The sequence below is a fragment of the Crinia signifera genome, chromosome 1 (assembly GCF_055691185.1).
Source record: "Crinia signifera chromosome 1, ASM5569118v1, whole genome shotgun sequence".
In the NCBI taxonomy this organism is placed as follows: domain Eukaryota; kingdom Metazoa; phylum Chordata; class Amphibia; order Anura; family Myobatrachidae; genus Crinia; species Crinia signifera.
In genome coordinates, this window is record NC_139217.1 from 218,836,124 (window position 1) to 218,908,212 (window position 72,089).

Below are 72,089 nucleotides of genomic sequence, written 5' to 3' on the forward strand. Positions count from 1 at the left end.
GCAATACACCGGTTAAGAGCTGCAGTGTGAAAGAAATATAACTTTATAAGTGCTAAAACTTCACATTAAAAACATTAACACCTAACTACAAAATTAAAGTTTGTTATAGTAATATATTTGTGTACAAATAATTTTTTACTAAAACCTGTAGCATGGAATAAGTGACTCACACCTACTAGGTAATGTCACTGATTTCTATTGGTTACATTTTATTTCCAGTTGTTAGATTCAGGCATTTCCTTACACAATTCCAACAAACCTGCATATAAAAAAAACTTCAATATTGGTGACTTTTTATATTGAACCTACACTACTCATGAAATTATAAATTATGCACTAATTTTGGGATATAGTAAGCATCAAACCATAAAAGGATAAAGGCCTTGATGTAAACCAAATGAAACTGTAAATATATTATATATGCATTGGTTCCTTACTGCAGCACTAAGCAGAACTCATTCTAGGACAATGATTGGGCATCTACATTTCCAAAACATGATCGCTGTACAGGATTAAACTTGTGCCATTTCTGGAGCATGATCGAAGCATTAAAAGTAAATTAAACTGGAGCATTGTTCTAGTGTACTTTCTGATACATACATAAAAAGTATATATTAAAACCAGGCAAAGAAAGTGAATCTTGTGTTACTGGGAAAAGCAGAAGTGCCTCAAAAATATTTTCAGAATTCTAAAGCCATGGAGTGCCGGATTTACAAGGTTGGTGCGGATTGCCAAGGTATACTTACTGCCTTGTATGAACATTTTTCGATTATTTACATTGGCTTTAAGAAAACAAGCCTATTTTCCCTTTTTAGCTATATCAGATAAAACAAAGGCAATAAAATTGTTTACTTAGGGTTCACATATCTGAGGCACGATTTGATTGTCTGAGCAAAAAATCAGAAACAAAAAGAGTAGAGAAGATTTTTGCCAAAGTTTTGGTCAGTCTGACAACTGTGATCAGGTCAGATGGCTGAAATGTTTGTACAGTTCTGCTGACCAACCTAACAAAAGGAACTCCACCAACTAGTTTTTCCAGCCCTGCTTTTTCATGTCTGTTATTAAAGACTAGCATGTGGTATTTATTTGTCTAAGAAAGGGATGGGGAACCTACGGCCCTCCAGCTGTTGCTGAACTACACATCCCAGCATGATCTGCTACAGTTTTGCTATTTGACCATGCTAAAACTGTTGTAGGGCATGCTGGGATGTGTAGTTCAACAACAGCTGGAGGTCAGAAGGTTCCCCATCCCTGGTCTAAGAGTAAGAAAATTACTTCTTTTATACAGTATGATTAATAGGATTATATTTGTATGCATTGTTACATGACAAAGCAGGGAGTCACTACAGGATGGTTTATACTCCAACTGCTTTTGTTTAGTGTGCTACAGAATAGTACTGAAAAGGTCATATTTCCCTACACTTATAGCATGGCAGAATGAACAACAAGCAGGATTTTTTTCTAACAATGATGTTAGTCTGGACAACAGCATAGTGGCTATATATGGGTCAAGTAAACACAAAAAAAACAAAGCCAAGGAAAATATAATATATAAAATGCAACAAAAATCATGCAGTCATATAAGTTTAAACTGTGACAAGTAGCCTTCCTGAACATATCGCGTGTGAGTCCCCAACATTAATGGCTGTAGTTAGAATATTATGCATCCAGCACAAAACAAATATAAAAATATTGAAGCACACGCAACTTCCAGAGCAATTCTGTAAGATCATATTATACACAAATGCATTTGCCACAATGGAATAACCTGGATAACCAATGAAGTCATAAGTAGCCAAATGGGTATTCAATCTTGGATTACGATTGTCAGAACATTTAACAGTCGGAATCCTGGCCAGTTTTCGCCCATCTTGACATTTTCAGTGTTACGCCTGTGGAGTGGTGAAAAAGAGGGAGTATTGGCAAAAACTGCCATGGATTGTAAAGACACGGCTGTGAATTCGACAATCCAACACCGTTTCCAGCAAAACTGATCTGACATGTTTTAAAGTCGGATCCGTTTTGTCGAAATCCACCTTCAATGCTGTCGGCAGCATCAAATATATGGCAGGCTATATTTCCCCTGTCAGAAATTGCACCCAACATTGAATAATCCCCATAGCTAGTTTGGTTGACCTTTGGTTCAAATACAAAGCAAATGGGGGAGAAACGATAAATGAAAACATGGATTTTAGAATGATTTTATGCAATAATCGCCCCTAAAGCTGTCAGCTATGCTCTAGACAGAAACATAAAATATTAAACCAGTCACTGAAGGTACCCATACATGATGAACTCTGTACTTTTTGTACTAGATTGCATTGTATCTAGTATAAAAAGCATGGACTGCACAGGCTTTCTGTGCTATGATATGCGTGGGAGCGGTCATTGCACCTGAACATCTGCACCATGTATGGGCACCTTAACAACTGGCACACCCACGGGCCTATATAAAAAAATTAAAATCAGGCACAGAAGTATTACATTAGTTCCTAGCGCTGACAATGCAAAAAAATAGCTTGATGTTTGTTTTAATATTCTTATAACTATTGTAAAAGTATGCAGCTACAGTAGGGTCTTCTACTGTAGAATTGGAGAAAGCAATCTTGCATTACAGTATATACACAATAGGATACAGTAAACTAAACTATTAAACAGGACTTTGGCTTTAGTTTACTAAACACAAAATTAAATAGAAAAAAAACTGTACAAACTGCATAGTTAATGTGCAACATTGTATACCCTTAAAGCATTATAATAAAGGTCCTTAAATCACCAATGAGATAAATGCAGAAACTCTGCTACTATCAAGTGTATATACACACACAAAAGAAACAAAATGGCAAAGGTGAAAGAATAAATAGGATTACTACAAACCCTCAAACCAATATTAGTATATACTGTAGGAAAAGATTCCTGAACACTAAGCAGCATATGTAAAAAAAGATAAAAAGTGCAAAGAGCAGTTATATGCTGTAACAACCAATGAAAGCAGTGAAGTCAGACAAAAGCCAATATGTTGACGTACCGTTCTTACTCGCACTATTTAAATAATTAATAAAAATTAATAAAAAGCAAAACTTTGTTAAAAGGAAACTCCTTCACAAACGAATAAGCCTTAATTATTTGCTTTTAATGCCAAGTAGCCAACATTTCTATTTTATGGCACACACGTAGTCCAGCTGTTTTTTATGTGTAATGCACATCCACAACTTTAATATAATTTCATTATGCACTAACCCACTTTTACATATAACCGTTCCTCATATTTTTCAAGCTGTAATATTTTAGGTGCAAAGTTGTTCCTTGTGAAGTCTACAGAGTTGGAAGTGTCCTTTCCCATATCGTAACCCTTTGAGTGCCAAGTGAATTTGTCAAAATTGGTGTGAAAATTGCCACGCAAACAGTTCTGATAGATTTTTTTAACCTATCAGAAGTGCCCCTAACATCATGTGACACATCCAACATGTACCTGTGGGGCTTCCGTAAGCTCCACACAGCTGCATTGGATTTCATTATCTATTAGTGCTAGATAAGGGAGCTGGAGGGACAGAGTCAGTGTATCCTGACCTCTGAGCTGTGTGGATGTCAATGTTGTGGTGTCTTGAGAAAGGCCCTCTAGTGGCAGAAACGTAGACCTACATATAAGCAATTCTGGTAATGGATTACCAATAAAGAAGCTGTCATTACGTGAAATCCTGGTGAGTGCCCTTATTGGGATTCGTCCCACTCTATATATTATTGGGACACATTGTGTTACTTTAAAAGGAGCACCCCCTCAATGTCCAAAGCTGGCCGTGAGTGCATAATCTACAAAGAGACTATATATATATATATATATATATATATATATATATAGTGTACGAAGTGCTGGCACTCTGTCCTTCCAAGGTCAATTACCGAGGTGCAGGAGAGGCAGGTATCATAGACAATGAATAACCTGCACCCATCGGGTTTCTTACTGGATCAATAATCACTCAGACGCAGAAGCTTTTAAGCAATGTTTCGGGGGTTTATTCCCGTCCTCAGGCTTGTTACAGGTAACAAGCCTGAGGACGGGAATAAACCCCCGAAACGTTGCTTAAAAACTTCTGCGTCTGAGTGATTATTGATCCAGTAAGAAACCCGATGGGTGCAGGTTATTCATTGTATATATATATATATATATATATATATATATATATATATATATATATATATATATATATATATATATATTTTGTTATACATTTTTTTTTTTTAATTTATGTTTCATAAATGTGACCAACGCTGGCATCCTTAGCGGATATTTTGCATCACTCAGATGTTGCCATTTTTAGCGGATATGTTGGCATTCAAAGGGTTAATTAAATTTTTAACAGAGCCCTAATTAGATTTGATAGTCACTTTTCCACTCTTGCTTTAATTATTTTGTTGTACAAAATAATTTTAAATACCTTACTAAATACAAGAAACCATTATAAAATAAGCTAATTGTTGACAGTTGGAGATAGTACTACTACATAATTCCCAACCACACTTGTTCTACGCCAAATTTTTGTACAATGTTGTATGTTTTCTTCTCACTACACTGGCATCATCTCAAGTGGGTGCTTTTTATGTTTTTTTTCCCTTGCAAGTTATTCAACTACTGTATGTTCTGATGAATGCTCTTAATCCCTTCCCTTCATTTAATACAAACTGTCTAATTAAATCAGTGTTAAAAAAATAATAAAAGGGGCCAGATGAATCATGCTTAAAAAAAAGTGATACAATTGGCCTCTCTGTGGAATACTTACAGGTGTGTGAAGTGGTAAATGGACTACAGTTTATGAGCTGTTGGGCCAGGTGTATCAAGCTTCAAAAAGTAATAAAGTGGAGAGTAATAAAAAAATAAAAACAGCCAATCATTTCACCTGTTACATAACAATAACGAGCTGATTGGCTGGCTTTTAATAACGCTCCATTGTATTACTTTTTGAAGCTGGATTCATCTGGCCCTAAGCGAGTACACCTTCACCTCCATTAGCCAACACTGCACAGAGGAATAACACTAACTCAAAATCCTGCATTATTAAGATACAGAGGACAACATCTGCTTAGCATAGGAGAGAGGAAGAGTTGCAGAGTACAAATACTGCATAAATGCCATGATACAGGCTGGGTTTGAAAAATGGGTACTTGTTTCCTAGCACGGCGCCCGTCGGGTCCATCGCATACCATTAACTTAAGGTATGCAATGGGACCCGATCAGACCCAACCGACCCGATTTTAGCCCTTCAAAGACGTTTCACATTGGACCCAATGTTAAATTGTACCTGAGACCCGATTTTACATTGGATCCAATGTTAAATGCCCCCCAGACCCGATTTTTAATGTTATACCCACCCTGGTGGTTACTTATGAGGTCAAATGCCTCCCCATAATCAACGCCAACCCGAAGCGTGGCGAGCGCAGTGAGCCCGCCAGGGGTGACTGTACGTGTCCTCCGACCTTTTCATACCCCCACTATCCATGTGGACGTGGAGTTGATTTTATATAGTGTGGCGAGCGCAGCGAGCCATCGAGCCCGAAGCGTGGCGAGCCCCGAAGCGTAATACGTGTGAAGTAATGCGCTGCGCTCGCCACGGGCTCAGTGGCTCGCCACACTATATAAAATCAACTCCACGCCAACGTGGATAGTGTGGGTAGTAAAAGGTCGGAGGACGCGTACCGCTGCGCTTGCCACGCTTCGGGTTGGCGTTGATCGTGGGGTGGCGTTAACAATGGGGGGGGGGGGCATTTGACCCATCAGGGTGGGTATACAATTAAATTTGGGGTCTAGGAGGCATTTAACATTGGGCCCAATGTAAAAATCGGGTCTCAGGGACCATTTAATATTGAGTACAATGTACATGCGATGCGACCGATTTTTCAGACATGATGGCATAATTTTATATATTTTTTGAAGCTTGATACATCTGGCCCAAAAGCACATAAACTTTAGTCAAATTAACCTTCAACTTTACACCTGTAACTATTCCACAGAGAGGCCTTAATACATATTTACCAACTTTCTGATGTTCTACTCTTTGATATCTTAGAGGAAAATGTACATGGTATCGATATGGTACGGGAAAGGAGATTGTGAAGAGATTTGCACCACTATGGCCACACCCTCCATTGCAAATGCTGCAATTGTTGCCATTATTATTACCGATGCATTATTACAACCAAATCCCACCTACTTCCCTAGGCAAGTATGCAATTGGGTAAATCGTCTGAAACAGTAAATAAGTATGCCTACAGTATCTATCTAAATAAATATGAATGGGGCATGCCAAACTACTCAGTAAGCATGAAACAGATAGACTGAAAACTGGTAAAATGATGACTATAAAAGGGGATTTCTATAATTGTTTTCAACTGGAAAACAATTAAATTAAGTGGTGAGACTCAACGATCAGGAACGACAGTAGGGTAAGCTTGCCAACAATGTGACAGACACTTTTTGTTTAACGGAGGTCTTCTTTTAACTTGACAAAATAAATACATGGGCCACTTTCTTTCATAGAAAAAAAAAAAATAAAAAAAAATATTGCTACCCTTTAAAAATAAATTAGCATGGCCTCATTTTATTGAATAGTTTAACAGCAATTAAGTGGAAGGAAATTGGAGAGGCCAATAAACAAAGCCATAGTAAAAACAACAAACACACACACACTAATATTGGTCGTATATTAAAGAAAAAAAAAGGATGTAAATTGACCACAATGTTTCGAATTTTGTTTCTCTATGTAATTAATAAAGGTGATCTTAACTAAACATCTTATAGAGCTACTTGATAAAAGTTCAGTTTGTTGGCAAACAGGCCTGATCCAAACCAGGACTACTAAAAAGCTTTACAGAAAATTCTGCACAGTAAAATGTTTTAACAGCACTTTCCATCTACAACAAGGGAATAAGTCATTAATTTCACATAGTTGTCCTACAGAACTTCAATGTAGAAATACAAAATACTCCACTTTTAGGAAGTTATAATTTATATCCTATCTTGTGCTGCTTTCTCAAGGTAATATACATTAACTAAGTGACGTTTCAAATGCTTTGTATAGTCCTCCACTTTCTTGAAGGCACGATCACAGAAAATGCACACAAAACTCTCAGTGGAGAGGCTTGAGCCAACTGAAGATCCCGCCACAATTGGCTGTGCATCTATATTTTCTTGAGCTGACTGCAAACCATTTAAGCCGGAATCATCACTTCTTTCGGAAACATTATCACTTATATCACTTCCTTCGTGACTATGTATTCCTTCATCCTCCTCAATTTCTGTGGATTCGTTGTTGGAGGCTTCACGTGGAGACTTTACAATGTCTTTTGAATTGTTATCATTTAGATGCTGTACATTAGGTGTCGAGGGAAGTTCTCCAATGTCATTTGTGTTTTCTTCTCGCTGTTTTTTGTTTACTTCCATACTATATGTATCTGAAGCGGTTCCAGATTCATCACTTGTGAGATCACAATGTGAGTCGTGCAAGTGAAGAGCGTCTGCTACTTTTACACTCAGTGGAGATTCATTTTCATGAAATATATTGTCGGAAGTCTCAGTTATTGATGCGCTCTGAGTTTCCATAACTGGTTGGTCAATGTTTGAGCTCATCACAGAGTTCTCTGAATTTTCAACTTCTTTTATACCCAACCCAGATTCCAGTTCTACCGGCAACTCATTTAGCTCCTTTACTATTTCCACAGGCACTGAATTAAGAACAAAGCTAGTATCCAATAAATCACTCTCTATACGGTCTTCAGTTTTGTTTTTCTCTTCCTTTTCAATGTTCTCCACTACTTCTGAGGCTATGATTATATCATCTGGAAGTACTGGAGCAGATGGAGGGCAGTTTACTACCGCTGTATCATCAATGCTATCTGATTCATACTGTACTTTTTTCTGTTCAAAATCACAATCTTTAGGTGGCTTACTAGATTTCCTTTTTGTTATTTCAGCTGTGTGTGTTTTAGTTTTATTTTTTAATTTGTTTTTAAAAGGTTTATTTTGTTTATTCTTTTTCAAGCACACCTTCTGCCTCTTGGATTTTATTGCTCTGATCTCTTTTTTAGGCAAGTCTCGTGTGTGCTTGCTTTTCTGTGCCAATCTCCTTTTCTTTATATTGGTATTTTGTGCATCATTTATTTTGAGTGGCTTTTCAGATACCACACTAGATTTTCTTTTAGCACATTTAGCTTTTAAAGTTCTTTTCTCATTGCTAGCATCCTGATCAGTCTTGTGGGATGACAGCTTTTGGCTCCTTGTTGTTATCTGGCCAATGGAAGAACTGGCAGTTTGTTTAAGCTTCACACATTTCTCCTTATCGGATTTTAGTTTTCCATCAGATTTTCTTTCTGTTGACTCCACTCTTACTTCAGAGTTTTCTTTTTCTTCTTGCTTATTTGTCTCAAGGTCTGAACAAGATACATCCCCTTTTTTTGTTCTTAGCTTCACTTTGGAAACATCCATAGTGATGTCAGCACAACCTGAGTGCCTGGATTTGATGTGATACTGTAAATTACACTTCTTTGATGCAGCATAATCACACACAGGACACAAGAACTGTCGTGGGTTAACATGCAGTTCCACATGTTTTTTAAAGTTACTGCGATCTGCAGTTTTGTAGTTACAGTGTGGGCACGTTAAAGGTTTGGGTCCATTGTGGACTTGTCTGGCATGTCGTGTCACTTCGTGTTGATTTGATGCTACGTAACTGCATTGCTCACATTTAAAAGGCTTTTCACCTAAAAGAATGAAAACATAATTAAAATAAATCAGCACAGAATATTTCAATTTTCAAACAGACACATTCAAGATACACATGCTTATTTTCAAAACCAAAGATAAGAATACAATTAAAAAACAAATCATGCACAATTATGGGAATAATATAAAATCCATACCCAGCTGCTCCATTGAAAGCGTTGTTAAAAAAAGAAAAGTATATATGTACTGTTAGAAGACGCATGACAAAATCATATTTTGCAGACAAAACATTTCATGGTTCTAATAACTAACATGTTACTAATTTCCACCACTAGCAAATTATATACTTATTCACTAGTAAGGAAGAAATGACAGCAAGCTCTATGGGCCTAATTCAAGTGTGGTAGGAGTTGCTATCACTGCTGCATTCTTGGAAGCAGCACTTTGATGCTTTCTGCTGCACTACCATACAGCGCTATACTATTATAAGCAGACTTCCTGCTGCAGTATTAATCATGCATCCTAGGAGGCAGCATTGGATCACTCAATCACAACTGGGCGATTAATGGGGATACGGTCATTACCAAGTAGGTCGACAGGGTCATTAGGTCGACAGGGTCATTAGGTCGACAGGGTCATTAGGTCGACATGGGTTCTTTGTGCCAACATGTGCCGATAGGCGGTATTTCATGCCCTACCACCCACTAGGGCGTGGTGGGAGAATAGAATCGTGTGCCAAGCGTATCGAGCTATGCAAGGGGACGTGGTGGTACAATATAGTGTTTACGTTGACTGTTGACATAAGGGTAAAAAAAAAAACAAAAAAACATGTCAACCTTACCCCTGTCGATCCAATGACTGTCTAACAACTTGCTGGTGACCAACATCTGATTATTGGCATCTATTTCTGTTGCAGGGGGACAGGAAATCTCTGTCCTACAATGGAGAATCCTGACCTTTTTCCACCCACTAAACAGCATCACACCTTTGTTTTCATAGATGGAGCCCTCCAGTCTTGAGGCATTGGGAACCTCAAGACTAAACAATTTGCATACTTTAATATGCTTATGTTCACTCTCAAATCAATTATTTCAGTTATTTTTTGTTAGAACTGTCCATGCATATCAATAAGGTATAATAAGTAACTATTTTAACTTTATTAAATATATATACTATATTACAACCAACCTGAGTGGGTCCGCATATGTCTGGTCAAATGAGTTTTCTGGGAGCTTGAATATGGACACATTATACACTGATAAGGTCGTTCTCCTAAAACAAAAATAATATTTAAACTACAAGAGTCAATAATTCAAACTGCTTTAATTTTTCTAAAAAGTAATCAAGTCATTGTTAAAATTGAATTAGACAGTAATAAAAATAGGATTTTGGGTACCTACCGGTATATCCTTTTCTCGTAGTCCATATGGGATACTGGGTTGAATACTATGGGGATAGAGATCCTCCGCAGGAGAGACAGGCACATTAAAACTTTCAGTGTGGGTGCACTGGCTCCTCCCCTCTATCTCCCTCCACTAGTCAGTTAATGAAAAACTGTGCCGAAGGAGAGCTATGTGAGGAGGTATGTGAACAATATAACGTGGTGAGATTCTCACAGCACACCCAAACCAACAAAATAATAAAAGAGGTGAATCATAACTTCTGAAGTCACCAAAAACTGTAGAATAAAGTCATATATGACAACAAGGCAACAAGCCCTAACATTGTAAGGAACAGTGTCTTACAGCAGAATTGACGCACAGAGACGGGCTCCCAGTATCCCATATGGACTACGAGAAAAGGATTTACCGGTAGGTACCCAAAATCCTATTTTCTCTACTGTCCAATGGGATACTGGGTTGAATACTATGGGGAGGTCCCAAAGCTACCAGAAAGGGCGAGAACGTGCGGAGTCTGCTGTAGAACCGCTTGTCCGAACTGGGAATCCTCCCTGGCCAGAGTGTCAAATCTGTAAAATCTCACAAAGGTGTGATGACCTGACCAAGTTGCGACCCTGCAAAGTTGCAGGGCCGAGACTCCCCGGGCAGCCGCCCAAGAAGTCCCTACGGATCTGGTGGAATGAGCCTTCAACGAGCCTTTGCATACGCCTGTTGAATCGTGCAACGAATGCAATGTGCAATGGTTCTTGTAGAATCAGGAGAACCCTTCTTCTGCGCATCATAAAGCACAAAGAGACTATCCGTCTTACGGATTCTGGCTGTGCGCTTAACATACACCCTTAGAGTGTGAACCACATCCAAGGAAGATGGTATATCCGGATGTGCTGCGCTGGAAGGAACCACAATCGGTTGGTTGAGATGGAAAGCCGACACAACCTTTGGTAGGAAGAGCGGCCTTGTCCTGAGTTCTGCCTGATCCTCGTGGAACACCAGGTAAGGGCTATTACACGACAACGCGCCCAACTCGGACACCCTCCTGGCTGAAGCCAGGGCCAGCAAGACAACAGTTTTCCATGTAAGGTGTTTCAACTCAGATTCTTCCAACGGAACAAACCAAGAGGACTTCAGGAATGTTAGAACCACGTCCATGTCCCAAGGTGCAGTAGGCGGTACAAAAGGGGGCTGAATCCTCAGGACCCCTTGCAAGAAGGTTTGAACCTCCGGCAAGGCTGCCAGTTTCTTTTGAAAAAAACACAGACAGACCCGAGATCTGGACCTTTAAGGAACCCAATTGAAGTCCCAGCTCCAAGCCAGTCTGAAGAATCTCAACAGATTGTTCAGATGAAATACTGCTGGTGGTAAGGTATTCTTTTCACACAAGGCCACGTATTTCCGCCATATCACATGATAGTGAGAAGTAGTTACTGGCTTTCTTGCTTTTGTCATGGTGGCAATGACCGAGGGATGTAGGCACTTAAGGCCTAAGATCTGCCGCTCAACCTCCAGGCCGTTAAACATAGAGGTAGACGACACAGGTCTTCCACTAGCATGGCCTGAAAGGTCCCGTACCAGGCCCTTCGCGGCCAGTCTGGAGCCACCAGGATGGTTTCTGATCTTTGATGCTGAATCCGCCAGCAATGGAAGTGGTGGAAACCGGTACACCAGCTGGAAATCCCACGACCAAGTCAGGGCATCCACTGCTACTGCCCTTGGATCCCTGGTCCATGCATAGTACCTGATTCAACAGCGAGGCCATAAAATCGATCTGAGGGAGCCCCCAAAGATCCGTGATGGCGTTGAACACTTGAGGGTTAAGACCCCACTCCCGGGATGGAGGTCGTGACGACTTAGGAAGTCCGCCTCCCAGTTGTCGACTCCCGGAATGAAGATTGCCGACAGGGCTTTGACATGATGCTCTGCCCAGGAGAAGATTTTGGTTGTTTCTCTCATGCAAGGCATGCTCTTCGTCCCACCTTGAAGGTTGAAGTACGCAACCATGGTTGCATTGTCCTACTGGACTTGCACCGCCTTGCCCTGTAGCAATGGGGCCGCCTGTAACAGAGCATAGTAAACTGCCCTTAACTCCAGTTTGTTTATGTGCAACCTGGATTCCAGAGGAGACCAAGCGACCCTGGAGACGGACTCCCTGCGTCACAGCTCCCCAACCTCTCAGACTGGCGACTGTGGTTAACAGAATCCAGTCCTGGATCTGGAAACAATGACCTGCCAATAGATTGGATGTATTGAGTCCACCACTGTAGAGAGATCTTGGTCCTCGCTGCCAGGCAAATTGTCCTGTGCATCTGTAAGGGAGACCCCGACCATTTTGTCAGAATATCCAGCTGGAAGATTCTGGAATGGAATCGACCGAACTAGATGGCTTCGAATGAAGCCACCATCTTGCCCAACAGCCTGAGGCAGAGATGAACTTAAACCAGAGGGCTCATTAGGACGTCTCTCACGAGCTGCTGTAATGTATTGTCTTTTTCCACAGGCAGGAAAACCTTTAGTTCCATTGTGTCCAGAATCATGCCCAGGAACACCATCCTTTGGGCCGGGACCAATAAAGACTTTGGAATGTTCAAAATCCATCCGTGGTCTCTTAGAAGCTGCATGGTCAGATTGAGGGCACTCCTCAAGGCCTCTTCCGAACCTGCCTTGATCAGCAGGTCGTCTAGGTAAGGTATAACATTTACCCTTTGAAGCCTGAGGAGCAACATCATTTCTTCCATTACCTCCGTAAAGACACGCAGGGCCGTAGACAGCCCGAAGGGTAGCGCCCTAAACTGATAATGGTCATTTCCCAAAGCAAAACTGAGGAAGATTTGATTTGGGGGCCAAATCGGGATGTGTAAATAGGCGTCCTTGACGTCTATGGAGGCTAGGAACTCCCCTGGTTCCAGGCTAGCAATTACCGAGCATAGAGACTCCATCCTGAATTTGAACACCTGAAGGAAGTAGTTAATTGATTTTAGGTTCAGGATGGGCCTTACTGAGCCATCTGGCTTCGGTACCAGGAATAGGTTGGAATAGAATCCCTGACCCTGTTCCAGCCTTGGAACCTGCACAATTACCCTGGACTGAAGGAGCTTCTGAATGGCACCCTGAAGGAGACTCCGATCCTCCATGGAGGGTGGGAGGGCGGACTTGAAATATCTTCGGGGAGGGGGCTTAGCGAACTCCAGCCTGTAGCCTATCTAAATAAGATTCCTGGCCCAGGAATCTAGGCACGAGGCATCCCACACGTGGCTGAAGTGCAACAGACGAGCTCCCACTTTGAGAATTTCTCGTGGTGGGCGGACCCAGTCATGCAGCAGGCTTGGAAGAAGCTGCGGCATTTGCACGGTCCTGGTTACCCGAGGAGTTAGGTTTCCTAAACTTGCCCCTTGTGCCTCTATTGGCATTGGAGGCACCCCTGGCCTTGGGGCAAAATTTAGACCCACGAAAGGACTGCTGGGCCGGGCTTGTGAAAGTGCGTTTAGCAACCGTGGGTGCTGACGGGAGGAAAGTGGATTTACCTGCCGTGGCCTTGGAAATCAAGTCATCCAGCTCACTTCCAAAGAGCCGTTCACCTGTGAAAGGAATACTTTCCACACTCTTCTTAGAGTCCACATCAGCAACCCACTGACGCAAACCATCCTGGATTTGTGTGGACCAAGTATGAATGGCCTTAGCCATCCAGCAACTGGCTAGTACTGGGCGCTGGGAAGCCCCACTAGCCGTGTACATGGACTTGAGTGTAGCCTCAAGCCGCCTATCTGCACCGTCCTTGAGAGTGGATACACCCAGGACTGGCAGCAGTACCTTCTTTGAAAGGCGGGAGACTGACGAGTCCACCACAGGCGGCTCCTCCCACTTCTTTCTTCCCACAGGATCAAAGGGGTAAGCATTTGCAAACCGCTTAGACAGCTGGAATCTCTTTTCAGGGTTCTGCCAGGCACCTTTAAAAGCATTCTCTAACTCAGCTTGCTCAGGAAAATATATTGGCTGTTTTTTCTGAGTCATGAAGAAAGGATGCCCTTCAACGGGTTCCTCTAAAGGAAGTTCTAAAACTTCCCTGATGGCTCTAATTAGGGGCTCAGTACCATGTGCTGGAGCCTGTTCGGGAACAGTATCTTGTTCCACCTCATCCTCCCCTTCATCTAAGATGTCATCATCGTCAGTATCAGGGGCCATTGCTGCAGCAGGCCTCTTGAGGCTGTGCAGGCTGAGGGGTGAGAATATCCACCCTTGCAGATAAGATGGCCAGTTCCCTCTGCACCCTCTGTGTCTGTTGCTTCCCAGCTTTCATCAAACACTGAGAGTCCAGCAGAGTTTTCATGCTGCTGGCCCAAGCAGGCTCTTGACTATCTGCCTGCGGTCCCCTCACAAGCTGTGGGGGTACCCCACTGACCTGAGTGGCCACACCAGTAGGCTGTGGTGACATACAGGGCTCACATGCAGGTTAATTTCTTCACCATGATGAGGCTGCACCCAAATCAGAGCAAAATGGGGGACCAGTACACCCTAAACCTTAGCTCACAGATCTGGGAGAGCTGGTAGCACAACACAGTGAAATAACAACAATAGACAAGCAATATAGCGCAGCAGCACTAAAACGCTTAAATTACTTGCTGTCTCTGCCGCGCTGCAAGGATCAGAATCCACCACACCACTGAGGAGCTGTAATTGTGACCTCTGTCAGCATGAAGAAGCAGGATGCAGAGACTGGTCCCGCTCTGAGTGAAGCCCCGCCCCCTATACATGGAGCTGGCGCTTCTAAAATATTTATACTGGCATAAAATGTGTTTTTAATAAAAACAGCAATGGGTATCCCTGGTGGTCAAGCGGCAATCCCCCTATGCCAGTGAAATTATGTGGGGGGGTCCGCAGTCCCTGCGTGAGGGCCGCCGCTACTGCCACCGCCATCTTGCCGCACAAAGCGGTTGGGGTGTCCCCTTGTGGGACCCCCAACCTATACTCACCACAGACGTCTTCTGACCTGTCAGGGGTGTGCGGCAGCAGGGGGACTTGCTCGCCACAGCGCAATGCTGTGTGGTGACAAGTCCCACACAGGACAGATGTCCTGCAGCAGGGTCAGCTCTGCACCTGAAGAGGCCAGGGACGGACCCTTCCCCTGACTCCCACGAAGCAGGACCGCTGCTTGGTCAAAGCAGCACCCCAAAATAACAAACTAAAATAAAATGAAGAACAAACTCTGGAGCATCCAGGAAGCACTGCACATTTTTCTAAACTGACTAGTGGAGGGAGATAGAGGGGAGGAGCCAGTGCACCCACACTGAAAGTTTTAATGTGCCTGTCTCTCCTGCGGAGGATCTCTATCCCCATAGTATTCAACCCAGTATCCCATTGGACGGTAGAGAAAAGGGGGAAATTTACAACGAAGGCTGATCACGCCGATCCTGGGTACGACCCCGATCGTCATTAATCGGCCCTAAAATAGATTACGTCTAATTTACAATGTTGCTGTATTCTCCTGAATAAAATTTTAATTTTATTAAAATTAGTCAATCCTATCTGGCTTCACCATCGAGAGAGTGTAGTGGGAAAAGGGAAAAGATGAGCTGAGGCAGCAGGGGGAGAGAGGGTGACAGACGGGCTGGGGGAGACAAAAACAAATAAGAGCGGAGAGTGAAAACAATCGACACTGCGCCACAGAATAAGGCGTGTGTTGCATTCCTGGCAATGGACACACAAGCGTGTCACGTCCATTGCCAGGAATTGGGCGCGTGAGCGTCAATTGCTAGTATGCCAGCCACCACATACGGCCAGCTGTCGATACGTCAGCAACGATTGTGCTGGCCCCATCAGTACTACGTACTGTATAAGCAAAACAGGTATCTGGTACATTTTGTACAAACATTGACAGTGAGTGCAATGAAACTACAAGTAGTGTACTCTAAACCTCCTGCAACATGACAGTAACTCTAACCCTCCTGCAGCCCAAATCCCATTACAACCAATGATAAACCTTTCATTGTCCAACTCTCCACTGTCTGAACCTGCCACAGTCCAACTCCCATTACAACCAACTCCATTTATGTCCATCTGGCACTTGCGCGTATTACACCCATGTGCAGAAAATGTTCCAGAAAAAAAAAAAGCGGTTCCAGACCATTGGGTGCTGGAAAATCATGGTGTACCTGTAATTATTTATAGAAGACACAGCTGCAAACAGTGCAGATACTGTTAACAGACGAATATTATTCCTCCTTCCTTTTTCAAACTGATGATTAATCTTTTTAAACTTCTTATCTTCCAAAGTAGCAAGTAAACTTATAAAGAATACAATTTATACTACTTCTGGGGTGCAGCAGCAGATAACTTTATCCATTGTGTTATATTTGCAATTCATTCCCTTTCTCCCAAAACTACATAGGTCCAGCATCAAAACAATCTCAGCCTTTCTTATGCAAAGGAGAGGGCTTTTAGAGGCTTACAAAATGTGGCAAATGTAGGAATATTTTTTCTTGGGTATTGAAATTGCTCAGAACTTACAAATAATTTCAGCATATAGAACAGATGAAAACTGCTATAAACATATGTACACAAACTGGGCAATAGTATAATTATGGCAGATGTAAATACAAAACTTTTTTCTGCAGGTTTTATTGAGTGTGTCCACTCAAGTACAGAACATGTTTCAGCCATCCAATCAGATGCTATACAAAACTTCAATCCTTTTCACACATTGATTGTTCAGAGAGCACTATTTAAATTGCAGACAGATAAGAATTAAAACATTTTAGATTAATAGCCACCAAGTTACATTTTTGATTGTCAAAAGGAATTTGATCGGGGAATATGGGAAAGCCATCAAAAATGTTTGGGGCTCTTAACATAATTAGGGAACTTCACTGATTACTTGGGACAAATTAATCTGCCGTATACATTCCCTTGTAGGAGGAACGCTTTAGCAATTAATTTGAATTTGCAATCTAATGGTGTGTATACACAGTGAGATTCCCTTGCTATTCGACTTACGATTCGAGTGCTATGCAATCTTTTCTTACTCTGTACTATTTACATACAATTCATACAATCTACATTCGATTTGCACAATATAGTCATTGCTGGCCTGTCTATCTGGGTTTCGATTTGTGCTGTCATGGAAGCGCATCAGGATCACAAGGTAAAAAAACCGGTGTGATCTGCATACGATTTTGACAATATAGTAAAAATCTACTCTCACGTGTGTACACAGCATAAGAGTCATAGGACAGAACTAATGCTGGTGGACACCTACATCCAAACAGCTCCCAAAAGTTTGAGCTAATAAATGATTCCAATACTATGCACTGGAGTAGATAATCTGTGCTGTCCATGGTATTGGAAAAATTTAAGCTCAAACAAAACATTTGAGCAAGTTATGAAAATGTTTCAACTAAAAACTATTCGGTGATGTTATTTTATAATGCTGTGACATTGGCTGTTGTGTAAAAGGCTATTAAGTAATTTATTTATTTACAGTTTCTTATAGCGCAGCAGATTATGAGTAGAAATTAGAATATAGAATTTTGTCATTTAGAATGATGTATTGTTTGGGTACTTGTGAGTTATCTGGGCGTCCGATTTTGGTACTAGATCGCATACGATATCGCATGCGATATCGCATGCGATTTGCGATTTGCATGCGATATCGCATGCGATTTGCGATTTAGCATGCGATTTGAATAAGATTTGCTATTAATTTCATTACCCCACTATCCCCAAAGTGTGTCTATCAACGTGAACCCGAAGCGTGGCGAGCGCAGCGAGCCCGCGAGGGGCGGCGGTACGTGTCCTCCGACCTTTTCATGCCCTACTATCCACTAGGGCGTGGAGTGAGAATAGAATAGTGTGGCGAGCGCAGCGAGCCACCGAGCCCGAAGCGTGGCGAGCGCAGCGAGCCCCGCGAGGGGACGCGGACACCTTCACAGGTATCCGCGTGCCCTTGCGGGCTTCACAGGTGTCCGCGTCCCCTCGCGGGGCTCGCTGCGCTCGCCACGCTTCGGGCTCGGTGGCTCGCTGCGCTCGCCACACTATTCTATTCTCACTCCACGCCCTAGTGGATAGTAGGGCATGAAAAGGTCGGAGGACGCGTACCGCCGCCCCTCGCGGGCTCGCTGCGCTCGCCACGCTTCGGGTTCACGTTGATAGACACACTTTGGGGATAGTGGGGTAATGAAATGAATAGCAAATCTTATGCAAATCGCATGCTAAATCGCATGCAAATCGTAAATCGCATGCGATATCGCATGCGATATCGCATGCGATATCGTATGCGATATCGCATGCAAATCGCATGCAAATCGTAAGTACCCAAATCGGACGCCCAGATAACTCACAAGTACCATTGTTTGCTATACAATGCTGCTTGCATTTAAATCCTGATTGAATAGAGTGTGGGGCTTAATCAATAATAAATCCTTATTTTAACCCCTTCACGACATTGCCTTTTAAGGTATTTTTTTTTTTTTTTTTTCCTCCTTGCGTTCAAATAAGCGTAACTTTTTTAATTTTCCGGCTATATAGACACATGAGGGCTTTTTTTTTGCGGGACAAGTTGTACTTTGTAATGGTACCATTTACTATACCGTATAATATTCTGGGGAATCAGGAAATAATTCAATGTGGGGTAAAAAAAAAAAAACCGCCATTGCACAATTTTGCGCTGGTTACGGTTTTTTTGGAGTTCATAGTTCGTTTAAAATGATGGGTTATCTTTATTCTATGGGTCGTTACGATTCTGGTGATACCAAACTTATATATTTTTCGTTATGTTTTACCACTAAAAAAAAAAATCGCAACTTTTACGGTTTTTCTAATTTGCGTTGCGTCGCCATGTTCTGCGGCTTATAACTTTTTTATTTTTCCACCTACGGACCTGGGTGAGGGCTCATTTTTTGCGGGCTGAAGTGTACTTTTTAATTAATACCATTATGGGATATGGGCGACTTTCTGATCTCTTTTAGTTATTTTTTTTTGGGTACGCGATGCGACCAAAAAACGTAGTTTTGGCGTTGGGGATTATTTTCCGTTTACGCCTTTAACCGTGCGGGATAACTAATGTTATATTTTAATAGATCGGACTTTTAGGAACGCGGCGATACCAAATATGTTTATTTTTTTTATTTATTTTTATTTGGGAAATGGGGAAAGGGGGGTGATTTGAACTTTTAATATTTTTTTATTTTTTTTTTATTTTTAAACTTTTTTTTTTTTTTTTTTTACTTTTACTACAAGGCCCCCTAGTGTACTTGACCACTAGGGGGCGCGATCGCCTGTACTAGGTTCAGCCATAGAGCTCTATGGCTGAACGTAGTGATTTTATGCACTTCCTTTTACATCCTGCCTGAGGCAGGATGTAATAGGTATGCATACACGGCCAGCACAGGGGTCTACATTAGACCCCTGGCTACCATGGCAACCGATCGGCACCCTCCGATCTCGCTGCGGGGGGCCCCGATCGGCGCCGGAGGGGGGCGCCCCCCCTCCGATCAGCTATTTAAGCACTGCGGGCGCTTTGCCCGCGGTGCTTAAAGGGTTAAACGGCCACGATCGGCGAACTCGCCGCTCGTGAGAGCAGGGACCTGGCTGTAATATACAGCCATTACCTGCTCTCTTTCAAGCCAGCTCACTCCGTGAGCTGGCTTGATTCCCCCGCAACCGACATATGACGTATATATACGTCATATGTCGTGAAGGGGTTAATGCAAAAACACTGGGATACAGTTTAGTACCTCATGAAATACGACTGCAAATGAATTATGTATTTAGAGGTTTCTAAACAGGTCATTTTTCGGGTGATTTTTTTCTTCTGAATAGCCAAAAAAAAAAACCCGGTTAAATGTTGAGGAACTCGAACACAGAGGTTGTACTGGTAGCTAATGTGTTTTTGAATGTGCAAATGAAAGTTGAAACTGTTCATTGCCTACAGTTTTAGAAACTTTCATCTACACCAACATATCACTATTGGGACATTTTACGTACTCAAAAATACTCTAGAAAACTCATTTATACACCTTTTCCCTCAGACAAGCCGGGTCACACCCAGGAATTCGTACCCAGCTGTGACCTCACTTGCAGACCCTTTCCACTAGTCACCCAACCCAGCATAAAGCATGGTGGGTGACGTCATCGGAAGGCGGGCAGCTCTGGGAGATGAGAGCCTCTCCCAGCAGCTGCTTCTACATCGCAGTGAACAGGACCCGGTTCGCATCGACCCGCAATACCTTTTTCCACTGCCCCTGGACTTGGGAGCATCCTAGGTCCAACCCAGGTAACTACCCGGGGTTGGAGTCCTGGGTTAGTTGACCCAGGATATCTGCTTTGGACGTGTTTCCATTAGTGAAAAACCCAGGGGGACGCGCATCGACCCAGGATATTTTTGCTAGTGGAAAAGGGGTATTACTGAAACACATTTGCTGGCTATTTTAAGTTGCAAATATCAACCATTTGACACTATTTTTACTGCCTCCAATATGCTTATGGCCATCGACACTGCCATGCTATATTATTTGATGGTTCAGGATGATATTACCACACTTCCATGTACTTTATGGGATACATACAGTTAAGGCCCCCATACATTAGTCCGACTTGTCCTAAAGACAAGTCGGACCTGATTTCCCCCTGCAGCTCGCCGGGAGGGGGACACACGACTTGCAAAACTTTGCACATCAAATGCCTAATGATAAATTGCATGCGATTTATCATATGCAACTCCTGTGGAGCTGCAAGGTGGAAGGAGCAGGGGGGCAGGCCGGGGACTCTGCTAGTAGGGCAGAGGCAGTAGGCAGGGGATGCTGCGGGGGACACAGGTGGCAGTAACAGAGTCAGGAGCGGTCAATGCTCCCCCGCAGCGTCCCCTGCCTGCTGCCTCTGCCCTACTAACAAATGAAACGCATCATCCCCCGCCCACCCTGTCCGCCGCCCCCCTGCTCCCTCCACCTGCACGAAAAACTGACACTGCCTCACTGCTCTGGCTCCCTGGCCTGCGTCCGCCGTCTCTGTGTCCCCCACCAGCCACCTCACAGAGTCCCCTGCCCGGCTGCACATAAGATTTAGCAAATCTTATGTGCAGACGGTCCGACTACACAACTTCGATCCGATGCGCACAGGACCGTGCATCGGGTCGGACAGGTGTCTAGACATGCGATTTGGCCCGATCCATCTGAATTGGGTGAAATTGGGACCAAATCGCATAGTGTATGGGGCCTTTAGCCTACAGTCAGGCAGAATACAGACAACATCATCCCGAAAGAGATAATCCCGATAAGGCATAAATAAGCTGCCCTCCTTAGAACACCATACCCACAAGCCTTACGCTAACCCTTGCCACCTAAATTTAAACACCGCCCCCTTTTAAGTGCCTAACGGTAACCCAGTGGTTACCAAACTTTTTGAGTCACGTCACCCTAGAGTATCAATCTTCTTTCAGGGCACCCCTGATTGAATTAATTTGAAAAAATAAAGTAAATTGTGTTCAGATATCAGTTCAGAGGTCATGTAATTTCATCCGAAATCGCCAGAGAAATGCTCGCTGAGCGACCATATCCCCCGAGCGTACATGGAGACTGTTGCAGGAGCACTACTGACACACATCTGATATATCTAATGTGCAGGAGGTTCAATCTCCAGGTCCAATCCGATGAGCCCAGGGCCGTCCATCGAATCGGATGGGATGCCAAATACATGCAACTTGGTCAGTTTTTACTCAATTTCTCAGCCCGATCAGTCAGAATCTGGTGAGATTGGCCAAAATTGCAGTGTTCAGTGGTCTAAACTGAATCCGCCCCTTGGCTGTCTACTGCTACTATATATTATTCTATAATATACTTAATCAGTTCGGGAAAAAATGGACCAGCTTAACAATATAATTAGCAGTTGTAGACAAAGTACATTTACCCCTCAGGAAACTTTAAACTATATACAATATGTACTTAATATGGTTTTAGCGATGGTCGATTATTGCCAATTATTGGTAAAAATTGGCCGATATATCGGACGATTGGTCGGAAATTGGACAATCGGCCAAAAAATCGTTCTAGTGTGTGGGGGCCTTTAGTAAAGAAACCCCAAAGTAGTTATACTGTTTCAGCAAGGTCTCTAAAGATGGTTAGATGTAAAGATTTCAAAGCATACAGTTTCAAGATGTGCTGATCAAGCTCTTTTGAAGAAGCACAAAGAAACTGGCAACGTTGACGACTGTAAACACAGAAATCAGCCAAGGAAATAGTGCATCAGATGAAAGTCAGATCATGCTTACCTTCCATTAAAAATCAGTACAGCAGTGCTATCTGCTCTGAACTGAACAGTGGAACGCAGGCATGCCCATCAACTGTTCAAGTCTGGCCAGAAGTGGTCTTGATGCAGCCTAAAATTAATTGCAGCTAAAAAGCCATAACATCGACATGGAAACAAGACCAATCTGCTCAAATATGCACGAAAATAGAAGAATTGGGGACTGAAGAGTGGAACAGTGTGTCTGCAGGCAACACTAAAGCATGGTGAAGGATCCTTGCAAGTGTAAAGGTCCATACACACTGAGTGGCTTTCTCCCCTGCCTGGCACTGTCAGTGAGGGGCGGACAGCTTTCCGTAGTACATCACTATGGAAAGCTGTCCACAAAGCTGCTTATCTCCTGGTAATGCCAGCAGATGAACGGCTTTCACGTCAATGATGAGGGAGCACGCATCACTGCTCATTGCCGAGTTGTAAACACTGGGTGGCTTTGACCTAAAAGCCGCTCAAAACACGAAGTTGGATCGGCTTTTGTGCTCAAAATCGTCCAGTGTGTATGGGCCTTAAGGCTGCATTTCAACAAACTGAAATGGAAATAGGGATTAATACTGTCCTCAATGCTAAGAAAAACCAGGCAGGTACAGTACTCCATCAAAACAATACCATCAGGGAGGCATGGGATTGGCTACAAATGTATTTTGCAAAAGGACAACGACCCCAAACATACAGCTAAGTTCATTAAAATCTATCTTATGCGTAAAGAAAGAGTCCTGGAAGTAATGAAATAGCCCTCACAGATCCCGGACCTCACATTATGGGGTCTATCTGGGATTACATGAGGAGGTAAAAGGATTTGAGCAAGCCTACATACACAGAAGATCTGCAGTTAGCTCTCCAAGATTTTGGAACAACTTCACTTCAGCATTGCTTCAAAAACTGTGTACCTTGAAAAAAAAACTTCCATTTTTAAAAGCATTCTTACTCTGCAAGATATTTCGAACAGTACTCTATGTATTATGTATATATCAGAAGAAAAAAATTTGAACTTAGAGTGCCCCTGCGCACCCCTTTTTGCTGCTAGTGGTTTTTCTTCCTGGTGTTTTCCCAAAACACCGAAGATAGATACAGGAAGTGGGTAGTAGGAGAAAAAACCTCTTAGCGCACTTGGTGTCCCTTAAAAAGATCTTTATTTTATTTCATCATTAAAAACATCAAAAACATTTTCTTAAAAATTCACAAGCATCAAAAAATAGTGAGATTTCCTGATAAATGAAAAAAATAGTACAATCCTCCTTACCCAGATGGCGGGGTGGAGCCAAAGGGATGGTATAACAGGGTGTTTTTCGTGAACAAAAGAATCACCCTGTAGGCTCCACAGGCTTCTGGGTGGGAGTAAGTCCTCCTGGGTTAGTAGCAATCCTGGGCAAACGCGTTTCGAGTCCTGGAGACTCTTTATCAAGGCTCGATAAAGAGTCTCCAGGACTCGAAACGCGTTGGCCCAGGATTGCTACTAACCCAGGAGGACTTACTCCCACCCAGAAGCCTGTGGAGCCTACAGGGTGATTCTTCTGTTCACGAAAAACACCCTGTTATACCATCCCTTTGGCTCCACCCCGCCATCTGGGTAAGGAGGATTGTACTATTTTTTCATTTATCAGGAAATCTCACTATTTTTTGATGCTTGTGAATTTTTAAGAAAATGTTTTTGATGTTTTTAATGATGAAATAAAATAAAGATCTTTTTAAGGGACACCAAGTGCGCTAAGAGGTTTTTTCTCCTACTACCCACTTCCTGTATTATGTATATATGTTGTAAGTGATCCTTACTATTAAAAACAATTAGCTTCCCACTCTTGTAGTAGATAACTATCATATTGACACACAGCCTACTGTTATACACAGTTTTGTGGATGGTCCTAAAGCCTGTATGCCGAATTCCAATTTCATAACCCCAAGGTGGATATAGTAGGCAAGTCAAGAGATCAAATTCACTCAGATAATACGACCTGTTAGTTCAAAATATGCCTTGTACAGTATGTGCAATTTTAGGACAGCTAACCAATATTGCCAGCACTAGCTTGTTCATATTTTAGTTATGCATGAAGGCGTAAAGATTTTTATAGGACAAAAAGTCTTTAGCTTATAGTATCATTTAGACATATGATGTCCAGCACAGAAGATTACAAGGTGTTGGTTTATATGGTCAGTCTTGATTTAATGTTTCACAGGCAGAAGGCTACTTTAAAATGTGGTGCACTAAATTTGTATGCAAACATGTTATAAGCCACATCAAAAATTTGGCATGCAAGTTAAGGACTATCAGGAATTATAAAACAAAGACAACATTTAGCATGTTTTCATGATATAGTTTAAATATTACCTGTATGTGTTCTTATATGCTGAATATAGTTATTTTTCCGATCAGAAAAATAAGAACATTGAGAGCATGTATAAACAATCCGTGGAAAGTGGTTACGTAGATGTTTTTTCCAGTGATATTCACTGACTGTGGTATAAGTACATATGGTGCACTTGTAAACTCTCTCATTGTCAGTAGTTTTGTTGTGGTGCTTTAAGTGTGCCAAATAGTGATCAAACCGGTTGGTGTTATAACCACATCTGTCACATCGGATTGGTCCTTTGGAAAAATCCACTTCTTCAGAGGCACAAGAACCAGAATCCTGAACATTTTTGTTGGTGTCATGGTCAATGAATTTCTTGGCACTGTGGTCCTTTATATGATGAACAAACTCTTCTTCAGATTCTGCCTTATACTGGCAAGGTCTGCATCTAAAAGGCTTACTTTTAGTACACTTGTTTTTGTCTTCTGTAGCAGATGTAGTCTCCACATTCTTTTCTGGTTCCTCTTCAGAGCTAGTTTTATGGGAAGCTTCTTGATGGTCACACTTCTCGCCTTGTATTTCAGAGGGTTCCACTTCTAGGTTTTCAAAAATGCTTGACTCATTCTCCAGACTGGACTCTTCAATATCCATTCTTTCCCCATCACTATCTGAAAAACTGTTTTCATATACTGTTGTCAATTCTGCCATTTGTCTGTCCTCTTCTAAGGCATAATCAACACCATCTCTTACTTCTCCAGTCAGAGCAACATTTGCTAGCATGATCAATCGAGGAGCTGCTACCTCTGCTTTAGAAAGGTCCTGTAGGCCATACACATCGCCAATGCCAAATGAACCACTGTTGCAGAATAAGCTGCTGCTAGCTTGGCTAACTAATTGAGTAGCCATGGCAAGAGCTACAGGAAAAAAAAAAATGGATCAGTCACATGACAAACAGATGGCAAATCTATTGAAATAAGCAATAGTTATATTTGATAAACAAAAAAAGCATTCTATTACTTATCCAATGTGAAAAGGTTTCACAAATTTATCAAAGAAAATTAATTTTGGTATTTTGCACCGATGTATAAAACAGTTATGAATGGAATAATAGTATTCAAATTTCACATACAGTATACTCCTCTGCCTACCCCCATAGAAAATCTCAATCTAAAGTTAACTGCTTCAATGCTTTTTTGGGGTGGAGGGGAAATTACATTGCACAGTAGAGACTTCACAATATAAGACAAGTATACAAAGCAAATTTCAGGCAGCAAGAAACTAATACGGCCTACACACATGCCGATATTAAGGCATTTTCTAAGCGATTTTGCTTAGTTTGGCAAAGTCGCTTAGAAAATGCCCTCACCTCGGTGTGTGTGTGGGGACTATATCGGCAGCAATGCGCGTCCCCGCGCGTCTTTATCGCTGGCGCTGTCTGCTCGCTTAGCACACAGAGCTGACAGCTCGCTTTGTGTGTGGGCTGTCAGCTCTGTGTGCTATGCGATAGCGGCGCAGCACAGCCCGACCTAGCGTAGCTAGGTCGACCTACACACATCGCTATGTGTGTAGGGCCCATAAAGCCCTCTTTTGCCGAGCGACATGCTTAAGTACGATTGCTCTGCACCCCACAATGCTGTGTGCTGAGTGATTCTGATGAGTGGGCCTTGTCTATTTTTTATAGGCAAAGCCCCGCAATATGGCAGGAAATAGGTTAGTAGTGTATAGCTCGGGCTGGTCGCTGTACGTGGGGATCTCGGTCACTGAGGGTGACATTTACACACCAGGCCATGCTCTCCTCTAGTCACTGTGTGTCTATCTTGCTAGCCATATTAAAATGTCTTTCCCAAAATGGTGTCACCTCCTCTAGCATCCCTAAGGCAGCTCTGTACCTTCTGTCCCTGTCTACCACTGAACCCTGCACCTCAATATAATTAGTACTGGATGTGGAATTACATTTCTGCAACATAGCTCTGTGTTTGATGGCCCACCATTTTTGTTATCGCATTATTGTTATATGCATGTCCTGTTTCCTACTGCTTTAAAGTACACCTTGTACAAGTTTTCTGTCATTTGTACTTTTTGGGGGGACTGGCCCTTTAAGGGTGACCAAACTGCTGATGCGGCCCCCGATGAATTTGAGTTTGACACCCCTGCCCTACAATGTCTGTTTAAACAATGTGGTCACAAGCCATAGGGCACCCTAAAACTAGGAAAGGTGAGTGCCGATGTTTAGTGTATATATTGTTTATTAGATATTAGTCTTATTGTGGTCACATTCTCTCATGCACCCTGTTTTAACCCATAATGCATAGCTTATGTTAACCAGTTCCCTAGATGATTAGTGACAGGTGTGTTGGTAACTGCTCACCTATAAAAGCACAGTCTGCTGTGAGCTTTAGAGCAGATAGCATGCCTGGAATCAAACATTGATGTGATAGCTATGTGTATTGTAGCCATTTTGAGCGGTAGTGTTAGGACCTGCAGAAAAGTGGGGTCCCCTGAAGGGGGCTGCAGGCTTAAATGTATTGATCAATTCATGAACCAAATCTCCACTATTTATTATCAGTTAATTTAGTGTGTGCAGAGCCCCTACAATGATTGAGAATATATATATATATATCTATATATATATATATATATATCTATATTATCTATCTATCTATCTATCTATCTATCTATCTATCTATCTATCTATATAGATGGGGCAGGGATCCGGCACTCCCAACAAGATGATTCAACTACCGCGGTGCCTTCCTGAGAAATATAGCCTTGGAAGTAGATCATACAACGGGGCGGCACTCGAACGGATTTATCTCATGAAATAATTGCAGACCGACAACTGCTTTGGTCTGACGTTTCGGTAATTTAATACCTTTTTCAAAGTCTTTGAAAAAGGTATTAAATTACCGAAACGTCAGACCAAAGCAGTTGTCGGTCTGCAATTATTTCATGAGATAAATCCGTTCGAGTGCCGCCCCGTTGTATGATCTACTTCCAAGGATATATATATATATATATATATATATATATATATATATATATATATATATATATATATATATATACACACACACACACACACAAAAACTTGCTGGAGAAACCGCACACTTTTAAATCCAATTAAAGTTCGTAGGTGCCAGAACATACGAAATACTATATTCTGAGATCCAATCCACTGAAGGTATTAGAGCACAAGAACCAGCACACCACCATTTCAAGATGAAAAAACTTTTTAGTAATTCAAAGCATGAGCCATCTATATATATATCTATCTATCTATCGATAGATACCGGCACTCAATCCCTTCTTACTTGTAGTTGCCCTGGTGCCTTCCTCAATTACTGCAATCCAGGAGGAGGGTAGATAGAGATGTGAAGAGGCGGCACTCTTAGGTCTTTGAAGAAATATTTCAGGCGAGAAACACCATAACTTATATCAAGATATAAGTTATGGTGTTTCTCGAGTGAAATATTTATTAGATAGATATATTTCTTCAAAGACCTAAGAGTGCCGCCTCTTCTCTCTACGTAATTATATATATATATATATATATATATATATATATATATATATTCACATTTATGCTTTTAAGGGCAATTCAATTGTTTTAATACACCTAATCAACCATTTAAAGTGATGGAAGCTCGAGGGGTAATGTTTCATTGTTTTCAAGGCGCTCAAATAGACTGAATTTAGCCATGTAAAGCTAAACTACTTAGCTCACCAAAAGATAGCGCTTCTGGGCTGATTAATTTTATTTTTGGTATCTGCAAGAAGCAGCAATCTGGTAGTGCAGTCACACAACTATTCTTTCGATTATATTATGTATAGCAACTAAATCCATCCTAACTCATGAATACAACACAAAAAAAATTAGGTTTGTGAGCCAAAACAAGTCACTTTCTATCCTACATTTCAGCTTGCCACTCCCAGGGGTGTGCCAGGGAAAATTAACTGAATTCTCCAACATCAGAAGCAAATAAGAATCCAGCAATGGTCCATGAATTGATATCGCTATATCTCAATGCAAAGGAGAACTTAAGGGTGTGTCCAAGACCGTTCTGAAATGAGAATATATAACTACCCGGTCTCCACTTTCTTTGTATGACAGTTCATTGTACCTGGGAAAGGTGCAGTTTGCAAACATTTTTATTTGTTTAAGTTGTTCAAAATAATAATGACCCTATTCTGTAGATCCATATACCCAATTGGGCCACTAATATTGTACCACTAATTTCTTTCACAAAGCACTTCAAACCCTATAATAATTTGTTTATATAGTAATATATAGGTAATACAACCCCTTAACCGTTTGAGTGCCAATGTTGCGGTGTAAAATATCTGCAAAAAGTGCCAGGTCGGAAGTCAAGGAATATAAATCACTGATTATTGCTGGAAAATATGAATTCAATTAATTTAAGTTTTGTTAAATAGTTCACCAAAAAAATAAAATAAAAAAATAATCCACTGTGAGCATTTTTAGCAGATATTTTGCACATCTCTCACAGCATAGTTGGCACTCAAAGGGTTAATATTGTCCGAAGACTTATATGCACCAAACAATACAATATTTTTTTAAGCACTGATTAACATCCGGTGGGGGCCGGGGATGATCGCACTCATGTGGAGCTCTGATCTCTCATCCTTGGCCCCCGGAGGTGAAGTGCGGCAGAGATGGTGAAGAGAGGGGAGGCCTACACGGTGGACAGTGGTGGTGACGGAGGAGGTGGACAGGGATAAGAAGGGAATCGCCGACGCTGCTGTCCTCCAGCCCACCCAATGCTCCGGGCAAACTCAGTGGCGCGGCCCTGCTAATCTATTGTCCCAGAAAGGGCCCAACTCTGGCCCCAGGAACTCTCCCCCCCCCCCCCACAAGGACAGCCGATAGATCCATCCAAGCTGACTCCAGTGGGTGCAGAAGGGGAGATGGCCTGTTGAGCCCCTCCACTGCTGCCTGCAATGTTATGATGGCATCGCTGACGACTGCCTAGGATCTGTGCCGCTAGCCAAATATGTACCCCATATCACCCCTGTCATGTTCTATATCGGTACTGTTTTTCTACTTACTTACTACCTATCTGGCTGTTGCAAACACCAAGTGGCGCCGCTGAATGGCTGCCTGGGTGCTGCATAGCACAGTAAATTCCCTATGCCCATGTCCCTCATTGTTTTACTTGTTCCCAACCTGGCTGCTGCACAGCAATCCAAATCTAATTCCTAGTATACGCAAGTATACCTGGCCAATAAAGCCGATTCTGATCAGGTCTTTGTTCAACTGAAGGAATGAAAAATAATGCAATAATGACCAAAGCAATTAACTAGAGTGGCAATGAAAAGATAATACACATTAAAAAACATTATACAAATGAATGTCTTGTAGTTTTCATAAAAACATAAAAAAGGTACAATTCACTTTATAGATGTTATGCAAAAGGAATACAAAGTTGTACATTAAATAGAAAGATTAATCGCCAGTTCCCTAGCAGGATGCACCTTATTTTTGTGTATGGCTATCATATCCTTACTAAACCTGGCCTATGTGCTAGATCGCTCAGAACACTCAGGGCATTTTCTAAGGCAGCGATCTACTGTAGTTAGAGAGCTTAGAAAATGCACTTGAATTGCCCCGCGTGTGGGCTTCAATAGACTAGCATTCGCACGTCACTTTAGACGGGAGCTCAGGTATTATATAACAATTGTTTTCCCCCTTACGCACTTCATTGTTTGATCATTAGCAATTGAAATGCACCTACTGTCTACATTACAGCAGTGTTTGGTCTGGAGCATACAGGATTGTGTTAACATAATAATAGGGAGAAAGAGACCCCTGTGATGATCCCATAAGCAGTTCTTGCTGCTCATCTGTCAGGACAGGATTAGAAGGCTATTTCCAAACAATTTGAAGTCCATCAGTCTACAGAAAGACTATATACACATGAAGTCCAATTGAGGAAGCTTGTAGTCTCACCAGGAGTGAGGCCTGTAGCAAGATCAGGGGTGCAAGCACTGAGAATAATGTTTTAGCCTGCTGAATACCACCTTCTTGTCAGATTGTATTTCACATGCGCAGGAGTGTTAAAGCACAGTGATGTCATAGTTGGAGATTATCTGTTTAGTGACCACCCAGGATAACAGGTTTAGTTGGATGAAGCTATTATTGGTCTAGTCGTGATCACTGGGCCTGTTACACACAAGGAAAACAGTTCCTGCTGATTTTTAGTAAGGGGCCCAGTTATTTTTAGATTCTGTTGTGGCTGCCTCATATTAAGCAAACTACAAAAACTTATTTTTAATTTCAGAAGCTGCTTGCAGGAACCGGCACCATCTTCAGATGGTATTGGATCCCATGGACCAGCTCCATCTTAAGCAGCCCATACACGGTCCGTTTAACGGATCCGTTTGGAACTTAATTAGCACACATCGGATCGGATCCCTAGGGCATGCACTGCGATCCGATGTGTACCTAGTACAAAAAGTATGTGCAGCACATACTTTTTGTACCGTACTATGTGATGCGCGGGAGTGCGCCTCGCATAGTACAGAACGGAGCCATACACAACGGACCGTGTATGGGCTCCTTTATGGGTATGAGCACTGGGTTGCAAATGAGGGATCCAACATGATCACTCCAGCAGTGTCAAAGCATGGTGCGCTTGTGTGCTAGCAGCAGGATCAAAACCAGATGCGTTAAGTTGCACCGCTATTAATTAGAGACATAACTGTTCACATTTAGGATGGAGTGGATAATGGCTTTTTGGAGCAGCTGTCCCCACAATTCTGAATTACTCCAGTAGGTAAAAATCTACCGCCAAAAAGGCCAATAAGCTCATAATAACAAAAAGACCCCATTAGGTCAGTGGTTTTGTTTATTGCATCTTAGATTTGAGACACCCCCCACCAAATTGCATGTTTTTGGATCCAAGTGTCACACCAGTTATAACAGCTTCTTCTGTGATGCCATTTGTACAGGGCATACTGCATATGTACTGTCCCCTATATAAACCTAAAGGCGCTTTCCTACAAAGCACTTACAGTGGGACAAACTGCTGTTTAGTTACTATAGCCTGTTCTCACATGGTTTAAGAAAAGGTCTAATCTACCAAAACGTGTCAATAGTATGCTTTCTGTATTAATGAGGATGCTGCATCAGTGATCAGCAACCCGTAAAAGGTTTGCATTAAAGAGTTCAAAACTTTAGTTTGCAGGAGCGGATTACTGTGCGTAATCACAGGGGAGACTGCTCCGGCCATTTTCTCCCACACAACAGAAGGAGCGCTGACACCGGGGACTCCCCGCCCGCCCCGCCTGCGTGTAATGTCCGCCTCACGGGTTTAACTGTGCGTACTAACCCGTACGGACCACCAGAAGCCCCGATTACGCCACGATACCGTGAATAAATACACAGCTCTGTACACCACTGGGGGTTAGTCACGCGTGGCATGCGGGGCCCAGGAGGCGATCAGGACCGACTCCTAACTTTAGCAAGGACCAACTACCGGAACTGGCTAACAGCAGCGGCATCTCGGAGGCATATAATCAGCACCGCCACCAGGGGCTGCAGCCACCAGCCCCGTGTTAATTACAATCACCATGTTATGGGGTGTAACTTTTCTGCCAGGAACCGGCCCCCAACACATTATCCCCTGCACGATGTCTGGACAGTGGACAGGAAGACACTGGCATGGAAGATGGGGTACGGGTGTGGGCACAGAGCGGTCTCCGTGAGATCGGAGGTGCACAGATCAGCCCTGGACAGCGCCTCTCCCAGCAGGCACAGCGCCGCCGCCTATAAACAGCAGCAGCTAGAGCAGGGCCAACTCTGGACAGCGACGGAGGTGGCTGCGGGAGCACACAGCGAGCCGGGTGTACGCACCTATAGACTATACAGGGAGTGTGTAGGTGTAGTTATCGTGTGTGAGGGACACCTTCTGTGACTTGGCCTGGGCTCAACGGCCGCAAAAAAGTTCTACCAAACTGCAATCCCCTAACTCCAAACTCCGGCACCTCTCACCGGCCAAGTGGAGGTCCGCGCTCACCTCACACTCAGCACCGTATCCACCGTAGGACGGATCGACCCTGCTGTTCGGCGTTCTCGGTATGAGAGTATCTGAGTATGCTCTCACATTCCTACACACGCTGCACTCAGACTCGTACTCCCCCCCATCTCCTCCTCCCTCTTCGTCCTGTACAGCGGCAGCAGGGAGCGCGCACGGCCTATATCACGTGCGCGTCTCCGCCACTCTGCGCGACTCGCTGTTTCCCGAATCCCGATATATGGTAACGGACGCCAGGGGTAGTTACAGACCAGAAATGGTGATAGATACCGGTAGCATCTTGTTTCTTTAAACGGGTCTAAAGCCAGTTAAACCCCTTTCACATTACGAGGCTGAAGTTGGCTTTTTATTCGGCCTGCTTCTTATGCCCCTTTCAGACCGCACTTTGTAAACGGTATATTGCCGTTTTTTTACCGTTTTAAAACGGTAATCTGTGCGGTCTGAAAGGTGCAGGACCACTTAACCGGTTAGAAAATACCGTTTTTTCTAACCGGTTAAAATGCAGGGTCCTACCCGTTTCAGAACCAGTATTTTAGGCTCAAAATCGGTTCTGAAACGGTATTTAGGACCCAGCCAATGAGCTGGGTCCTAAATGCAGCGCAGTGAATATTTAATGAGCGCTCATTAAATATTCACACCACTGGAGCCGCCCCGCGCCCCAGCGCGCGTGTCGACACCCCCCGCGTGTGTCGACACCCCCCGCGCGTGTCGACGCCCCCCCCCCCCCCCACGTGTCGACTTACCCCCCTGCAGCCGGTACCTCCGTTGTGGATCACGGCACTGCAGTTCTGTATGGTCGGAAGCACTTATGAAAAAAGTGTCTTTCAGAAAATGGCTGCCCCATAGGAAACCCAGTTTAAAAAAACTGTCTTTCGTATGGGGGCAGCCATTTTCCAAAAGTCACTTTTCTTATAAGAAAAGTGACTTTTGGAAAATGGCTGCCCCCATACGAAAGACAGTTTTTTTAAACAAGTTTTCCTATGGGGCAGCCATTTTCTGAAAGACACTTTTTTTCATAAGTGCTTCCGACCATACAGAACTGCAGTGCTGGGATCCACAACGGAGGTACCGGCTGCACGGGGTGGGGGTAGGTCGACAGGGGGGGGTGTTTGGGTCGACATGCGTGGGGGGGGCGTCGACACGCGCGGGGGGCGTCGACACGCGCGAGGGGCGTCGACACGCGCGGGGGGTGGATGTCGACGCGCGGGGGGGAGGGCTGAAGGCTGCACTGGCTTTGGCCCTGTATTTGGAAAGTTTCCAAAAACGGGTCTGCCAGTGTCAAAAAATCGGCACTTAAACGGTAATATACCGTTTAAGAGCTGCGGTGTGAAAGGGGTTTTATCTGGCAGACCCGTTTTTGGAAACGTTTTCAAATACAGGGTCAAAGCCAGTTATGCGGTCTGAAAGCAGCATTATTCACTTCTTATTCGAGCTCCAGCTTCTTATTCAGGACAATCACTGTTACAGGGGTTAATGAATCTTGGACCACCAATTTGACTGCAGAAATCAACACAGGGGGTCACGTACATATGACCCACTACCAATTTCTTTTGACCAACAAGGATTTGGGCAGAAAATGGGCACTAAAGTGGGCATGGGTCCCAGATTTCATCATTTTGAATAAGTAGCTGGTGTCCTGCAAGGGTTAAACAGCGTTGGTCAAAAAATATTACACTGGAAACCCGCACAGGGGGTCACTTACATATAACCCACTTGCCATTTCTTTTGACCAACAAGGATTTGGGCAGAAAATGGGCACTAAAGTGGGCATGGGTCCCAGATGTCATCATTTTGAATAAGTAGCTGGGGTCCTGCAAGGGTTAAACAGCGTTGGTCAAAAAATATTACACTTGGAATCCACACAGGGGGGTCACTTACATATGACCCACTTGCAATTTCTTTTGACCAACAAGGATTTCGGCAGAAAATGGGCACTAAAGTGGGCATAGGTCCCAGATGTCATCATTTTGAATAAGTAGCTGGTAACAAGGGTTAAACAGTGTTGGTCAAAAAATATTACACTTGAAATCCACACAGGGGGTCACTTATATATGACCCACTTGCCATTTCTTTTGACCAACAAGGATTTGGGCAGTAATAGGGCAGTAAAGTGGGCATGGGTCCCAGATTTCATCATTTTGAATTAGTAGCTGGTGTTCTGCAAGGGTTAAACAGCGTTGGTCAAACAGTATGACACTTGAAACCTGCACAGGGGGGTCAGGTACATATGACCCACTCGCAATTTCTTTTGACCAACAAGGATTTGGGTAGAAATTGGGCACGAAACTGGACATAGGTCCCAGATGTCATTATTTTGAATAAGTAGCTGGTGTCCTGCAAGGGTTAAACAGTGTTGGTCAAAACATATTACACTTGAAACCCACACAGGGGGTTCACCTACATATGACTGACTTGCAATTTCTTTTGACCAACAAGGATTTGGGCAGTAATGTGGGCATGGGTCCCAGATTTCATCATTTTGAATAAGTAGCTGGTGTCCTGCAAGGGTTAAACAGTGTTGGTCAAAACATATTACACTTGGAATCCACAGAGAGGGTTCACCTACATATGACCGACTTGCAATTTCTTTTGACCAACAATGATTTGGGCAGAAAATGGGCAAAAAAATGGGCATGGGTCCCAGATATCATTTTGAATAAGTAGCTGGTGTCCTGCAAGGGTTAAACAGTGTTGGTCAAAAAATATTACACTTGGAATCCACACAGGGGGTCACTTACATATGACCCACTTGCCATTTCTTTTGACCAACAAGGATTTGGGCAGTAATAGGGCATGGGTCCCAGATTTCATCATTTTGAATAAGTAGCTGGTGTCCTGCAAGGGTTAAACAGTGTTGGTCAAAACATATTACACTTGGAATCCACAGAGAGGGTTCACCTACATATGACCGACTTGCAATTTCTTTTGACCAACAAGGATTTGGGCAGAAAATGGGCACAAAAATGGGCATGGGTCCCAGATATCATTTTGAATAAGTAGCTGGTGTCCTGCAAGGGTTAAACAGTGTTGGTCAAAAAATATTACACTTGGAATCCACACAGGGGGTCACTTACATATGACCCACTTGCCATTTCTTTTGACCAACAAGGATTTGGGCAGTAATAGGGCAGTAAAGTGGGCATGGGTCCCAGATTTCATCATTTTGAATAAGTAGCTGGTGTTCTGCAAGGGTTAAACAGCATTGGTCAAAAGAAATGGCAATTAAGTCATATGTAAGTGACCCCCTGTGTGGATTTCAAGTGTAATATTTTTTGACCAACATTGTTTAACCCTTGCAGGACACCAGCTACTTATTCAAAATGATGACATCTGGGACCTATGTCCACTTTAGTGCCCATTTTCTGCCGAAATCCTTGTTGGTCAAAAGAATTTGCAAGTGGGTCATATGTAAGTGACCCCCCTGTGTGGATTCCAAGTGTAAAATGTTTTGACCAATGCTGTTTAACCCTTGCAGGACACCAGCTACTTATTCAAAATGATGACATCTGGGACCCATGCCCACTTTACTGCCCTATTACTTCCCAAATCCTTGTTGGTCAAAAGAAATTGCAAGTGGGTCATATATAAGTGACCCCCCTGTGTGGATTCCAAGTGTAAAATGTTTTTGAGCAACGCTGTTTAACCCTTGCAGGACACCAGCTACTTATTCAAAATTATGACATCTGGGACCCATGCCCACTTTACTGCCCTATTACTACCCAAATCCTTGTTGGTCAAAAGAAATGGCAAGTGGGTCATATGTAAGTGACCCCCCTGTGCGGGTTTCCAGTGTAATATTTTTTGACCAACGCTGTTTAACCCTTGCAGGACACCAGCTACTTATTCAAAATGATGAAATCTGGGACCCATGCCCACTTTAGTGCCCATTTTCTGCCCTAATCCTTGTTGGTCAAAAGAAATTGGTAGTGGGTCATATGTACGTGATCCCCTGTGTTTATTTCTGCAGTCAAATTGGTGGTCCAAGATTCATTAACCCTTGTAACAGTGATTGTCCTGAATAAGAAGCTGGAGCTTGAATAAGAAGTGAATAAGTTGCTGGCCGAATAAGAACCCAACTTCAGCCTCGTGTGGGATGTGGCTACATCCACTGAAAGAGAAAGAAGTTGATACACACACAATAGAAACTGTTTTTTGTGTGGGAAATAAATTTAGTCCTGAGACTTCACAGAGGCAAATTGAGAGTGTAAATACGCTGAGAGAAACTGAATTTCAACCTGTTGAAGCGCATGTTTCAATTATACAGCAAGCAGGATTGCATTATGAGAATACATTAAACAATGGGTCTCAGTACATTGAGGAGACTGGGGAGATGTGTCATGGTTTATCTGCATGCAGTAGACAGGAGGAAGTGTTTGAAGTTGGATTTGAAATCTCACAGGCAGAGAGTTGCTGTGACGATTACAAGTCAGAGGAATGTAGTTATGACAATTCTTTTTAAGCTGTTATTGACATACCTGAGAGTAAGATGCAGACTTTAGAAGAAGTTGAGTGTGATTGTGTAAAGTCTTGTGAACAAAATATTGATCCACAGTTGAAATTGGTACAGAGAGCTACTGATATGACACAAATAGCATCATGCATGACCAGTTATTTAGTGGAAAATGTACCACCTGGGGTATCTGTATACAAGATACCACTGTTCACTGAAGCAGAATCAAATAGAGTGTTACATGTGTGCAAATGTGTGGAACTGGCAGCTTTATGCTGCTTTCCCACTGCAGACCAGTTTAAAGTACTGGTAATCTTAAATGGTATTTAAAACGGTAATAGCATTCCCACTGCAGCAGATTACTGTTTTAAATACCATTTCAGTACCATTCCCATTGCAGTGAACCATGTAAAATGTAGAGTGCCTAACCCCCCCCAGTGTAAAGAGTGCCTAATCACTCCCCCCCCCAGTGTAAAGAATGCCTAACCCCCCCCATACCTACCCTGTGCATGGACCCTACATGCCCCCACCTCCCCTCCCCTTGTACTTACCTGCACAGGGATGCAGGGCAGTGGGGAGGCAGCGGGGGTCCATGTAGGGTCCATGCGGGGTACAGGCAGTCCCAGTGCCTGATGAGAACTAGTAGTTCTCACTTTGCGCATATGTAATGAGTGCACATGCATAATAATGAGCCGCTCATTACATATGCGCATATGTAATGAGTGGCTCATTATTATGCATGTGCACTCATTACACATGCACAAAGTGAGAACTACTAGTTCTCATCAGGCACTGGGACTGCTTGGAGGCTAAATAACGTTTAAGAGGCATTCCCACTGCCTCTTAAATGTTATTTTAACGTGCTTTAACCCCTTCCCGACATTTGACGTATATATACGTCATGGCCGGGATGTACTTCCTGACACATGACGTATATATACGTCATGACTTCAAAGTGCCACTGCGTCTAGAGACGCAGTGACAGAGGGACGATGTCTGCTGTCCCTGACAGCAGACATGTCCCTGCATGCCCAGGGGGGGCGGCGATGCCGCCCCCCCGTCGGCGATCGCTGTGATTGGCTGTTCAATGTGAACAGCCATTCGCAGCGTTTTCCTGTGTTACCGACGAATCAGACGCTCGGTAACACAGGTGTCAATCACCGCCGGGTGTGAGGGGGCATGAGGGGGTCATCGGTGACGACGACACCTCACCCCACCAGCCCCCAAGGCTGTGATTGGTCCGTCGGACCGACGGACCAATCACAGCCAAGGCGCGCCATTTAAACTAACGGTGACTGCGCTGCAGACGCCATTCCGGTCTGGAATTGCGTGCAGAGCGGTCACCGGCCACTCTGTCGTGATATACATACCTGAACCTTGCCTGATACTTACCTGATCACCGCTGATCACCGCTGGTAGCGTGCTGCCAGCAGTTGGATGCTTCCTGGATCTTGTGACTTCCTGTGTCCTGCTGCTGCAGTGTCATAGAGTCACAGATCGTGACAGATAGTGACAGAGAGTGACAGAGAGTGATAGAGAGTGCTATATTTTTTTTATATATATACCTGTCAGTTGCACCAAAGGTTGTGCTGCCTGTGCAACTGACTGCTGCCCCCCCTTTTGTGCTGATCAGTTTAAATTAATTAACTGATCAGCAACTTTTTGGGGGTCCAGGTTTTTTTTTTTTATATATACCCTGTCAGGTTGCACCCACAGTTGTCTGCCTGCTGCCCCTCACTGCTAATCAGTGTCGCATCACTGCATCACTGATCTGCAGGTTTTTTTTTTTGGGGGGGGGGGGGGGATTGCAGTGGGGTTTTGTTTTTACACCCACGTTGCTTTTGTGGGTGCTTTTGTGGGTGTCCTGTGGCCGCTGATCAGTGACGTACATCACTGAACAGCATTTTTGGCACAGGGTTGATATCATTTTGTTTCTGCAGTTTTTTTAAATTGTTTTTTTTTTGGAGAGTGCTGTGGTATTTTTTTTTTTTAAATTGTTTTTACACGTGTTGCCTTTGAGCGCTGTTCAGTGACGGACGTTACTGACCAACATCTGTGCTCAATTTTTGGCGCAGGACCTTTTTTTTTTTTTTTTTTAACCCCTTCAATTTTTTTTTTTATTGGGATCAAATTCCTGTATAAAGTATTTTTTTTTCTGCACTACATACACACTACACACTACATACCCCCCGTGTTGAAATAAAGTTTGTACCCCCCCAACACTATACACGTGTTGAAACATTACACTTACAGAAACACAAAAATAAAAATGGCATCCCAAATGTCATCCCAAATGTCATCCCAGTCATCCAGAAGAATGTATTCAGCGGAGGAGGCATATGCCATGCTTGCCTCTGACTCTGACACAGCCAGTGATGCAAGCGGGGAATTTGAAGGATTCGTCTTAAGCTCCTCTTCCTCCTCTAGTGATGAGGGACCCCCTCAAAGACGCCCCCGTAGAGCAGCTGAGACCCCCCCCCAAATGATTGATCCCGTATGGACCCCACCACCAGACAATTTTGAGCCCCAGGTTCCTGAGTTTTTGGCCATCCCAGGAATCCAATTTGATTCAACAGGTCTCAGAGAAATTGACTTTTTCAAATTATTTTTCTCTGATGATTTTATAAATTTAATGGTGGACCAAAGTAATTTATATGCCCAGCAGTTTATTGCTCAAAACCCCACGTCATCATTTGCTAGGTGGACCCCTGTAGATGCAGTAGAGATGATGACATTTTGGGGTCTGGTGTTACATATGGGCATAGTAAAAAAGCCAGAAATTAGGCAATATTGGAGTACAGATGTTCTGTACAGCACCCCACTTTACCGTATGGCCATGACTCGGACTCGTTTTGAGATAATCCTTACATTTTTACATTACACCGATAATGCACAGTGCCCACCCAGAGATGATCCCACCTTTGACCGGCTATTCAAAGTCAGGCCGGTCATTGATCATTTCAGTGCCAAATTTGCAGAGATGTACATCCCTGAAAAATTTATTTGTATCGACGAGTCCCTTATACATTTTAAAGGAAGGGTTAAATTCCGCCAGTACCTTCCCAGTAAGAGGGCAAGGTATGGCATAAAAATGTATAAACTGTGTGAAAGCACCTCAGGGTACACCCACAGGTTTAGGGTATATGAAGGGAAGGATTCAAGAATTGAACCGCCAGAATGCCCCCCCTCCCTCGTAGGTGTTAGTGGAAAAATTGTCTGGGATTTAGTGCACCCCTTCCTGGATAAAGGTTATCACCTCTATGTGGATAACTTTTACACTAGCATCCCCCTGTTTAAGGCCCTTGGTTCAAGAGGTACAGCAGCTTGCGGTACTGTGCGCAAGAACCAAAGAGGCCTCCCAAAAACGCACATTGCCCAAGTACTGAGAAGGGGTGAAAGCAGGGGAATATGCACCGAAAATATGTTGTTGGTCAAATATAAGGACAAGAGGGATGTCCTTATACTGACAACAATTCATGGAGACAGTACCACCTCCATCCCTGTACGAGGTACCAGTACCCACACCTCAAAACCTAATTGTATCCTAGATTACAATAAGTACATGGGCGGAGTGGATCTTTCAGATCAGGTACTGAAGCCGTACAGTCCCCTGCGGAAAACAAAAATCTGGTACAAGAAGCTGGCCGTGTATATCATCCAGATGGCACTGTATAACGCTTACGTGCTATTCCATTCTACCAGCCAGAGGGGGACATTTATGCACTTTCAAGAGGAAGTCATAAAGGGCCTAATATTTGGGAACCAGCAGGCAGAGGGCCCCAGTACTTCTAGTACTGGCCCCCGTATTGTACCAGGGCAGCATTTTCCTAACGAAATCCCCTCCACTGCAAGAAAGGGCAGGACACAAAAAAGGTGCAAAGTTTGCTATAAAAAGGGAATAAGAAAGGATACTATTTTCCACTGTGAAACTTGCCCCGACAAACCCGGCCTATGTATAAAGGAGTGTTTTAAAATATACCACACATCTATGGATTATTAGGTTCATCATTTCACCGTGCTTCGGGGGTCTTGCTAATGCCACATAGCACCCACCATTCATTCCACCAGAATCTGAGCTGCAAAATCCAAAAATCACTCCTTCCCTTCTGAGTCCTGCCATGCACCCAACTGGTATTTTTTGGTCACATATGAGGCATTGCCATACTCGGGAGAAATTGGGGCACAGATTTTGGGGTGCTTTGTCTCCTTCATTCCTTGTGAAAATGAATTTTGGAGCCAGAACTGCATTTTTGTGTAAAAAATGTAATTTTTCATTTGCACAGCCCAGTTGTATCAAAATTGGTGAAACCCCTGGGGGTTTGAAATGTACACTATACCCCTAGATGAATTCCCTGAGGGGTGTAGTTTGCAAAATGGGGTCACTTGTGGGGGGGTTCCACTGTATTGGTGCTTCGGGGGTCTTGCTAATGCGACATAGCACCCACCAACATTCCACCAGAATCTGTGCTGCAAAATCCAAATATCACTCCTTCCCTTCTGAGTCCTGCCATTTTTTGGTCACACATGAGGCATTGTCGTACTCGGGAGAAATTGGGGCACAGATTTTGGGGTGCTTTGTCTCCTTCATTCCTTGTGAAAATGAAAAATTTTGAGCCAGAACTGCATTTTTGTGTAAAAAATTTAATTTTTCATTTGCACAGCCCAGTTGTATCAAAATTGGTGAAACCCCTGGGGGTTTGAAATGTACACTATACCCCTAGATGAATTCCCTGAGGGGTGTAGTTTGCAAAATGGGGTCACTTGTGGGGGGGGTTCCACTGTATTGGTGCTTCGGGGGTCTTGCTAATGCGACATAGCACCCACCAACATTCCACCAGAATCTGAGCTGCAAAATCCAAAAATCACTCCTTCCCTTCTGAGTCCTGCCATGCACCCAAATGGTATTTTTTGGTCACATGTGAGGCATTGCCGTACTCGGGAGAAATTGGGGCACAGATTTTGGGGTGCTTTGTCTCCTTCATTCCTTGTGAAAATGAAAAATTTTGAGCCAGAACTGCATTTTTGTGTAAAAAATGTAATTTTTCATTTGCACAGCCCAGTTGTATCAAAATTGGTGAAACCCCTGGGGGTTTGAAATGTACACTATACCCCTAGATGAATTCCCTGAGGGGTGTAGTTTGCAAAATGGGGTCACTTGTGGGGGGGTTCCACTGTATTGGTGCTTCGGGGGTCTTGCTAATGCGACATACCACCCACCAACATTCCACCAGAATCTGAGCTGCAAAAATCACTCCTTCCCTTCTGAGTCCTGCCATGCACCCAAATGGTATTTTTTGGTCACATGTGAGGCATTGTCGTACTCGGGAGAAATTGGGGCACAGATTTTGGGGTGCTTTGTCTCCTTCATTCCTTGTGAAAATGACAAATTTGGAGCCAGAACTGCATTTTTGTGTAAAAAATTTAATTTTTCATTTGCACAGCCAAGTTGTATCAAAATTGGTGAAACCCCTGGGGGTTTGAAATGTACACTATACCCCTAGATGAATTCCCTGAGGGGTGTAGTTTGCAAAATGGGGTCACTTGTGGGGGGGTTCCACTGTATTGGTGCTTCGGGGGTCTTGCTAATGCGACATAGCACCCACCAACATTCCACCAGAATCTGAGCTGCAAAATCCAAAAATCACTCCTTCCCTTCTGAGTCCTGCCATGCACCCAAATGGTATTTTTTGGTCACATGTGAGGCATTGCCGTACTCGGGAGAAATTGGGGCACAGATTTTGGGGTGCTTTGTCTCCTTCATTCCTTGTGAAAATGAAAAATTTGGAGCCAGAACTGCATTTTTGTGTAAAAAAATTAATTTTTCATTTTCACTGCCCAGTTGTACCACAATTGGTGAAACCCCTGGGGGTTTGAAATGTACACTATACCCCTAGATGAATTCCCTGAGGGGTGTAGTTTGCAAAATGGGGTCACTTGTGGGGGGTTTCCACTGTATTGGTGCTTCGGGGGTCTTGCTAATGCGACATAGCACCCACCAACATTCCACCAGAATCTGAGCTGCAAAATCCAAAAATCACTCCTTCCCTTCTGAGTCCTGCCATGCACCCAAATGGTATTTTTTGGTCACATGTGAGGCATTGCCGTACTCGGGAGAAATTGGGGCACAGATTTTGGGGTGCTTTGTCTCCTTCATTCCTTGTGAAAATGAAAAATTTGGAGCCAGAACTGCATTTTTGTGTAAAAAAATTAATTTTTCATTTTCACTGCCCAGTTGTACCACAATTGGTGAAACCCCTGGGGGTTTGAAATGTACACTATACCTCTAGATGAATTCCCTGAGGGGTGTAGTTTGCAAAATGGGGTCACTTGTGGGGGGGTTCCACTGTATTGGTGCTTCGGGGGTCTTGCTAATGCGACATAGCACCCACCAACATTCCACCAGAATCTGAGCTGCAAAATCCAAAAATCACTCCTTCCCTTCTGAGTCCTGCCATGCACCCAAATGGTATTTTTTGGTCACATGTGAGGCATTGTCGTACTCGGGAGAAATTGGGGCACAGATTTTGGGGTGCTTTGTCTCCTTCATTCCTTGTGAAAATGACAAATTTGGAGCCAGAACTGCATTTTTGTGTAAAAAAATTAATTTTTCATTTTCACTGCCCAGTTGTACCACAATTGGTGAAACCCCTGGGGGTTTGAAATGTACACTATACCCCTAGATAAATTCCCTGAGGGGTGTAGTTTGCAAAATGGGGTCACTTGTGGGGGGTTTCCACTGTATTGGTGCTTCGGGGGTCTTGCTAATGCGACATAGCACCCACCAACATTCCACCAGAATCTGAGCTGCAAAATCCAAAAATCACTCCTTCCCTTCTGAGTCCTGCCATGCACCCAAATGGTATTTTTTGGTCACATGTGAGGCATTGCCGTACTCGGGAGAAATTGGGGCACAGATTTTGGGGTGCTTTGTCTCCTTCATTCCTTGTGAAAATGAAAAATTTGGAGCCAGAACTGCATTTTTGTGTAAAAAAATTAATTTTTCATTTTCACTGCCCAGTTGTACCACAATTGGTGAAACCCCTGGGGGTTTGAAATGTACACTATACCCCTAGATGAATTCCCTGAGGGGTGTAGTTTGCAAAATGGGGTCACTTGTGGGGGGGTTCCACTGTATTGGTGCTTCGGGGGTCTTGCTAATGCGACATAGCACCCACCAACATTCCACCAGAATCTGAGCTGCAAAATCCAAAAATCACTCCTTCCCTTCTGAGTCCTGCCATGCACCCAAATGGTATTTTTTGGTCACATGTGAGGCATTGCCGTACTCGGGAGAAATTGGGGCACAGATTTTGGGGTGCTTTGTCTCCTTCATTCCTTGTGAAAATGAAAAATTTGGAGCCAGAACTGCATTTTTGTGTAAAAAAAATAATTTTTCATTTTCACTGCCCAGTTGTACCACAATTGGTGAAACCCCTGGGGGTTTGAAATGTACACTATACCCCTAGATGAATTCCCTGAGGGGTGTAGTTTGCAAAATGGGGTCACTTGTGGGGGGGTTCCTAACTTTTAGCATCTTATGGTGCCTAGAAACCTACATGGTGCCTAAAAAATAATCTCATAAAAAGGAGGCTCCAAAATCAAGTAGGTGCTCCTTCTATTATGAAGCCTGTGGTTTGGTCAACGTGCACACTAGGGCCACATATAGGATATTTATGAAAACAAAAGAATTGGGGGAATCAATTTTTTGTCACATTTCTCTAGTAAAATGTACTGTGTTCCTTAGAAAAATGTATTAAAATTGCAAATCTGCAAAAAAAATGAAATTTTGAAATTTCACCTACACTTTGTTTTAATTCCTGTGAAACACCTAAAGGGTTAACAAACTTCCAAAATGCTGTTTTGAATACTGTGAGGGGTGCAGTTTTTGAAATGGCATCATTTATGGGGGTGTCTCACATACAAGTCCCTCAAAGTCACATCAGAACTGAACTGGTCCCTAAAAAAATCAGTGTTTGAAATTTTCTTGAGAATTTGCTATTCATATTTTAAGCCTCCTAGTGTCCAAAAAAATTAAAAGGATGTTGAAATAATGATGGAAACATAAAGTAGACATATGGTCTATGTTAGTTATTAACTATTTTGAGTGGTAAGATTATTTGTCTCACAAGCAGAAAATTTAACATTTTGCAAATTGCTAAATTTTCCATTTTTTTACGACATTTTGGTATTTTTCACAAAAAAACACAGACTGTATCGACCCAAATTTACCACTAACTTGAAGTACAATGTGTCACGAGAAAACAATCTCAAAATCACTGGGATAAGTAAAAGCAAAAAAAAGTTATCCCCACTTAAGTGATACCTGTCAGATTTGAAAAAAGGGCTCTGTCAGGAAGGCAAAAACAGGCTGCGGCGGGAAGGGGTTAAAAACGGGTTGAAATACCATTTAACTTTAAACGGTATTTCAACTCTGGCACTTTCCCACTGCAGCCTTAAAATGGTAAATTGTGCTGAAAATCTGCAATTTACAGTTTTTTAGCTGCAGTGGGAAAGGGGCATTAGGTGAACAGGAGGAGGGTGGTGATGGAACATATCAGGGACTGGGTTACACAAAAGCCAGGCAGAGACCCTGTCCATTATGAAACACCTGGGAAACAAATGCATTTTGATTCATTTATACCCCTTTTACACCACCAAAAAATCCGGGTCAGACCCGGGCGGTGTAAATCCCTAACGCCGTGTCCCTTTACACGGGACTTTTACCCAGGTCCTGACCTGGGTAGAACACGGCTAGGACCTGGGTAGAGGGCGGTGTAAATGGGAACGCCGGGTCGGATGACCCGGCTCCCATTTACATGAATGGGGAACGTCCAACCTGCGGACCGCAGGTTGGACGGGTTGTCAGCCTGACACTGACAGCCGGCGCTGCTGTCTGCTATACCCTGCAGACAGCAGCGGTGGCGGCGGGCGAGGGAGGCGAACGGATGCCTGTGTGCGGCATTCATTCACCTCCTGTGCGACGGGGGGGGGGGGTGCGCGCGGGGACTGGGTGCAGCCCAGCAGCTTACCTTAGTGCTGGGCTGCCCCCAGCAGCGTTCCGGTCCGGCGGCGGCGGTGATTGGCGCTTGGAGATTACATCATCCTGTCATCTCCAAGCATCGGGAGGGGGGGGGGCGGGTGCGGGCCGGGCTGTCTGCCCGGTGTAAATTGCACTAAACGCCGGGTCGCACCCGGCTTGAACCTGGGTCTAAAAAAGCCGGGTGCGACCCAGCGTTTTGGTGTAAAAGGGGTATAAGTGTGGATTTAGCAAGAAAGGAGATGATTGTATTATCACAGACAGATCCGTGTGAGCACATAGATAGAAATGACACTGATCAGGAAGTGGGTGAATCAGCCAGGCAGTATGCCCCGCCTGCTCCATGCCCCTCACCCTATGAGAAAGCAAAGGTAGCCCTCTGGGACACAGGATGGGGAGAAAGGGAATCAGCCAAGGGTGGGAATACACAAGCACTCACCACCCCCTGGACAAACTTTATTCTCTCACAGGGAGGGGGGTCACTGACAGCCCAATCTCCCAGGGAAGTAACTAAGTATGAGATCTGTGTCACTAGAGACACAGGACAAGATGAAGAGAAAAGCACAGATATATCATCCACAACTTTGGTGAATGATAATGTAGAAACATCATTGTTAAAGTCACATCATGACACAACCAGCTGGGTAGCAGTAGAAGGTTATACCAAGCCGTGGACGGCCCAGAGTTACTGCAGAATGTGGACTGGGCAATGCCCAGAGTTCCAAGTGTTGGTCTCTGAGTTACTAGACAAAATAATTGGAATGGACATACTGAAGGGGAAGTCCATAGACAGCCTGTCCAGTACTTATATGTCTGGCAGCTCTGTAAAAGCCTTCACAACCACTGCAGTAAATCTGACAGTTAGGGGGAATGCTAAATGGCAACCTGTGTACATGCCCCCAGTAGCTCAAACTGTAAACCTGAAGCAGTATTGCACCCATAGTGGTCATGTACAAACAATACAAACCACAGAAGAGGTTATCCCAGAGTGTCAGGATCAATTTGCTTTTACCTGGGATGGTCGTCAGCTGGCTCCCACCATTCTGCCTCAGAGTTACAAGCACAGTCCGTGTATTTTTCATGGATTGGTGTCCAGGGAACCCTACACAATTATTCCCCAGTTATCATGCACTCTTTATCACTACATTGATGACATCATGCTGCCTGGGCCTACTGCTGAACAAGTTGGAGAAGATTTACACACCTTGGTACAACATATGGAGAACCGAGGGTGGGCTATAAACAAAGACAAGGTGAAAGGCCCTGCTCAAAGTGTGAAGTTTCTGGGAATGATTTGGACTGGGCCTAAAAGGACAATACCACAGCCTGTGTTGGAAGCAATATCCCAGCTAAAGACTCCAACAACAGCCAAAGAAGCACAGCAAGTGTTAGGCACTCTTGGATATTGGAGATCGTTTGTACCGCATCTGGAATTGATTCTTTGGCCTATCTACAAAAGTGTTACCAGAAAGAAAGATACATTTGTGTGGACAGCTGTACAGGAAGATACAGTTCAAGTTGCACAGCAAGATATCCAGGAGCATAATGTTCTGGGCTCCATCCAGGAAGATCAGCATTTCTTTATGGACATGACAGTAATACCCCTTTTAGACATACTACCCGGGATTTTGGACAGGTTTACCCGGGATTTTCAACCCAGGTCACTCCCGGGATTTTAGTAACAGACCCCCTTTCCGACTACACCTCAGACCCGGGAAAAACCCGGGTATACCCCTTTCACACATAAGCCAGGCTTTTCAAGCATTTCAGTGTTTCATCATTAAAATGGGACACTTTGCTGGCTCACAAGAATGACATCATGCAAAGGTGGGGGCTGACTACAAAAGGGCCTGTCGAGAGTTCCCACAATACATTGCTGTTACGGCTGCTGAGAACATGTGGAGGATGGAGAGTTTGTATGCTCTTGTGGATTTGCTGTGTTTAGCAGGCTGTGATGCTTGGATTAAGCTACACATGCTGTTCATTGTTGCACAGTGTGAGATGCAGAGAAGGAGGTATCATTTTTTGGTGGAGAGGGAGGCTAATCGCCGGCATTACTTACGCCGGAGGAGAACTTTGATCATGTCCAGCATCGCATCCATACTGCGTGTGACTGGTGCATCAGCTCGTACACTGTGGGCTAGACATCAGCAACATGGGCAGGTTTTCTGGGCTACGGTGGAGGCATTTGAGGATAATCAATGGCTGGCACATTTTAGGATGTCCCATGGAACCTTTAATTATCTTTTGGAACTCCTCTCCCCGGCACTTACCAGGCAAACAACACGTTGGAGACAGCCTATTTCCCCCAGCAGGAGACTGGCAATTGTCTTGTGGTGGTATGCTACCCCTGGTGAGTACCGCACAATAGCCTGTTTGTTTGGTGTAGGCATCTCCACGGTGTGTGTTTCATTTCCCTACCCCAGGGACAGAGACTGGATGAGACTGGGGCTGGGTTCCTGCGTTGCGGATATCCGCAGTGTGCAGGTGCCATTGATGGCACCCACGTACCGATAATTGCTCCTACAGACAGCGCAGTGGACTACTACAACCGCAAGGGGTGGCATTCCATCATTCTACAAGCAGTAGTGGACCATAAATATTGGTAAGTACCTTTGTAAGTTTGGCGGGGGACGATTGCTGTTGTGGAACTACACATCTCAGCATGCCCTTTCACAGGTTTTGCATTCTCTAGGAGCAAAACTGTTGCAGGGCATCCTGTGACTTGTAGTGTCACAGCAGCTGCAGAGCCTAGAGGTTGTTGTACACTTGTGTATTGTATTTCTAACAATTATTTTTTTTACAGTTTTACCGATGTGATCATTGGCTGGCCAGGACGTTCTCATGATGCCCGTGTTCTGGCCAATTCGGACATCTTTAAAGAAAAGAGAAAGGACTGTTGTTCAGGGATCGCACTTTAATCAATACACATAAAATTTAACTTTTAATTATTATTTTCTAAAAAATCCCTTTATAGGATATAATGAGAGGCTGCAGTGAATTTATAGGGGTTAAAATCATACATACAAACACATACACATATACACACAGATGGTGTTTTAAGTGAACAATAGAAGGAAAAGTGATCCTTAAAAATAACCTTTGTAATTGAAAATGTCAATATTTAATCACGCACTGTCTCAATGTAAATGAGAAAAAATTCCAGAAAGGTGTCAATGACTACTATCGGTCATTGAAATATACCCTTAGCTCCTTTTTTACATAAATGTTTTTCAGAAAAATCACTTTATGATGTATACTAGGTTATGGGGTGTTTGGTGTAACTTTACTGCCCTCTACTGACCAAAGTGAGATTTCTTAGGCACTTTTATTTTTAAGAGCCCAAAAATTGGTATATGAATATCCCTTTTAAATATTCCTTCCACACAGCTGTGTTCTATCTGTCCTAGATAGGGTGGTCCTCACGTTTGTGGCTTTATTGCCTCTAATGTTGCCACCTCACAGCTGTGTTTGACAGTTAATTTAGGGGAAAACAGCAGTATAAATTTTGCCTTACTTCAGATAGGCACTATCTATTTGTTCCACATGGGAATCAGTTTAGGCAGATATTTATTGCCCTCTGCTGTCTGGAAAGCAGAACTTCACTCACAACTTTCCTATTCAATACAGTATAATTAAGGAGCTAACAATCTAAATACATTGAGATAACATTTCTATTGTGCTAATTGACATTCAATTTAAGGTATCGACCAACACATGTTTCACTGCACCCAAAGCAGCTTTTTCGACCAACACATGTTTCACTGCACCAAAAGCAGCTTTTTCAAGGCCTTGAAAAAGCTGCTTTTGGTGCAGTAAAACATGTGTTGGTCGATACCTTAAATTGAATGTCAATTAGCACAATAGAAATGTTATCTCAATGGGCAGTATTCAATGAGAAAGTTCTCCGTGCATGGAGAGCGTTTTATTTCGCTCTCCATGCACTCTCCGTGTTTTTGCGGAGATTCTCCATGTTTGGAGATTCTCCGTCACGGCACTTTACCCACTATTCAATGTGGCTGATGCTTGCCGCCACTCGCGGCGAGTCTTAACCCCTGCAGCGGACGAGCGTCCGCGGCAGGGAGCTTTCAGGGAGCCGGGGGACGGAAGCAGCCAGAGAGATTATAGTCTCCCTGGCTGCTCCAGAGGAATGTGGAGGGGAGGGGGGGCTCTCCGGGACCCAGGCAGCACAGGCTGCCCCCCCCCCTATAGCCAGCGGGGGACCCAGTATTCACTGCACCCGATCGTGCATATTAACGATCGGGTGCAGTGAATATATGAATATCTAATGAGCAGCTCGAGCGCTCCGGCCCCCTGCTGGCTGCACTGTGTAAAAAAAAAATTATTTTTTTTTTATTAAATATATATTCATGTGCTATAAGCACATGAATAAAAATAACATGCCTCTTCACAGAAAAAAAAAACTGATTTTTTTACACCAAAATTAAAAAAAAAACCTTTTAGTTTAAAAGTTCACATTCCAGCTCCCCATCAAAAGATGGAGAATTGCTACATGGAGAGACACGAAGAAAATCACTTAGAAAGACGGAGAATATTTCACATTGAATAGGGTTGCTCGCTTTTGGAGAGCAAAATGCTCCGTCCAAGGCGAAAAAAAGCAAAAATTCTCCATAAAACACGGAGAATTTTCTCATTGAATACTGCCCAATGTATTTAGATTGTTAGCTCCTTAATTATACTGTATTGAATAGGAAAGTTGTGAGTGAAGTTCTGCTTTCCAGACAGCAGAGGGCAATAAATATCTGCCTAAACTGATTCCCATGTGGAACAAATAGATAGTGCCTATCTGAAGTAATGCAAAATCTATACTGCTGTTTTCCCCTAAATTCACTGTCAAACACAGCTGTGAGGTGGCAACATTAGAGGCAATAAAGCCAGAAACGTGAGGACCACCCTATCTAGGACAGATAGAACACAGCTGTGTGGAAGGAATATTTAAAAGGGATATTCATATACCAATTTTTGGGCTCTTAAAAATAAAAGTGCCTAAGAAATCTCACTTTGGTCAGTAGAGGGCAGTAAAGTTACACCAAACACCCCATAACCTAGTATACATCATAAAGTGATTTTTCTGAAAAACATTTATGTGAAAAAGGAGCTAAGCAGTGGCGTAACTAACGCACCGCAGCCCCCGCGATGGCGGGGGGGAGCTGGTGCTATGAGGGCGCAGGGTGTCAGTCCAGTGGTTGCTTGGCCCGGAGCTGCAGGAGCCGGAGGCAACAAGCTGTACCCTGGGCGCTTGTTGCTGCTGGAGCTGGAGGGAGCAAAGACGCCGGAGACAGGATGATTGCAGAGCCGATCACCAGTGGCGGGCTGGGCAGGGGGCAGTGGCTGGCTGGGCAGGGTGCCTTCTGCCCTCCAGGCCAGTACAATTTTGCAGAAATAGGGACACTTTGTGTGCAGATCTGACAGCCGGGAAGGTTTCTCTGCTTCTTCCTGGCTGTCAGTTTCAGGCTGTTGCACACGCACACACACGCTGGCTGCTGGACAAGCAGCATGAGAAGGGGCCGCTACAAGGGGACTCTCCAGTCTCCAGGACACCACTGATTATGAAGCAGGAACCTGCCATAAGACGATCTTATACAAAGTCCCCCCTTCACCAGCAGTTCAGCTACGGTAGTTAACCTTCCCACGTCCTGGAGTAGCTCAGTCCTCATGGTCCCTCCCTGCTGCTTCCGTGGGCACCGCACAGGATGGAAAAACTGAGATCAACCAGGGGGCACAACACCAAGGTATTTGCTGCAGTCTCACTCAACCTCTTTCACTCTCTCTCTCTCCTGTGGACTCTCTCCCTCTCTTACTTTCCCCTACAGTATCTCTCCCTTGCCATTCTTCACTCTCTCCTGTGGTCTCTTTCACTCTCTCCCTCCCCTGCAGTCTCTAACTCCTGTGGTCTCTTTCACTCTCTCCCTCTCCCCTGCAGTCACTCTCTCCTGTGGTCTCTTTCACTCTCTCCCTCTTCCCTGCAGTCTCTATCTCCTTTGGTCTATTTCACTCTCTCCCTCTCCCCTGCAGTCTCTATTTCTCTCCTGTGGTCTCTCTCACTCTCACACTCTCCCCTGCAGTCTCTATCCCTTTCCTGCTGTCACTTTCACTCTCTCCCTCTCCTCTGCAGTCTCTATCTCCTGTGGTCTCTCTCCTGCAGTTTCTCCCTCACTATCTCCCCTGCAGTCTCTCTCTTACTATCTCCCCCTCCAGTCTCTCGCTATCTCCCCACTGTCTCCAATGCAGTCTATTTTGCTATCTTCTCTGCAGACTATCTCTCCTTCTCACCTGCAGTCTGTCACTCCCCTGTGGTCTCCGTGGATATCTCCCTCTCCCTGCAGTCCCTCTCACTGTCTCTAATGTGGCCGTCCTTGCTACCTACATTGCAGTCTCTCTCCCTCTCCCCTGCGGTCTCTATTTGCAACCTCTGGCAATGAGCATGTAGGTTAAAAAATATATAATTAATGTATTTGGGGGGGGGGGGGGGGCGCCAGAAACTTTTTTGGCTGGGGGGCGCAAAAATTCTAGTTACGCCACTGGAGCTAAGGGTATATTTCAATGACCGATAGTAGTCATTGACACCTTTCTGGAATTTTTTCTCATTTACATTGAGACAGTGCGTGATTAAATATTGACATTTTCAATTACAAAGGTTATTTTTAAGGATCACTTTTCCTTCTATTGTTCACTTAAAACACCATCTGTGTGTATATGTGTATGTGTTTGTATGTATGGTTTTAACCCCTATAAATTCACTACAGCCTCTCATCATATCCTATAAAGGGATTTTTTAGAAAATAATAATTAAAAGTAAAATTTTATGTGTATTGATTAAAGTGCGATCCCTGAACAACAGTCCTTTCTCTTTTCTTTAAATACGTTAACTTGTTACTGTTTGGGATCTGCACCCCCACTAACCGATTTAATAAATCTGGGGAATGGATCTTCGGATCATATAAACAAGATTTTTTTCAGTGTGCAGGCATGCCCCCAGCTCCGACAAGGAGCAACCCATCCATACAATTCGGACATCTACAAGATAGCGGAGGAGAGGAACAATGGCAGGTTATTCCCTGAAGAGGTAAATTTATGCTTGTGTCCCCTATAATATATATGCCCATAAAAAGTCTGTATCATAATTCCCAAGTTTACATGTTACACTGCTGTATATTGATACTGTTTTTTCTTTGCAGAAGTCAAAGTTTGTGCAGGGGGTTGAGGTACCAATCCACATCATTGGTGATGCTGCTTATCCGCTAAGAAGGGGGCTAATGAAAGGTTATACCCAGCATCTTAGGTTGACACCGGAGCAGATACATTACACCCATACATACAGATAGTGGTAGATGCTCAATTAGTTCAGTAGCATTTCCCAGGTGCATGAGGGAGGGGTTAAATACTGGGTAAGTAAAACAAGACATTTTTTCCCTCAACACACTGAGCAATGCTAGTAACCAATCTAGAACACTACATGATAATAGAATTCAGAGATATTGGTTACATATACCTGCGCAGGTGTATGCTATGCCCCCAAGCCGCGTCAAGGCTTCTCTGTATATTGGGGGTCCCTAGCGCTATATCTAGGTGCAGGGTGCGGCACCCCAAAAAACCATCATAAGCTGGGAAGCCCAGCGCGGCATGCCAGTGATATACTAAGTGTTAATAATTAGTGATAGGAAGCCAAAGCTATATAAAAGGGAGAGTTAAATGAATGTAATTAAAATAGGATAGAGATAGTGTTAGTGAGGGGAAAGTGTTAATAGAATGTAAGGGCATGCCGCACTAAAGCCACCCAGCCCATCCAGTCCAGGAGCACCGCACCCCACACCACCGTTACCCTAAATTGGGTCTACGATTAACCAGCAAGGAGCCACATGATAATGGCTCCTTACTTGATATATCCAAACTAAGAGCTACCTACCTTGGAGCAACCCCGGACTACTCCATGTGGCATATCAGGACCCACATCTCCTCCTAATATGGGCTCCCTTCTGCCTCTAAAAACATGCATACAGATAGTGGTAGATGCTCAATTAGTTAGGTATATGTAACCAATATCTCTGAATTCTATTATCATGTAGTGTTCTAGATTGGTTACTAGCATTGCTCAGTGTGTTGAGGGAAAAAATGTCTTGTTTTACTTACCCAGTATTTAACCCCTCCCTCATGCACCTGGGAAATGCTACTGAACTAATTGAGCATCTACCACTATCTGTATGTATGTTGTTAGAGGCAGAAGGGAGCCCATATTAGGAGGAGATGTGGGTCCTGATATGCCACATGGAGTAGTCCGGGGTTGCTCCAAGGTAGGTAGCTCTTAGTTTGGATATATCAAGTAAGGAGCCATTATCATGTGGCTCCTTGCTGGTTAATCGTAGACCCAATTTAGGGTAACGGTGGTGTGGGGTGCGGTGCTCCTGGACTGGATGGGCTGGGTGGCTTTAGTGCGGCATGCCCTTACATTCTATTAACACTTTCCCCTCACTAACACTATCTCTATCCTATTTTAATTACATTCATTTAACTCTCCCTTTTATATAGCTTTGGCTTCCTATCACTAATTATTAACACTTAGTATATCACTGGCATGCCGCGCTGGGCTTCCCAGCTTATGATGGTTTTTTGGGGTGCCGCACCCTGCACCTAGATATAGCGCTAGGGACCCCCAATATACAGAGAAGCCTTGACGCGGCTTGGGGGCATAGCATACACCTGCGCAGGTATATGTAACCAATATCTCTGAATTCTATTATCATGTAGTGTTCTAGATTGGTTACTAGCATTGCTCAGTGTGTTGAGGGAAAAAATGTCTTGTTTTACATTACACCCATACCCTCAGTTCTGCCAGGATGGTGGTGGAGAACGCCTTCGGCCGGCTCAAGGGACGTTGGCACTGTTTGCTGAAGCGCAATGACATTCACATTACCCTTGTTCCTGACGTTGTGGCAGCATGCTGTATCTTGCATAACATATGTGAGATACAGAAAGAACACTATTTGCCAGAGTGGGATGTGCAAGATGATCAGGTTGGCAGTGAAATTGTTCCTGCCCCCCCACATCCCCCTGAGGCCCAAAGTGGTGTGAATCCCGCTGAAGTAATACGTGCCACTATTACAAATAATCTGGATGCCATGTTGCAGTAATTAATAAATCATAAGTCTGTTGCTTAAACCCTCAATTTTTATTTCAAATGCATTTCTTTCATGCATTAAATGTTTGATAGCATGTGTAACATAATGCCTTCATAAGGAGTTGCAAAAAATCAAGTACGTTTATAACACAGGTCATGTGTGAAATGTCTTGTAAACTATTCTCACAAACAGACAATACAAAAATACACTTTTTTTATTTATATGGTCAAATTACAACTTGCATGGGTAGTATTCAATGCGGCCGGCGAGGGGGTTAAACAGCGAGGATTGCAGAAATCCTGCGATCCTCGCTGTTTAACCCCCTCACCAGCTGCAGAAAACCTGCTGTATTTAGCCGCGAGTGTCGCTGCTTCTGGAGCCCCATACGCCAATTCCCTCTTGCTCCAAAAATGGACCGAGGGGCAATTGGCGTATGAGAGGGTGAGTTGAATACTGACAGGGCGAGTGGTGTCAGCGAGCAGGAAGCCCACTGAGCTTCATCACAACCATAAAAGCACACATTGAAACATTTTCAAAAGTAACAAACAAGCATTTTAAAATAAATAATTGCCACCTATACCTTAGGCGTGGCCACACAAATAATTATAAAATAATAATACAATCAGGACGTATATTACGTCCAAACAAAGTTTCAGCGAACTTTTCAAGCAACATGGAATACACTGTAGAAAAAATATAGGGGAGATATATCTACCCCAATGTACTCTCTAACCTCTACATATTACGGTAAATTGTGAACTCCGTGTTACTGTTTGGAGAAGGGGAATGTTGCCCATTATGCCCATTCCAGCCACTTTCACCAAATGCAGGTGGAGATTGTGCTTGAGAATTGGGTACAAATGAGGGTGGAGAGTGCACCTGTTGCACATACTGAGAAGCATGGGCAAATGATGGCGGTGACTGTGGTTGGTGACTATATACACGTTTGGGGGGTGGCAACGTTGCTGTGGGTGGTGACCAGGATTGGGACAGTAATTGTCGTAGAAAATCACGATTTTCACGACAAAGGTTTGCCTGATCCTGACTCACCCTGTCATGCATTGCTGCCATTTGGGTTAGTAAATTTTTCTGCAGTTCGCGTTCACTATCCATGAAGCGCTGCAGTCTGACATCTTCTTGGCGTTGCCACGCACAATCCAGGTCCCGCAGTTGCTCACCGAGGATGGTAGTCTCCATTGAATACTACCCATGCAAGTTGTAATTTGACCATATAAATAAAAAAAGTGTATTTTTGTATTGTCTGTTTGTGAGAATAGTTTACAAGACATTTCACACATGACCTGTGTTATAAACGTACTTGATTTTTTGCAACTCCTTATGAAGGCATTATGTTACACATGCTATGGCTCTTGTGGTAATATCTATTTTGGTCCTCTTCTTTTTCCTCGATGGGACATTGTAGACTGTGTGCAAAAAAAGTTGTTAGAACGGTGTACCAGTAAACAGTCATAATACTTTATCTAGCTGACATGTCGGCAAAGGTGGACACTACTATATCTAGCTGTTATGTCGGCAAAGGTAGACACTACTATATCTAGCTGTTATGTCAGCAAAGGTGGACACTACTATATCTAGCTCATGTCGGCAAAGGTAGACACTACTATATCTAGCTGTCATGTCGGCAAAGGTAGACACTACTATATCTAGCTGTAGTGTCGGCAAAGGTGGACACTACTATATCTAGCTGTCATGTCCATAATCAAGGGGTACTTACTGTTATCGCGCAGTGTCGGCATGCCTCCCTGGGTCTTCAATTGGGTCTCTCCACCCTGGCTCGGTTGTGCTGCTGTGACATCGGTGTGCTGTCTGACTTGTCCGATTCTACAACGATGGTATCGTCATCATCATCATCAAATAGAAGTTGCGATGGCGGCGGGCTCTGCGGACTGCACTCCATTGTCGCTGCTGGCGTCTGTGCCGGAGACGAGGCATTACTTGATGACGACAAGGCAACAGGGTTGCATAGTGCTGTATGGCCAAAAACAACATTGCAAAGGTCGTACAAGGGCCACTCTGTGCGTCCAGCTCCACTGCGATTGCGATTCTGGTCATTGACCTTTGGGTACTGCTTTTTCAGGGACTTAAGCTTGTTCAATACCTGCTGCTGTGTCTTCATCACACCTCTGCTAGCAAGGACCTTTGCAATATTTCCATAAACTATGGCATCCTTCACAGTGCCTGTGATTTAAAATTTGATCTCCTCTTCTCCACGGACATGTAAAAGCTCCCTGACCTCATCCTTCCAATGGTGTGCCATAGCACCTGTCTTCCCACAGGAGTCTGCACCCTGTTGCTGGAAAGGGAGCACAGGAGCAACATGCAGCCACTGCCTCTGCTTGCTCCGCCACACGTGTGCCTGAGGCGTCTTCCAAGGCTGCAGCTGATGACCTCATCAGAAGACGCCCTTGGCAGCAAAAAAAAGCGTTGTCACGTGTAAAACTGAAAAACCCGGGTAAACCCATTCAGACATAAGCCGGATATTATACCCGGGAGTTAAATACCGGGAAAAACCCTGGTCAATTGCAGGTGCTCAGTATCCGGGAGTGAAGTCCCGGGTATACCCTTTCAGACATACTCTAGTCCCGGGTTTGGGCGCGTTCATGTGAAAAAACCCGGGATTTTCACGTATGTCTGAAAGGGGTATTACTGAGCATGTTTTTATTTGACTTTGGGCTCAGCAGTTACCATGCTCACAGACAAGATGCTCACTTTTGGAAAAGACTTTGCTAGCAGCATATACTGCATTTCAACATGTCCTTGGAAAAACACCTTTGAAAGGGTGGGTGTGACAAGAGGGCCTAGGTGCATACACAGCCGTGGCCCAGAAGCAGACGCTGCAGAAGTGGCAGTGGTACCTGTCAGAAAGAGGTGGAGTGTCCAGCCAAGAGCCTGTTCAAGTGACCTGCTGCATTGCAAGAATGGTGAACTGTGAAAGTACAGAGACTGAGTTGCCTCCACTACCAAACTACGGAGGTCAAGTTCAGATCACAGAACTATATACCCAGTGGACCAAAGAAGAAAAGAAGTATGCAAGTTTCTCAAACAGGTCAGCAACAGTGGTCCCAGGTCAGCAACAGTGGTCTCCACAAGGGGTATCAAAGAACTGATACATGGGAGTGTCGAAGATGGATCAAGTCAGTATGCAGAACTACATGCTGTAGTCATGCTGCTGGGAAGAAATTAAAGGCCCTACCATCACCATTTACACCTGGCACCAGCACAACTGACAAAGACATCTGGGGAGAAACCAAGCTGTGGAATGATATTTGGAAGAACCTGTGTCCATAGAACACATTTGGAATGGCCTGTGTCCATAGAACACATTACTACTCACAATGGACTAGAAGGCAATGAAGTTGGAGATGCCCTGGTGCAAGTTGGAACAGTGAAGGTTACCCCACAAGAGAAAAGAAAACTATACCATTTGGGAGAAGAAAGTAGAAGTATACCAATGTCACAACTTATGGCCAGAGAAAAAAGAAGTGTGAAAGTCATCAACTGTTGAATTGCCACAAGAAGCAGACTTATGATATGAGTGGTGCTGAAGCATGTCTCTTCGCAAGTGTGGACAAACAAGTTCGAATCAAAATGTCAAGAGATTTACACCTGCGATATGAGACATCCAGTCTGATGATGACACACACTTCATAGACAAGACAGTCAAAGACTGGGTGGCTGTGTGGGGGGTGTCCTGGTTATGCCACATTCCCCATTATCTTTTGTATAATTTACTTGTGTTCAATGCGCATAAATTATGAATTTGCAGCCTGCTATGTTCCCAGAGGAGGGATACCGTCCTCCTTGTACTTAATGCTTAAAATTTAAAAATGGGATAGCTTGGCGCACATTCATAAATAAAATGTGAGTTGTTCAAATTTTAAAACAACATTTATTTCATATTAAAATACATACATAATACACATGGACACTTAAAAACACTGGGAATAATACAGATATTTGACCTCACCCTAGTTGATGTTTGCGGTGGGCTTTTTCTTAAAAGCAAAAAGACCTGCGGCACCACCGCAGAAGGCTTGAGGGTAAGGGTCCCAGGAGAAAGTGCAAGTGCGTCCTTTCTGAAAGTGTCCAAGTGCCAAAAAGTGCAAGTGCACTGGCAAATATAGCAGCAACGCGTTTCGGATAGAAGTTTATCTCCAACCACTTGTCGCAAAAACCTGCTCATTTTTAAAGGACACTGGAGATGTACTAAGAAAATTAGAAGCTGTAAAATGGGATACAGACTGCACTTTAATTAGTGCAGACGTTAGTACCCTCTATAACATTATAGAGTGGGAAAAGGGACAAGAAGCAGTGAAGCATTTTCTCGAAAAAAGTGAATATTCCCAAGATCTGCAGGATTTTATTATATAATCCATAGCTTTCATTTTAAACAAAATGGAAAGACGGTATGTTCTGAGCGCTATGGGTCAGTGTATGTGTGCTGTGTGCAAATGGCTGCCCTCTAGGAGGGGGTTGCCGCCCCCAAAAAAAGGAGTTTACAGGAAGAAAAGAGATACCAGTAGGCGCCTCTTGCACACAAATAAACCAATTTATTAGGCTAATACATCATACATTAATTAAATTAACTTAAATTAAATTAATAAACACAGAAAAATGAACAGAAAAAGTATATAATAAAATTAAAAAATAGGCATAAAAAGATTAAAAAACATGTGCAATATTAAGCAGCTGATAAGGTGCGGTACATAGTTACCAGGTCCTGGTGTGTTTATTTTCTTTCATATGCGCATATGAAGCCAGGTATTGGTTCCCAATTCAGGGATAAATTGCCAGCACTTTATAGAAGTAATAAGCAGCTGTAGAGTAACCCAACAGGGTATTTGTAATCCAAAGCAGGAATTTTCAAGCAGCTTTGTGGTAGCAGGAAAAAAGATTGATTGATGCGCCAATGCGGTCGACACTTCTGTGTCGATGAAGACGACAGCCACAGGTATTATATGTCGGTGGATGGTCTTAGCAGATCCCAATGTGGGGAAGAAAACACGCCAAATGCCCTGCGTGCTGTGTCAGATGGTGACAAAGCAGCTGTACCGGCCAGACAGCCAAGCACGAGCCGCCGGACACTGACGCGGGCGGAGGCTGTTTAGCGGTGAGAGTCTCGTCCGTTCTGCTACGGATGCGACAGCTATGTGCCGCAGAGAGTAAGGTGGCTGTGTAGGGTCTTCAGTGACACACCACTGCTGCGCCTGTCAGCGGTTAACAAGGACCGAGGTCAGGTGCCACGCTACGGCAGCTTTTTCAATTGAGGATTGAAAAAGCTGCCGTAGCGCGGCGAAACGCGTCTTGAATAGGAGCCCTGCTGCCGCCATTCGAACAAGTGAACCTGGAGGAAAATTCTCAAATATTGAGCTCCCTACTATTTCACCTGACCTCGGTCCTTGTTAACCGCTGACAGGCGCAGCAGTGGTGTGTCACTGAAGACCCTACACAGCCACCTTACTCTCTGCGGCACATAACTGTCGCATCCGTAGCAGAACGGACGAGACTCTCACCGCTAAACAGCCTCCGCCCGCGTCAGTGTCCGGCGGCTCGTGCTTGGCTGTCTGGCCGGTACAGCTGCTTTGTCACCATCTGACACAGCACGCAGGGCATTTGGCGTGTTTTCTTCCCCACATTGGGATCTGCTAAGACCATCCACCGACATATAATACCTGTGGCTGTCGTCTTCATCGACACAGAAGTGTCGACCGCATTGGCGCATCAATCAATCTTTTTTCCTGCTACCGCAAAGCTGCTTGAAAATTCCTGCTTTGGATTACAAATACCCTGTTGGGTTACTCTACAGCTGCTTATTACTTCTATAAAGTGCTGGCAATTTATCCCTGAATTGGGAACCAATACCTGGCTTCATATGCGCATATGAAAGAAAATAAACACACCAGGACCTGGTAACTATGTACCGCACCTTATCAGCTGCTTAATATTGCACATGTTTTTTAATCTTTTTATGCCTATTTTTTAATTTTATTATATACTTTTTCTGTTCATTTTTCTGTGTTTATTAATTTAATTTAAGTTAATTTAATTAATGTATGATGTATTAGCCTAATAAATTGGTTTATTTGTGTGCAAGAGGCGCCTACTGGTATCTCTTTTCTTCCTGTAAATTCATTTTAAACAACAATTATTTTTATTTTAATGGAAGTTTTTATATTCAGATCAAGGACACTGCTATGGGCACCAGGTTCGCCCCCAGTTATGCCAACCTGTTTATGGCGTTTTGGGAAACCGGCGCGGTGGACAACAGGTTGGCGGAGGGGGTGGGCCTGGTGGTGTTTTATAGACAACATTTTATTTATATGGAGAGGAAGCGACGAACTTTTATAAAATTTTTGTGAGTTTTTAAATTCAAACACTTTTAACATCAATCTTACATTTAATACCAGTAAAACAGAACTGGTGTTTTTAGATTTGAGTATATACATAGATGCTGGAAAAATTCAAACAAAAACACATAGAAAACTAACGGATTCAAATTCTTATATAGAAATAAATAGTGAGCATCATGATAGATCGCTTAGAAATATACCCTTGGGGCAGTATAAACGCTTAAAAAGGAACTGCACTGAATCACATATTTTAGAACATCAATATGAGGAATTAAATGAAAGATTTAGACAAAAGGGATACTCAGAAAACCTCTTAAAAGAATCAAGAGTAAAAATTGATAAAATAGAGAGATCAGAATTGCTGAAAGCAAAAACATCTGAAGAAAGGATAAAGAACTCAAACTTCACAGAGTGGGCATTTTTCACAAAATACGGGTCACACCACAAAAAAGTGGAATCCATTACTAAAAATAATTGGAGAATTTTATTAGATGATCCGGTCTTGGGTAACAGTATCCCCGAAAAAACTAATTTCATCTATAGAAGGGCACCATCGATAAAAAATCTGCTAGTGCGGAGTGCCCTATCAGAAAAACAAAATGGGAGTGAACGTAATAAGGGCTTCCATGGGTGTGGTTCCTGCATTATGTGCAAAGCAACAGCACACAAACCATATGAAAAAAGGCCACTATGTTCGAAGTAAATGGCACAAAATATAAAATAAATCAATTTATTACGTGCCATAGTAGAAACGTCATATACCTGTCGGAGTGTGACTGTATGCAATAGGGGGGGGTAGGGGAAGGGGAATTAGGAGTCCGCACACACTTAAATTTGAGAATATCCCCTGAATCTTATTTAGGGGCTGGCCTTTAAATGTTGTTTATTAGGCAGCGGGTGCTATCCGGGCAATAGGTTTGGAGTACAGGTTCAAAAAGAGAAAGAATTGCACTGTGGATGCACACCTAAAGAGAAGAATATTTCAAAAGGGAGTAGAAATATTCTATTTTTTTTAAACTTTAAACTTTATTAATTATGTTCAGGGTAAAAAAGGGAGATGAACAACCTGTCAGGATTTTTTAACATATAGAATCCGTGTGGTGGTCTCCCCTAGTTGCTTGTGAAATTTTCAAAAAGAGTTTAAAATGCACATACAAACATACAACATATAGTGTAATGTGCTATTGCACGAAAAAGTAGGGATGGTGAATATAGGGATTTAAAAGAGTTCCCCTTTTGCTGGCTTACAAAAAAGACGTTGTGTCTGAGTTAGGTTCTTTTTTCTGATATATCACCCTTTTTCCATAGGGTTTATACCTCCTAGGTTTACTAGCCCCCTCTCACAGGGTTTTGTAAATCCTTTTCATGAGGTTTTGGCCTCCTAGATTCACTAACCCCCTCTCACAGGGTTTTGTGAATACTGGGAGTGATTTTTTAAGGATTTAATATCGTCTTAATCGGAGTGTTATTTCCCAGATAGTTTTATTGCTGTATTCCTGGTCTCCTTTTTATTTTTGTTATTCAGGTGATTAACTACCATCTGATTATGTATCGTTTAGTATACTCTTTATTTCCAGAGAGATTTATCTTTGACTTCAAAAGAATGCAGATTTAGTATCATATAATTGCATTGGTCACACAAAATTTTTTTCATACGGTAGTTTCTTTATATGCAGGTTTATATACAGTCCAGCTCTCTCTCACTGAGCCGTATACTGTTTTGTGTTTTTCCCATCTGCGTTATGATGCCCTTTGGAGGATTATTTTATATGTGGATTATAGTGACTCCAATATTTGAATATTGTGATGCCTCTCACTCTCACTGAGTTGCATTCACTAATCATGCAATGCTGGGGTTGAATTCCCTCGATTGGAACTAGGATATTGTGGTTCTCTCTCACCGATGCTACTCACTCTCACTGAGTTGCACCTACTACTGTTTTTGATTATTGGGGTTAAATTCCCTTTTCCCAGTAGGTTGCCACTGTACCGTACTTTTATTAAGTTGGTCATATGATAGTCCAATCTAAACCGTACATTGGGGTTAAATTCCCTTGAGTGTTTTTATTGGATTAATCACATAAATATCCACTTTTTATAACACTTTTCTCTGTGCAGGTTTCGAGTGCAATATAGCTCTCTCTCACTGAGCTTATTTGCTACTCAAATGACTGCACCCTCTGGGCTGATATGCCCCTTTGGGCTGTACTTGCTACCGTTTGTAATACTGAGGTTTTAATTCCTCCAATTTAAATGACACTTTTCTCTGTGCAGGTTTTGAGTGCAATATAGCTCTCTCACTGAGCTTATTGGCTACTCAAATAACTGCACCCTCTGGGCTGATATGCCCCTTTGGGGCTGTACCTGCTACCGTTTGTGATACTGAGGTTTTAATTCCTCCAAATTAAGTATCTTGCAGTATGACCCTCTCTCACAGAGCCATTATTGCAATATATAAGGGATATCACTATTAATCGTATGGTATTATTTTGTGTGTAAATACAAGTGCAAAATAGCTCTCTCTCACTGAGCTATTTGCTACGTATATTAATGCATGATCTGGGCTGTTTGCCCTTTTTGTGTTCACTTTTATGTGTGAATGATGGCAAGCAAGGATATTTAGCAATAGCAATATGACTCTCTCTCACTGAGTCAAAAATTGCTAAGATTGTATTTTATTGGTATTAATATTGTAGTATAACTCTCTCTCACTGAGTTATAGCTACCAATATTATGATTCAGTAGTTGGAATTGGTATTCCTAAGTATTCCCAGTTAGTACTGGCTTATATTTGCCCTGGGTTAAGAATAAACAGTTATACTGTTTCACATTAGTTTGTACCAATCTGCTATAAGTGGTTATTTGTTGCCATCTAGTGGTGGTTATCTGCATTCATTATGCTCTCAGTATACTATGAGCTATGTTTCTAGCATCAAACACATTGGAGTCATAAATACATTATTGATACATTTCATATGTCTTTGTAGCTAATATGTAGCCAGCAAATAGGCTAACACGCGTTTCACAAGTCTGCTTCCTCAGAGCCTCAAACTCAAACGTTTGAGGCTCTGAGGAAGCAGACTTGTGAAACGCGTGTTAGCCTATTTGCTGGCTACATATTAGCTACAAAGACATATGAAATGTATCAATAATGTATTTATGACTCCAATGTGTTTGATGCTAGAAACATAGCTCATAGTATACTGAGAGCATAATGAATGCAGATAACCACCACTAGATGGCAACAAATAACCACTTATAGCAGATTGGTACAAACTAATGTGAAACAGTATAACTGTTTATTCTTAACCCAGGGCAAATATAAGCCAGTACTAACTGGGAATACTTAGGAATACCAATTCCAACTACTGAATCATAATATTGGTAGCTATAACTCAGTGAGAGAGAGTTATACTACAATATTAATACCAATAAAATACAATCTTAGCAATTTTTGACTCAGTGAGAGAGAGTCATATTGCTATTGCTAAATATCCTTGCTTGCCATCATTCACACATAAAAGTGAACACAAAAAGGGCAAACAGCCCAGATCATGCATTAATATACGTAGCAAATAGCTCAGTGAGAGAGAGCTATTTTGCACTTGTATTTACACACAAAATAATACCATACGATTAATAGTGATATCCCTTATATATTGCAATAATGGCTCTGTGAGAGAGGGTCATACTGCAAGATACTTAATTTGGAGGAATTAAAACCTCAGTATCACAAACGGTAGCAGGTACAGCCCCAAAGGGGCATATCAGCCCAGAGGGTGCAGTTATTTGAGTAGCCAATAAGCTCAGTGAGAGAGAGCTATATTGCACTCAAAACCTGCACAGAGAAAAGTGTCATTTAAATTGGAGGAATTAAAACCTCAGTATTACAAACGGTAGCAAGTACAGCCCAAAGGGGCATATCAGCCCAGAGGGTGCAGTCATTTGAGTAGCAAATAAGCTCAGTGAGAGAGAGCTATATTGCACTCGAAACCTGCACAGAGAAAAGTGTTATAAAAAGTGGATATTTATGTGATTAATCCAATAAAAACACTCAAGGGAATTTAACCCCAATGTACGGTTTAGATTGGACTATCATATGACCAACTTAATAAAAGTACGGTACAGTGGCAACCTACTGGGAAAAGGGAATTTAACCCCAATAATCAAAAACAGTAGTAGGTGCAACTCAGTGAGAGTGAGTAGCATCGGTGAGAGAGAACCACAATATCCTAGTTCCAATCGAGGGAATTCAACCCCAGCATTGCATGATTAGTGAATGCAACTCAGTGAGAGTGAGAGGCATCACAATATTCAAATATTGGAGTCACTATAATCCACATATAAAATAATCCTCCAAAGGGCATCATAACGCAGATGGGAAAAACACAAAACAGTATACGGCTCAGTGAGAGAGAGCTGGACTGTATATAAACCTGCATATAAAGAAACTACCGTATGAAAAAAATTTTGTGTGACCAATGCAATTATATGATACTAAATCTGCATTCTTTTGAAGTCAAAGATAAATCTCTCTGGAAATAAAGAGTATACTAAACGATACATAATCAGATGGTAGTTAATCACCTGAATAACAAAAATAAAAAGGAGACCAGGAATACAGCAATAAAACTATCTGGGAAATAACACTCCGATTAAGACGATATTAAATCCTTAAAAAATCACTCCCAGTATTCACAAAACCCTGTGAGAGGGGGTTAGTGAATCTAGGAGGCCAAAACCTCATGAAAAGGATTTACAAAACCCTGTGAGATGGGGCTAGTAAACCTAGGAGGTATAAACCCTATGGAAAAAGGGTGATATATCAGAAAAAAGAACCTAACTCAGACACAACGTCTTTTTTGTAAGCCAGCAAAAGGGGAACTCTTTTAAATCCCTATATTCACCATCCCTACTTTTTCGTGCAATAGCACATTACACTATATGTTGTATGTTTGTATGTGCATTTTAAACTCTTTTTGAAAATTTCACAAGCAACTAGGGGAGACCACCACACGGATTCTATATGTTAAAAAATCCTGACAGGTTGTTCATCTCCCTTTTTTACCCTGAACAAAATTAATAAAGTTTAAAGTTTTAAAAAAATAGAATATTTCTACTCCCTTTTGAAATATTCTTCTCTTTAGGTGTGCATCCACAGTGCAATTCTTTCTCTTTTTGAACCTGGAGTGTGACTGTAACAAGATATATATTGGTAAAACTAAAAGAAATCTAAAATTGAGATCAGCGGAACACATATATAATATCCGCAAAGGTGCGACCACCCACCCACTATCCGAACACTTTTTAAACATCATAAAAAGTGTGAAGGATCCATAAAAATATTCATTGGTATCCAGCAAGTAAACTCACACTGGAAAAATCGTGATGTAAAAATAAATCTTGCAAAAAATGAAATTAAATGGATCTTCCTTTTAGATACTCTTTTACCAAAAGGTCACAATGTTGTTTTTGAATTAAAATGGTTTTTAGAGGAGTGACATATTAATTCACTTTTTTATCCTTCTATCTCTTTTATTGCATTATCTGATGTCAAAATTCACTATCATGCACTTTATTCTAATAATGCACTTTATCTTACATGTTTTTCTATTTTTCCTTTCATGTATGCTTGGAATCAAAAATACTGTATGGAAACATTGCTCTCCCGGTAAAAGGTATGGACCATGCGGGAATACAAAGTACGGCATAGTAGGTGAGGAGAGCAATGTGGAAGAATTTGTATATTATAAAGCCAGAAGAAAATCTGCCCTTCACCTTGCCCATAACAAAGATGGCGGCCGTAACATCCAGCGTCAATAAAAAGAAAAAAATGAGAGCCGATTATAGAAATATCAAGTATCGGGACCTCCGGGCAACAGAGAATACATATGGAATCGAAAGAATCCTAGAAGAAAGGAGAATAACTGCCTACATCGAGCGGCGCTTGTAAGATGTATTACCGGAAGCGGAAGTAAGGTGGAACGCAACCGGAAGTGACTGCTGGAACGCAATACACTTCCGGTAGCGGCAGAAATTGCGGGAATCGCCCGCAAACGTTCATTGATTGTTTGTTAGTACCAAAGGGGTATAAATTACCCCTCACAGCACAGGCACTTTACACAGCCTGAGGAAGGAGAAGCATTCTCCGAAACACGTTGCTGCTATATTTGCCAGTGCACTTGCACTTTTTGGCACTTGGACACTTTCAGAAAGGACGCACTTGCACTTTCTACTGGGACCCTTACCCTCAAGCCTTCTGCGGTGGTGCCGCAGGTCTTATTGCTTTTAAGAAAAAGCCCACCGCAAACATCAACTAGGGTGAGGTCAAATATCTGTATTATTCCCAGTGTTTTTAAGTGTCCATGTGTATTATGTATGTATTTTAATATGAAATAAATGTTGTTTTAAAATTTGAACAACTCACATTTTATTTATGAACATTCCCCATTATCAGCAAGCTGCCATGTTGAGTGAATATATGAATGAGCTCCTGAAGGACCAGGAAAGAATGTCCACGCATAAGAGAAATGGTGGGGATGAAGTCCTTCAGGAAGCTGAGCGTTATTTGAATGAGAGGGCAGTAGAGGGGAACATCCCACATGAACTGACACAAAGTGAGGCTATAGGCTCGAAGTTGATTATGACAAACATTGTGTACAGTAGCACAGAAATTTACAGGAGAAATGATCAAAGCTGCATTAGGACAGATGTGTAATATGTTGTTTGAAAATTATATCGATTCCTGTCTATTTATCTTCTCACAGGCTGTACCCCAGATCAACATGATGGCATAAAACAGCTCATTCAGGCCCAGCTCAAACAAGTCTTTGTGGGCAAGCATCATGGGCATCATTATCCTGACAGTCGAGACAATTCTCCTGATGCGGATTTTCCATCCTACAGACGTCTACAAGAATGTTATTGAGACAAGAAAAGGTCTATTGGAGTCATGGTCTTTGACTCCTTTGTACAATGACATTATAGAGCTGCAGAACAATTGCAGATTAAGGACTATGCCTCGGTTGCTACCAATACCATAAACTGGGTAGAGGTACCATTGACTATGACTGAATTTGGAGGATATGGGAACTGTATTCTAGGCTGACTTATTCCTATGGTATTCAGCCCAATAGTGAAGTGTAAACCACCCCATCTCATAAAAAGTAAGGGTGGATTGTATAGGGTGATATTTTTAACTACTTTTTGGACGTCATTTTGTCATGTATAACCTCCATTTTGTGTCTGTATAACTTCATTGCTATATAAATGTACTTTTCATTAGGATTCGTGTTTTTACAGACATATAGGCACCAGTTAGAAATATAGTTCCATCCTAAGTGCCAGCTGTTTTTTACCCTTGACCTGGTGCGAAAGATATAGTGTGTGGGAAGGGTAGCCAGTGTTTAGGCAAACTGATTATAATAAATATATGTTCCTGCTATCAGTATGTCTGATGGAAACTGTCTAGTAAGCTGTATGGGCTATTGTGTCCATAACTATGTGAACGGGAATCGTGTAATTTTGGATAATTTATATCATATGCACAGACTGCTACATCCAGCTTCACAGAATGGGTATAAAGTCTAGAGACGACTGGACTTTTATTCTTTAAACTACTGATGACAGACTTCCGGTGGGCGGACCTGGGAGATGGCCGCATTTTAGGGAAGCTCTCCGTATAGATTACCCTAGACGCTCAAAGCAGCTGAGATACGGGGTGAACAAAAACACCTACCCCATCCACGGGTGACGGAGATACTAGTGAGGAAGAGGACGCAGAGCCCGGCTTCTCACCGACCCTACAATCCCCGGAGTCCAGCGCGTAGAGAAGCGCGAAAACGCCCGGCCGCCATCTTGGAACCGGAGAGGAGGCGACGGGAGAGACCTTCAGACCCCGGCACAGCACGCAGCTCCTGACTGCGGCGAAGCAAAGCGACAGCGGCAGCCGCGAAGCTGAGAGAGACGGGAGACTGGAACCTGCACCCGACGGGAGACAAGGAACCAGGCGGGACCCGAACGGCGAACGCTGACACACGCTGAACGCGCATACAGGTAACAATCCTGTCACCACGGACCCACCAGCCCTAGCCACCCCTGAAATATCTGCAGCCCCACCAGTGACTAACCGGACATAACATACCAAACACCCCCCAAAGAAAACAGATCACCCCCGGTGGAGACACCACAGTCGGACAGGCACAGACCACACTACAGAACCCTTCCATACACCCTGCTATACCAGACACAGGGGGAGGGAGGCATACTCCGACTCAACCCCGGCAATTGAATAAATTTTTTTATATATATAAATAAATAAATAAACAAAGCAGAGAGCAACAGTCTTGATTTCAACAAATCAGCTGTAACTCTGATCCCTGTGCTGGCCCAATCACGCTGCTGGGAGTCAGCCTTGCGTCTCATTGATATCACTCCGCCAACCAAGCTCACCGATACAGGTGCACAGTGCAGGGAACCCCCAGGTGGGTAACTGATTTGCATAGATACTAAGCGGAATCAAAGTAAATCCAGGGGCGAACCTCCACCACCATGGAGAAATATGTGGCCAAAACGCAGAGAACCCAAAGAGGTTCACAGCAAAGCAAAAGACAAGCAGCAGCCATCAAACCCCCCTGACTCGCCTCACACCCCTAGCCCAACAGACCCGCTAGCGGACCTAGATACCTCACAAGCCTATAGTGCCGCATCTATCCAAAGAGCAAGAGAGATCTCTGACATAATATCGCCCTTGCTAGATACCAAACTAGCTCCACTAACAGAGGCAATTAACTCGGCGGTGAGTCAGCTAAAGCAGCATGCAACGAGACTAGATGAGGCGGAAGAAAGAATCTCCAATCTCGAAGATGAGCTAAGGGAAGCCAAGAATCTCCTAGATGATCAGGTCTCCGCGGGGCTGGCAATGCAAGACAGACTGGAGGATATGGAGAACCGAAATAGACGTAACAATCTACGACTGATTGGGGTCCCCGAATCAGTTCGACCCAAAGATCTTCTGTATCTGGTTTCCACCTGGCTCCCTCAGGCCCTCAATATACGCACACAAGACACTCCTATCATCGTTGAAAGGGCCCACAGAATAGGCCCAGAAAACAGATCAACGCAACAACAAAGACGACCGAGACCTGTTATCTTTAAGTTATTAAATTACCTTGACAAACAGAGGATTCTGGAAGCATACAGGAAACAAAAGGAGCTGCTATATGAAGACTCCAGGCTTCTTCTTTTTCAAGACTTCTCGCTCCAAGTCTCGACCAGACGCAGAGAATTTACACCGATCTGCAAGGAACTCTTCACCCGAGGGATAAAATTCGCCCTTTTATACCCAGCGAAACTGAGAGTCATATATAATGACAAACCTGTGTATTTCGATGAAATCCAACCGGCAAGGAACTTCCTCCACTCTTTGCAATCACCCGATTCGGGCCCAGCAAGAGGAGAAACGGGCTGAAATCGCAGACGTCTAAAGATGCCGTAAATATCTTATCTTCTACACTACTTCATAATGGGGAAGATACTAGGACAAAAATATGTTTTTTCATGCATACGGTTATGGTTGTGGGGGTCTTTTGTTTTATTACCTAGACCAAGGTTAGTTTACATATTTCACATAGCTATAGCATCTTATTTAGGCTGGAACTATTACTATTGTTATTGTTATGACAACACGAGGGGCCCGATTGGTGCCTCAAATTGGGTACAGAAACTGGAAAAGCTGGTTGAAATGCATAAACTATTTAATTTTATCTTTCTACATACATGCACTGTTTTTGAATGGTTATCAAGCTGTTACACAGTAGACTACGTTCCAATAATAGATAGTATATGTTTCTCCCCTGATGGCTGGGACAGGGGGAAATTACTCACATGTCTCATGTATTCTGTAAAACTTAGAGCAAACAGAGTTGGCATTGGGTAAACATGGCTACCTCACACAACATAGGAAATACATTTAGATCCAAATCGCATGTCAAGTTTCTGACGTGGAATGTGGAAGGGCTAAACACCCCGCTAAAAAGAAAGAAAGTCTTAAGACATCTGAGAACCTATAAACCTGATGTGGTATTTTTACAGGAATCCCACTGGAAAACAGGGGACCCTAATGTTCTAAGGGACAATTGGCTGAAAGAATTTAGATATGCCTCTTACAAAACCAAATCCAGAGGTGTGGTGATATTATTTAGTAAACATCTCACATATGAGGTCACTCAGAAATGGGCGGACCCAGAAGGTAGATTTTTTTTCTTGAAGGTTAATTTGGAAGGAGAAAAGTTCACATTAGCATGCTTATACGCACCTAACAACTCGACCGACAATTTCTTTGCAGACATCTTTACACATC

General features: G+C 43.1%; 1 protein-coding gene across 1 annotated transcript; it reads right to left on the reverse strand.

Moving 5' to 3' along the window:
* Positions 1-6,573: 6,573 nt before the first annotated feature.
* On the reverse strand, positions 6,574-32,882 carry REST (RE1 silencing transcription factor). The gene is made up of 4 exons (XM_083179275.1): positions 32,717-32,882; positions 24,719-25,594; positions 9,902-9,985; positions 6,574-8,751 (listed from the first exon to the last, which is right to left on the reverse strand). The coding sequence occupies exons 2-4, from the start codon at positions 25,584-25,586 to the stop codon at positions 7,001-7,003; spliced, it is 2,703 nt and encodes a 900-aa protein (XP_083035401.1). The 5' UTR covers positions 25,587-25,594; positions 32,717-32,882; the 3' UTR covers positions 6,574-7,000.
* Positions 32,883-72,089: the final 39,207 nt, after the last annotated feature.

What these genes read in the sequence shown, in the direction of transcription:
- REST (XM_083179275.1), bottom strand. Translation starts at nt 25,586, where the DNA reads ATGGCTACTCAATTAGTTAGCCAAGCTAGCAGCAGCTTATTCTGCAAC. An exon ending in GCATATAAGAACACATACAG is followed by an intron (nt 9,986 to 24,718) that starts GTAATATTTAAA and finishes TTTTTGTTTTAG; the next exon opens with GAGAACGACCTTATCAGTGT. An exon ending in ACATATGCGGACCCACTCAG is followed by an intron (nt 8,752 to 9,901) that starts GTTGGTTGTAAT and finishes TCATTCTTTTAG; the next exon opens with GTGAAAAGCCTTTTAAATGT.